General features: G+C 36.9%; 1 protein-coding gene and 1 long non-coding RNA gene across 2 annotated transcripts; one reads left to right on the top strand and one right to left on the bottom strand.

Annotated features, from left to right (window-relative positions):
* The first annotated feature begins 11,743 nt into the window (after nt 1-11,743).
* Nucleotides 11,744-14,319, top strand: LOC147538595 (uncharacterized). The gene is made up of 3 exons (XR_015224980.1): nt 11,744-11,775; nt 11,890-11,993; nt 13,927-14,319. It is a non-coding gene; the product is annotated as an uncharacterized LOC147538595 (long non-coding RNA).
* Nucleotides 14,320-50,351: 36,032 nt separating this feature from the next.
* On the bottom strand, nt 50,352-71,731 carry LOC147538594 (D-aminoacyl-tRNA deacylase-like). Its single transcript, XM_086640539.1, has 25 exons — nt 71,674-71,731; nt 71,387-71,567; nt 70,111-70,176; nt 69,924-69,992; nt 67,652-69,803; nt 67,263-67,567; nt 66,895-66,950; nt 66,487-66,573; nt 64,918-65,460; nt 57,495-57,524; nt 57,340-57,415; nt 57,063-57,213; nt 56,837-56,961; nt 56,568-56,647; nt 56,372-56,440; nt 55,960-56,257; nt 55,465-55,878; nt 55,281-55,364; nt 54,863-55,184; nt 54,496-54,671; nt 53,730-53,810; nt 52,209-52,337; nt 51,974-52,100; nt 51,724-51,842; nt 50,352-50,669 (listed from the first exon to the last, which is right to left on the bottom strand). The coding sequence occupies exons 1-4, from the start codon at nt 71,704-71,706 to the stop codon at nt 69,937-69,939; spliced, it is 336 nt and encodes a 111-aa protein (XP_086496665.1). The 5' UTR covers nt 71,707-71,731; the 3' UTR covers nt 50,352-50,669; nt 51,724-51,842; nt 51,974-52,100; nt 52,209-52,337; nt 53,730-53,810; nt 54,496-54,671; nt 54,863-55,184; nt 55,281-55,364; nt 55,465-55,878; nt 55,960-56,257; nt 56,372-56,440; nt 56,568-56,647; nt 56,837-56,961; nt 57,063-57,213; nt 57,340-57,415; nt 57,495-57,524; nt 64,918-65,460; nt 66,487-66,573; nt 66,895-66,950; nt 67,263-67,567; nt 67,652-69,803; nt 69,924-69,936.
* Nucleotides 71,732-72,089: the final 358 nt, after the last annotated feature.

The raw sequence follows: 72,089 nt of genomic DNA, 5'->3' as shown, positions 1-72,089 counted from the left end.
AAAATTCAGCCCAATCCGAGTTCTAGAAGTACCCGAACCGGCCTAGGCCCAAAAACCCTGTTTTTGGCCTTTTTGGACTATCTTTGCCTAATTCCTTTTGAGGCGTATGAGATATGTTTATGAGACACTCCCATGATTATATCTCACTCCCACTAGTCATATCCTAGATCAATTTGTCACTCTTATGTGTAACCCGTTGTAGGATCCGATCGAAGTTAGCCGCGAATTACTTCGTAATTCGACGATCGTAGTTGGTCTCTAGCTACAACTCTACGATCCCTAAATCAATAGGACTTGATGATCTTCTACATCAATTGTCCTATCTGACAAATTGTTCGCATTGTCACCTTGGTCGAAGGACATCTCCTTCAACTCCTTCAACTCCTTCAGACTCCCACTTGGACTTAGAACAAGTGCAATGCTCGATTCCCGTGTCAATTAGTATCTCATCTGATATGTCACGTCATTCAGACTTTCTTGATATCCGAGTACAACTGTAAAAGACAAACGATTAACTCCTAATCCGTTTGAGCGTGGCCACGCATTTTCAGTTGCTACTCATCAAGTGGCATTGAGACACTTTGTACCTAATGTGATTAGGATGACACAATCCATTCTTGCGCTCCCACTTAACTTCATGTATATCCTGTCCTTCCTAGTATCCGCCTTTATAACCTCCTTTTACGGCGCGATGTTTAATGGAACCAAAGTCAGACATTCCTTACATAAGATGAGTGGAACACTCATGTTTTGAGGAATCTCTCCAATCTTGTCTTTATGAGAAGTATTGACGTTCATCACGAGTGATGTACTTCTCATTTTGAGGGTTATCCAGTGTGTATAAACCTTTTACACACCCACGTAGTCGAATCGAATACACTATTCCTATAGCCCATGAAACAGCGCTGTCCCATCGACTCCCGTGCTAGTCTTCGTGAGTCATTGTTGTCCATGCAATGACCTGAACTAGGGATCTGACAATAAATATTCCAAGTTCACTTAATAGGGTTTCATTCATCAGATCACGTATCTGACAAACCTATTCAGAATGTTTTATTATCAATGGGCTGTCGTTTAAATACTAAACCAAATTTAGACGACTTGCGAAATAACTCTATTATTTCTGATAATGAGAGTTGTAAATCTGAGTCTCTTCCGTAAAACTCTTTTTACCCACTCAGTTTTACTCGTCGAGGTTTATTCCAAATTTACCTCATGCCTTAGACTGTGTATGAGTCTCATACTATGTCTTAGGTTTATTCCAAATTTACCTCTAACATCCTCTCCATCACCCTTACCCAAAACATCTTTTCATTACCAAAACTCCTTCTTTTAAAACTCAAGTTTTTTTCTTTCTCAACAAACAAGCGTTTTTGTTCTTCTTCTTCTTCCAAAACCGAGCTGCACCATACACATCTCTCTCTAAAGAAATCCATATACTTTTATCGTTTCCTCCCCATCAATTTATTTTGTTTCCGATTTTGGTACGTTTTTCTTCTTATGTGGAGTGTTTTGTTTCCCGATTTTTAGGATTTCTTGTGTGTAGTTTTTTAGGGTTTCTTGTGTGTAGTTTTTTATGGAGCAAAATACGTTTTGGGTACTATGATACAAATAATGACATTGCATTACTAGCTTTTTATTTAAAATTACGAAAAAATTATAATGAAAATGTGGTATATGTGATTGTCAGAGATGAAGTATAATGGGCACAAAACAACACCAAAGCAGAAGAAGGAAACAACATTCACTGGCTAAAGCCCCACGTAGAGAAAAAGATCATGTGGTAGAGGAAAATCCAAGAAAGAAGACAAAAAGTAGGGCATTGGTTATCAAAGAGATAATGTGCAATAAAAAATTATTATTAATAGCATAATTCATCTGTAAGCACAATAATGTGTTATTGTGCTATAAAAAGTGTAATATGTGTCAGCAAAATCATGTTGGTCAAAGAAAAATGAGTTATGTCGATTGCATACGATTAATTGGTTTTGTAATTGTATCAAATGGTCGTTGGAATATTGTGATATCTGTGAACTGAACCCATTTTTTTAAAGCAGGTTGGGCCTTCGGCTAAGAACAAAACAAAACTGGGGAAGACTAGTGAAGGAAAAACTGTTGATATTGTCGGCTAAGAACAGACTCAGACAACTGATATAAATCATCAACAACATCAGGAATTTGTCAATTTTCGGGGAATCCATTTAGCATAACGTATTTTGCTCCATCAATATCATATTGTTGCTTGTCTATAATTTATTAATATGTCACCGAATATATTATTTTGCTTTAACCATTACGTGACTTGCTATACTAAGTTTTTGAAAAATTTCAGAAGACTCTCCTGTTTTGTTAAATGAATAAATATTATGTTGGATTATATACACGTGCTTTACAGTATACAAAACGTGCATTGCAACATGGAAGTTAGTTTGTGACGGATCCATTGGCAATTATGTATTGTACAAAATCTATAATGTTAGTTGGAATTTATATTGTTTATTTTACACTCCATGATTTTTCCCATGTGTCATCCAACTTTTCCATATCTTTCAAAATAAAAATTAATTTGTAGTTCATTGGGGATCAACCATGAACTCGCCACTTACACTCTTCTATAGACATACTGCTGTGACATGTTTGAGACCATTATTCACATATTTGAAGTCATGATCGGTGTGAATACTATATTGACGAAGGGAAAACCTAAATGTCTTCGCGCCTCTAGGGAATAGCTGACGCGCGAAGACATTCAGGTTCTGGCGGATGTCTCTATGACTAAGTGGTCACGGAGACGAGAGAAAGGAAATGAAGATTCAAACCGACACTTTTAATATTAGAGCTTACTATGTATTCTTTGGAGTTTTGAATGTTGAAGTTGTCATTTTACCCATAGTGTACTCTCTTTTACTCGTAATAAAACACTTTCTACCCGTGAAAAGTAGTGTGCTTCCTTTTTATCTTCCCCCTTGGGTGTTTTAGTGTTGTTTCTATTAAATTTCATGATAGGTTATAACCGAAGATTCATAGAAATAAAGAACGTAATGATTTGACATGTATTAGTCGAAGATGCCTCTTTATAGACCTTGAACTACATCAGGGAAACATGGTCGGCCCTAGCTAGGTTCTAGTCGGCCTAAAGCACACCATAAAAAGGATGTCTCAAAAGTTCACTCGGTAGTGTTAAAGGTGTCTTCTTCCTCACATGACCCCCTTAAAACTTTTTTGGGGAAGCCCAGGGCCGGCCCAAACATTTGGGAGGCCCCAAGCGAAATTGAAACTTGGGGCCCTAATATAGTGCATATTCGAAAAAATAAGTAAAAATTCTAATAATGCTATGAAGTAGAGTCGAACCCTTGACCTCTTCCATAAAGTCCATGCCCTTACCCACTAAGCTACAATTTAACTCATGTCTTAAGTCTATTTGAATTATAATTATTACTTCAAAGTATTACACAAGATTCGAAACTTGAGGCCCTTCACTACGTTGGGGCCCAAAGCGACCGCTTTGGTTGCTTTGGGCTCGGGCCGCCCCTGGGGAAGCCCTTTAACACTTACGCAAGGTGCTTTTAAAACATTTGGCTAAGAAAAATCTGACCTAATTTTGCTAGCTTATATAGTACCTTTTAGTTTTTGAATCTAAGGTCCAAAAATAAGGGGGTAATTAGTCATATATTCACTCCTAAATTAATAAATCATATAACCCCAAAATAAACAGAAAATGGAATATAAGTAAAAAATTTTACTATTTAGTGGGCCCCATGCATCAGACCATTTATTTTCTCATTTTTACCCTTTCATAAATATATATTTAACCATTGGTAAACCAAAAGTTTCTAATGGTTGAGTTAATACATTTATTCTTTCCATAAATTTTAAGAGAAATATTTATAGTGGATATTTATTGTCAATATTTAGTTCCAAAACTTATACTGTCTGAAGTAACCTACCAAAACAATCATGATTTACCTAAAACGAGTTCCCCTCTCTCTCTAACTCTATGTTCTTCGAACTTGAAAAATTACTGAATTTGTGATTGGCTTTTTATCTCTACCTCGATCCAAAGAGACATCGACAAATTCATTTGGGAGGTATGTCTGTCTTAAATTGATCATTGAAATCTGTAATTATATTTGTTGTTCTTCTTCATAAATAATATGTCTATTCGTTTTACTACCAAATAAATCCTTTAATAATATGTTTTACAATATTTCCATCTCTAACATATTTTTTCTAGGGAACCATTAAGAAAATTTTATATATGTCGATTAAACTTTGAATCTTGTTAAAAAATTATTTTATTATAACAACAAACTTAAAATGTAACACTTTCTCGTACACAGTTAATTTTGACATCTCTATCACTATAATCTTGTTCATATAAAAAAATATAAATTGAATTTGTTTTTGCTACATTTTTCAGTATTTTACTAGCATTTCTTGATTCTATTAGCATCTGTTATGAATATGTTAGAAGTAGATTAATAGTCATTTTATTATTTTACTAGCATCTTATTAATTCTAACAACATTCTTGTTAGAAGTGACTCGAATATGGATTGGTATCGAACCCGGTTTAACCTACCGAAGCTTGGACCCGTTAGCGGAGCTGATTACTGAGACAGAGCTGGTATGCGAAGCAGGGCTGTGAGACAGAGCTGGATTCCGAGACAGAGCTGGGATGCGAAAGTTAGGCTTATGTCGGTGATTAGTGTTATCCGTGTATAATGTCAGTTGTAGAGAGAGTCGGTTGTAGAGAGTCGGTGAGGTAGTGGGATTAGGGTTTAGTGGCTATATAAACTAAACACTAAGGAGATATCAGTAGCACAATCTCACGAATCTCTTGTGTAAACTTGTTTGCTTATCATAGTGGAAATCATCGCGTCGTTGTCGCCGTGGAGTAGGTCTCACCAAACGAACCACGTAAATCTCTGTGTTCTGTTCTTGATTGTTCTTTACTATTTCTATTGCTAATCTTGGATTATTCGTATTGATCACATTAAACCATGATTGACATAATAAAATGGTATCAGATTTTTGGTTTTGAGGTTTCTGTGATGGCGAAGTACGAGATAGGGAAGTTCGATGGAAGTAACGATTTTAATCTTTAAAAGATTAAGATGCGAGCAATATTAGTTCAACAAGGTCTGTTGAAGACGTTAAATGGGAAGGCTGCACTCGCTGAATCACTTTCAGAAGCAGAGAAGGAAGATCTCATGGAGAGAGCTCATGGTCAGATTCTACTCTTTTTGAGCAATGAGGTCTTGCGGGAAGTAGCGATGGAAACTACAGTCGATGGGCTATGGAGTAAGCTGGAGACATGGTATATGACGAAATCTCTAACTAATCGGTTGTATCTAAAGAAGAAATTATTTAGTTTACAGATGTTAGAAGGGGAATCGTTGAAAGACCATATGATGAACCCAACCGAGTATTCTTAGATTTGGCAAATATAGATGTCAAATTCGAAGAAGAAGATAAGACAGTACTATCGCTTGCATCCCTGCCACCATCATATGAAAGCTTTGTTGATTCTTTTATGTCTGGTAAAAGAACTACAACCTTTGAGGATGTTAAAGCAACATTGAACTCGAAAGAGTTAAGACGGAGGTCAATGGAAGAAAGCAATTCAGGTGATGGTTTGGTTGTAAGGGAAAGGTCGTAGCATGTGGTCGATGGGAAGGGCTGTTCACGGTCTAAATTGAAACCTAAGAAGTACAAATGCTTTAATTGTAAGAAGGAGGGGTACTTCAAAAGGAATTGTCCTGAGCTTATGAAGAAGCCAACAGAGGCAGCAGTCATCAAAGAAGATGATGGTAGTGTCTTGGCAATCATTGAAGAATGTGATGAAGCTATGGTTCTGGCGATCAACGCCTGCTTCGCAGAAGATAGGTAGATTTTGGATACTGGTCGTACATTCCATGTATGTCCTCATAAGGAATGGTTTTCCACTTACACAGTCATTAATGGCGGTAAGGTGTTAATGGGAAACGACGCTCCTTGTAAGGTGGTTGGAATTGGTACTATTCAGATCAAGATGCACGTTGGTGTTGTGAGGACTATAACAGACATCAGACATGTTCCAGATTTGAAGAGGAATCTAATATCTTTGGGAACTCTGGATGATAATGGTTGCAAATATGTTGGTGAAGGTGGTGTTTTTTGGGTTTCTAAGGGGAGTCTTACAGTTATGAAGGGGTTGAAAAAGAATGGTATATATGTGCTACAGGGTAACACAGTTACCGGATCTGTAGCAGTGTCATCATCAGACAAGGAAGTTGAGACTACCAAGCTATGGCATATGAGGTTAGGGAATATGAGTGAAAGGGGGATGGCTATACTGAGCAAGCTGAGTTTACACTGTCGGTAGAAGGTTAGAAACTGGAATTATGTGAACATTGTGCCTTCGGGAAGCAATATCGGGTAAAGTTCAGTACATCGGTTCATAATACCAAAGTAACTGCGGATTACATCCATTCAGATCTTTGGGGTCCCTCTCGGGTCAGCTCACATAGTGGGGGTAGATATATGTTAACCTTGATAGATGATTTTTTTCAGGAAAGTGTGGGTCTACATACTGAAACGCAAAGATGAGGCATTCGTCAAGTTCAAGCAGTGGAAGACCTTGATCGAGAAGCAGACTGGAAAATCGATCAAACGCTTGAGGAATAACAATGGCATGGAATTTTGCAGAAACGAGTTTAATAGGTCCTGTGTAGACGAAGGGATAGTGAGACACCATACGGTCAGAAAGACTCCACAGCAGAATGGGGTGGCAAAACGTATGAACAAAACTCTATTCGAACGAGCTCGTTGTATGCTTTCGAATGCAGGGCTGCCGGAGGTGTTCTGGGTTGAAGCAGTGAACACGACAGCGTATCTGGTAAATATTTCACCCTGTACATCTATTGAGTGTAAAACTCCTAATGAGGTGTGGTCTGGTTATCCTGCTAAGTATGAGAACTTAAGGATCTTTGGTTGTCCGGCTTATACACATGTTAAAGAAGGTAAACTTGATCCTAGGGCTAAGAAATGTGTATTTCTTGGGTATGAGCCTGGAGTTAAGGGTTATCGGTAGTGGAATCCGGATGGAAAATCGAAGAAGTTTCTCATAAGTAGAGATGTTACTTTTGATGAGTTAGACATGGTAACTCAGAAGGTAACGCCTGTAGATGCTCTGGAGGGTGTTGGTAAACAGGTGGAGCAGGAAGATCATAGGGAACAGGTGGAGTTTGAGATAGACACTCCGGAAGAGGTTCGGCCTTAGGTAGATGAGAAAGCTAAGGAACATGAACCAGAGCTGGTTCATTACAGTGTTGCGAGGAACAGGGGAAGGAGAGACATCCGGGCACCAGAAAGGTACGGGATGGCAGATATAGTTCCATTCACACTTAGTGTGGGATAAAACATTGATGGAGGTGAACCATGCACCTATGAAGAAGCTATGAGGAGTGATGAATCACGGCAGTGGTCTCTTGCCATGAATGAATAAATTGAGTCTCTTCGGAAGAACCAGGTCTGGGAATCAGCCGAGCAGCCTAAGAGTCAGAAGATTGTTGGTAGCAAATGGGTTTTCAAGAATAAAGAAGGAATCCCAGGGGTGGAAGATGCAAGTTACAAAGCACGGTTAGTAGCAAAGGGGTTTACACAACGAGAAGGGATAGACTTCAATGAGGTATTTTCTCCTGTTGTTAAACATAGCTCCATTAGAGTGATACTTGCTATTGTTTCTTTGTATGATATGAAATTGGAGCAACTTGATATTAAGACTGCGTTCTTACATGGAGAGTTGGAGGAACAAATCCATATGCGTAAGCCAGAGGGGTTTGAAATTCTCGGGAAAGAAGACCAGGTCTGTTTGTTGAAGAAGTCTGTGTATGGACTGAAACAGTCTCCTAGGCAGTGGTATAAGCGTTTTGACACGTTTATGATTAAAAATGGCTATGACAGAAGCAGGTATGATAGTTGTGTGTACCACAGGAAACTATCGGATGGTTCTTATGTGTATCTACTCCTGGATGTGGATGACATGCTGATAGCTTACAAGGATATGTCGGAAATCCAAATGTTAAAGGATCAGTTAAAGGGTGAGTTTGAGATGAAACACTTGGGTGCCTCAAGGAAAATATTGGGTATGGAGATACGGAGAGACAAATCTGCTGGGAAACTGTTTTTGTCTCTGAAAACATACATCGAGAAGGTGTTGGAACGTTTTGGTATGACTGAAGCAAAACCTGTCATTACTCCATTGGCAGCACACTTCAAGCTTTCGGGTGAATTGTCGCCAACAACTGATGACGAGACGGAGTACATGTCTCGGGTGCTGATGCAAATGCAGTAGGTAGCATTATGTACGTTATGGTGTGCACAAGGTCTGATATTTTACATGTTGTTAGTGTAGTAAGCAGATACATGGGTAGACCTGGAAAAGGTTATTGGCAGGTTATGAAATGGATACTGCGGTATGAGGGAGGAACTGCGGAGCTTGGTCTGGTTTACGACAGAAGGGCGGACACTTCTTGATCGGTAGTTGGATTTGTAGATTCAGATTTTTTGGGGGATCTTGATAGGAAGAGGTCGTTGACGGGCTATACGTTCACACTCTGCGGGAGTGTCATTAGTTGGAGAGCAGTGCTGCAGTCGGTAGTAGCTCTGTCTACAACGAAAGTTGAGTATATGGCAGCAACAGATGCGGTGAAGGAGGCAATATGGTTGAGTGGTTTAGTTCGGGATTTGGGCCTGAAGCAGGAGGGTGACAGAGGTCTACAACGACAACCAGATTGATATTCATTTTGACCAAAAATCAAATGTACCAGGAGAAAACTAAACACATTGACGTCAGGTATCACATTATCAAGGACGTGATTGAACAAGGGAAGATCACGATGAAGAAGGTTTCTACGGCAGAGAATCCAGCGGATATGCTGAACAAGGATGCTGATGTCGAAAATTGGTTCCCGGTTAAATCAGCATGACAAAGGGAGTTGATGCATGACAGCCTCCGTTATGATGGTATATTTTGTTTGGAGAGGAGAGATTCCTCTGTTCAGCTCTGCTTCTCTTCTCCGCTCTGCTTCTCTGCTCTGGCTCTGCTTCTCTGCTCTGGCACCTCGCTCTAGCTCCTTGCTCCTGGTCGTCTGTTCCCGAGGGGGTAAAACCTGCAAAGGGTTCGAAAACCGCTCCGACGCTCAAGACAGTCAGGGTGCTCTTTGCAGAAAAAAAATGAATATTGATCGATCCTTTTGGGGGGCGAGTTGTGAGAACTCTGAGTATGGGGTGATCATTTCTGGGGTCAAGAGATCGTTTCCTGTGAAGGACAAAGTGAGGGGCCTTTTATAGGCGAAGTTAGACCGACTGTAATTAGTGGCGGTGGTGAGGCGGTGGTCGTCAAACCGTAAGGGAAGTTACCTCTTTTCCGTATATAGGGTTTCTCTTCGAGTCTATCCCGGATATTTGATAAGTGAAAGTTCCTAAGTTCAAGAATATTTTGTATATATCTTGCCGGAGTGATAGACTTCAAAGGAGAAGTTTCATCTTCTAGATACGTGGAGTCCAATCGGGCTTAAACACTTCAAGATGTGAGGCCGACTGAGATCTTTATAGAAAGTCCGGGATTAAGTCATGTGGTCTAAATGACATACCTACCTTTATCTTGTAAAAATGGTATGTCTACATTTTTATATTAAAATGACAATTTTACCCTTTTATATTAGTAAAATCTTTTTTTTTATTCATACATTGTCAAATTACATTTTTATCTTGTTTTATTTATATCTTGACATTCTTATTCTTCAGTTAGCAAAGTGAGACGAGGTTAAATAATTTTACAACACAGCAGTAAAAATAAAATTTTGACAAAATAAGGGTGATAATGTAATTTGGACAACATAAAGATGAAAATGTAATTTTGGCAAAATAAGGGTAAAATGTCATTTTGACTACATAAAGAGAATATTATATTTGTAGAAGTTAGTTGTCAACCAAAGTAATTTCTAAAAAGTAATTCCTCAATTCGACTAAAGAGTTTGAAATCATGGAAATTTTTAAAGCAAGGTAGAACTCTTTGCAGCCTGTTTTGAGGTAAGACAAATATTTTTTAGAACTTCAAATTTTTGGATGAGAAAATTTCTTTACATGCTAAAAATTTGATTCGCCTCCTTGATGATTCGGATTCTAGTCGACATTTGTTTCTCGGTTATCTTTGTTGACTTCTCTACTCAGTCAAAGTTGAAGATCATTTTTGGATTTAGTGTGTTGGAACATAACTAGATAAGATACAGTTCCCCAGAATACATAAGCAAATACCACTAACTAATAATTCTTCATAGATTATTCGTGTATGGAGTGTAGTGGCTAATCACATAACTGCCTGTCGAAACTATAACAACAGATGATGTTATGATAATCTTCTAAAATGGGATTTCCAACTTTAGTTGTTCTGATTGAACCAGAGACATGGAACAGTATAACAGTGAACGTAATAAGGAAAAAAATTTGTGAAAATTAAAATACTATTGTCTGAGGAGTTTTCCTGGACAGGTTGTGTGAGAATTAGGAAAATAGCTGGATAAGTAGATGATGAAAAATACGAACAACAACAATTTCAACTTTACAAGAATAGAAACACTAAGGGAAATATAGACTAATTAGAAATCAAATATGAAGTAATGTGGGAAGAGTAAGAACATAAAATTAAGATTGAAAATAGTTATAGAAAAATTGATAGTGGATGAAGAATAGGTAAAAATGGAGAGTTAATAATTACTGAGAAATTAAAAGGAATTCAATCCATACCGTAATCACACACATATTGTGGTTATGATCATGTTAATTTTGTCCTAATAACTTATCGTAGTCAATTTTTTTTTTGTATTAATCATGTCCTAGTCACATTGATGTGTTTTCTAATATATATATATGCGGGTGCAAGTCGTCTTCAAATGTAACATTTCTTTTCTAGCTCTGTTTATTTTGACACTCCTTTTACATCTCCCAGTCTGTATAAGAAATTTGAATTATTTTAAAAAATGGGAACAGATAAGTTCAAGGGTTTGCAAATTGGCATGCATTTTTATAAATATGTGAGACACACATTGATTAACATTGACAAATTAAATCGTAATTGATGGTTAATATTTAAGAAATTCACTCATTACTGTTAGTTGAATTTAACTGTCAATTAATATGTATGACCTTATCCTTAATTAAACAAAATGTCACATCTCTTTCACAGAACGAAGAAATTGTCCTATAAAAATGAAAATTTTGGTTTACCAACCCATCTTATTAACTTCTTTGTCTGGATTTAAGAAAATTAGATTGATATAAAAACTTTACATTTTAACAAAAAAGAGGAATCAAAGAGTTTCTCATTAAATAAGATCCACAAAACCCCAAGGATAGGAGAATTATTTTTAAAAACTAGGACCTTAAAGTCACATGATATGAAAGTGGTATGTTTGAAGAACTATAGACATTACAACCCGACATGGAAAGGGGTATTTTAGAAAAATAGAAACACATTGAGTAAGAGAGGTATTTCTAGAAATAAAAATTTTTGGATCCACGTCAGATGGGATAAGTATTTTTTGACAACCATGGTTTTTCAAAACTAGGGGCTCAGCGCCGCTGTTTGGAGAGATAACTATGGGCTTTAGATCTATATAAAAAGGTACAACATAGACACTTTTTCTGCCATCTTAAGAAATTTTTTTATCTGAAATGATAGATATAGCATTTGAGATACACAAAGAGGAGGTCGAGGGGCTCGAAAATGATGGTAAATTTCTCTGATTTTGATTATGTACAATTTATATCCCTTCCAATGGATTTTTTAATCTAATTTATGTTTGGAACTAAGTTTCTTGTACAATTTCTTTCACATTTTTTATAGAATGGAAATCCCATGCCAATGGTGATGTTGGTGAGGTGAAACAATCTAGGAATATGTGGTATGGGAAAGCAACTGTGAAAAATAGCTGGAAACCCATGAATATGGTAACTAAATTTCTCACAATATTTCAGAGTAATTAATTATTTATTTTTAGTTTCTTTTAGAGCAAATGAGTTACTCTACCGAATTTCTTTTCTTGATTGTCAAGGTGTGAATAGTGTTTGCTTTGTTTTTTCAAAACCAGATCATAAATCTAATTTGGTATTTTTATTGCTTCGGATGGATTTAAGTCCGTTTAATTCTTTTTATCTGAGTCATGCATTAGATCCGTTTGAATGGTTGAGACTGATTTTGGTTCCATTCAAGTCCGATACAAAATAAGTCCAAATTGAGAATTTATTAATCTGTGCGACAGATCCACCTAAATCCCTGAAGCTTAGATAAATCCGAGTCAGACGAGTCATGTTTAGACAAAAGCTGATGACACGTAATGTTATTTGCAACTTTTTTTTTTGATGACACATAATGTTATTTGCAACTTGAATACTAGAACACCATCTTTGATTGATTTTTTTTTTTTCCTTTTGACAAATAAAAACTGGACTATTTTTCTGTATGTCTCCCTACTTTGTGACTAGTTTCTCGTTTGGCCCTACCTCTTTCACGAAATACCCAGAAGACTCCCTCTCATTTTTTTTGTCCACGCTCTTATGGAGTTAGTTTCTTTCTTTCCTTTCTCTGTCATGTTCATCTTGTTTCTCTCTACGTCTTCACCATAAGACAAAAACTAACCCTTACAACGGTCAGACTAAAAAACCGAAAAGAAAATCACGTGGCTATACTGTGAAAGATAAGGGTCACGCGACAAATCAGTGATAAATTAAGGGGCCAATGGAAAATGAACCTCAAAAGAAAATTGAGAACTTTACAATAAACTTGCCCCCAAACCTAAGTGTAAGAGCATCTCCAATGCAAAACTCAAAAAAATCTTTATTCGTCGTATTTGTTAAGTTCCAATTGAGATTCTAACTCCTAGGTGTCGAAAATAGAGATCTTCAATACTTGTAAGTCTCCAATGCAACACTTTAAATTCTTTTATTTTACTTACGTGTCATGGTTGTTTTTGTAGAAAAAAAATAATTAGTTATTTTGGAAATATACGAAGACTTGATTTCTATTGTTGAAATTTAAATATTGATGAGTTGGACAATTAGAGATATCTCAAGAGGACACTCTGAAAGTGTTCTCTTGAGATATCTCTATTGCACTCTCGACACATCATCTTTGAGATCTTAGTTGAGTTTTCCATTGGAGATGAGTTTTTAAGAAAAACTCAGAAAATCCTATGTGGCATCCGAGTTTCTAAGATTGAGTTTTGCATTGGAGATGCTCTAAATATAGATTGCATCAAGTATTTCTGAAGTGTATATATCATTCAAAAACTTCCCTTCATCTGTCACTGATACTGATAAAATTTGTGTAGATAGAAATTTTACTTTAAAAGTCTTGCAAGATCTAAGTTAGGTAATTACCCTAGTAATCTACATTTGAAAACCATTGTTTTCTAATTTTGAAGATGTCTGTTATTGTCTGCCGAATGGAAATTTCAAATTTCTCATTTTATCTTTATAAATTAGAAATTATGTATTTCTAATTAATTATGTCATTTAAAAAATAGTTTCTTGAAACTTACTAGAATATCATATCTGATACTATCTCTGAAAAATGGGTGAATTTCATGAACTCCCAATTTTTTTTTTGTTCTAATGTCTATTCCTGTAACAATGGTCATCATCTGTTCATATACACAGAATCACAAGCATGAAAAATAAAACAAAAACTAACAAAAAAGTCATAAGCAGTCCATAAACAGTGAGGTTACCGTTTTCTTTCTTGTTGGCGGGGATCACTTACCCGAAACAGGCTACAGCATTATATATCAAATTAATTTACTGGTGAAGATGACATAATTCGCTCTTCGTCTAGTTCTAGATGTAACTTTTCATTTCTCGATTAAGATCTTCTTCATGTTATTAGGGCAACAAGAAACAATCATCCATGCAGCAAGACTCGAGCGATCTGCATTTCTTCACTAGATGGGATAAACCAGTATTTGTTATTTGTCGACGAGAAGATATCACTATATCTTTTAGTAGTGGGCATCTTTCTCCTACCTCTGCCAACACCGCATCCCCGATCTCTTCAGAAAATCGACATTAAGGTAGACAAGTTGTGGGCATCCCCTTGCAATAGCTATGACTCCAGCATCACCAATAAGGTTGCAATAACTGACGTCCAAACTTTGAAGTGAATAGCACCCCTGACCAATGGCGATAAGAGCATCATCCGCTACACTATGACAACCAGAAATTCTCAAGTCTGTGAGATGTTGACAGTTAGCGCCAATGGCTACAATTCCCTTGTTTCCAATTTCTTCACATTGTCCAATCTGAAGCTTCTCTAATCCTTTACAACCCTGAGCAATGTGGTATAACGCACCATGTCCTATACTTGAACACTCCTCAAACTCAAGAGCTTTTAACCTTTTGCAACCTCTGCCAATCTCAAGAAACGCATCATCGCCAACATCGTAGCAGTCTTTTATAATTAGTTCGGAAAGATTTGGACAAGATCTTGCAATAGACTTCAATCCAGCTGTTTCAATATTATGGCATTCAATAACTTCAAGATGTAGAAGTCTAGGACAACCAGATGTAACTGCTTGTAGACCCCGGTCGCTCAAGGAAGGACAGTTAGTTAGAGTAACAGATTTCAATTTTTTGCACCCAGACCCAATTGCAAGGAAACTCCATGTGGAAATAAGAATAAATGTCACATTTTTGTACATTGGATTGTCATAGCAACCAATACTGATGTTAAAGTGAAACAACATACGGGAATGAGTGGTATGGGAAAGCTAGGGATCTGCCCTATATTACAAATTAATAAAGTGGTTTTTTTTATAGAGAAAGTTTTTGGATTTAATTTCTTTCATTCCTTGTCAAAATATTACTGTTGTTCGTTTTATCTTAAAATTAGATCAACTAGATATCTAAATTGACTTAAATGAGATTTTGGATTGTTAAATTTTCCTCTCAATTGACTTAATGACTCATTTGGTTGATTTTTTAATCTATTGGGTCAAGCATAAGATAAATCTGAAAGGAGATTTTGGCATTGACTCCCACTTTTATATCGATATTAGGACTACACTCCCGTTTTTCTAAAAACTTTTGATTTACACCCGTACGTGGACTGAAAACGTTAATTTCTAGTTAAATGTGACCAGTTGTGCGAATCACACATGTGAATCGGGACAGAAATGCCCTTATGTATGATTGTGACATAGACCCCCACTTCTATACCGATATTAGGACCACACCCCCGTCTTTTAAACTTTTGATTTATACCCCCAAGTGGACGTAAAACGTTAGTTTATAGTTGAATTTCAGTTGTGCGAATCAACATGTGAATCATGACAGAAATGTTCTTATTTACATTTTAATTTCTATCTGAATACCTTCTTCTTCTTTATTCTATTAATCAACTTCATCAACCATAGACAACCATTCCTTTCATCAAACTCTACCACCCCAACACAGCCACCAGGGTAATCTTTATCTTCACAAGCCACTGTCACAACGATCATCAACCTTAGGAGTTTTAGTCAGTAATCAAAGTTGTATGCCTTCTTTGGTTGGTTTGAGCTAATTTAGTTAGAGGTCAGCTCATAAAAGAAATCAAATTTGAGAGTTGATTAAGAAGATGATGATGGTGGTGGTGGTGGTGATGATGGAAGCAATAGCCGAAGATCGTCATAATTTCAAGACAAGTTCATTTTGGTCCATGTTTTTGAAAAGCGGTGTTTCAATTTTGGGATGTATAAGTTGTTGATACTTCTGGCCGTGTTTTCGAAATGAGATGACTCCATTTTAGGATGTATAAATTGTTGATACCTCCTTCAAAAAAATTCACAAAACCGTTATCGGGTAGTGCTAATAATGATGGACTTGGAGATGGTGAAGATTATAAGTTTCATAACCGTCCAACCTTTAACCACAACTTCTAACAGAACCATTCCCCATCTCAATCCAAGTCCAGTTAAAACCCACTGTCCATCCAATACCTTTCCACCTCATCCCCATTTAACTATCCAAACCCCTCCATCTTTTTCAAAATTCAATTTCAACTTCTTCCTGTACTTCCCTCCATTTCATCCAATCACTTAGCCACCCATAACTACCACAACCGCCCCTTCTCTTGTTCAATCACCTTCCCCTATCCACTCCACCTCATCTGCCTTCCCTTATCCATTCCACCTCATCCGCCCTCTTACACCACTCTTCACCCCATTGCTCTGAGCCTCTGACGCTTTTCCTTCTCCCCTCCAACAATTACTTCAAAATATTCAATCTCTACCTCTCCTATTATACTAACCTCTTTGCTTCCCTCCCCACTACCACCCCCCACCCAGGGGCGTCCCAGGCCCAAAGTAGCCCCATGCATCCAGTCACTAAGCCACCTATTAACAGCCACAACCGCCCCTTGGTCCCCTTCTCTTGTTCAATCACCTTCCCTTATTCATTCCACCTCATTTGCCTTCCCCTCCACCTCATCTGGCCTCTTACACCACTCTTTCTCTGACGCTTTTCCTACTCCACCTCTTCCAACAATTATTTCAAAATATCCAATCTTTACCTCTCTTATTATCCTAACCTCTTTGCTTCCCTCCCCCACTATCGCACCCCAAAAGGGGGCGGCCTAGGTCCAAAGCAGGCGCGCCCCCCAACATGGGCGGCCCAGACCCAAAACTCCCGCGAGCAGCTTCGCCCCCATTTGTGGAAGGGTTCCAAAATAACAATTACTTAAAAGGCACCTCCATCAAAAAGATCAAATATTTAAAATCCAGTCAAAACATAAACCAACTCAAACCTATTTTGACTCCTAATGCCGCACTTCCTTTTAACTTCTTGGAAGGAGATTTAATAATAACTCAATTGTGGGGCCCACACAATAAAGATCATGGCTCATCTTGAGCCATGATTCAATGAGCTCAAGCTCACATGGAGATTTGTGAGCTTGAACTCCTTGTCCGTTGATCTTCTAAGATCAAACAAGGTGTAAATAGTACAGCTGTTCTCCTTAAAAAAGGTAAAAACAATATATACTATAAGACAATTTTTCCTGTTTAATTACAAAATTGCCATCTTGTCCCTCGTTCCTTTCTGCCTCCACCGTTCCATTCTCCGTCCCACATAATTAATTCTGGGAATTTTGGTCAAATGACCTTTGACTCAAAATAGTTTGGTGAAATAACCTTTGTTTTCTAGTTTTGTTCAAGTGACCCTATTTTTACCATTTCTTTCCATTTTTGCCCCTCAGTATAAAACGAAGTCTAGATTTTCTAGACAACCAAACATAACAAGCCAAATTGAGAAAACTTATCTCTCTCTCTAAAACGAAATATGATGGATTCTTAGAGTTCTCTAAATGATTCCACCTTTTCTCTTTGATTTGTATGGCATTAATCAATGCAATGGAGTCCCAATCTTGAAACTTCTCTCTCGACTAGGGTTTCAATCTTAAATATCTTCTTCATCGGAAATTTCGATCAAATTTTTGCTCGGTTAGGGTTTGTTCTATTTGTTGAGGTAAGTTCTTCTTTGTAATAGTTTACCTTATTTCATCTTAATCGTTAATTTGTTTCATATTATATGTTGTTTTGTTTGGTTTTGTATGAGTTTATTTATTTATTTATTTAAGTATTGTTCATCTTCCTAGAGTTTTCCCTTCTTATAACTTCATGATTACATTGTTTTATGTTACGCTTTGATTGTTTATCTATTGTTTAATGTTAAATTCATCTAATGTATTGTTAATTTTTCAATTTTTGCTTGGGTTTTACCTTAATCTTATGCATTGGTTACTTTGCTTGACAATGTTCACCATGTGTTTGTTAATAGTCCTCAATGAATGAAAGTATGTTCATGTTTGTTGAAGTTTGTTCTTACTTGATTGTCAATTTACATGTTGAATTTACCTTATGTGTTGTCAATTTACATGTTGAATTCATCTCATTTTTTTTTATGTATTTTGGAAGTTGGTAGTAATTTTAGTACGTACAAATAATGAATTTATCTTTGTTTTGTAGGGTAATTCCTAATGGAATCCGTGAGCGTTTGGTTATTTCATGGTGGTAGATTAGAAAATGTGAATAACGAAGTAAAATATATTGGTGGTAAACAAGCCGGAATAGTTATAACAGACGGGTCAACACTTACAGAACTTCATGAAGTTGTTAATGAAATAGTATGTGAAGATAGCAAGACAAGTTTGACAAAATTGAGTGTTATGGTTCCGGGGACGATTCAAAGTACTTCACCTATGGAAATTATTGAATATTTTGGAGTGAGAGTACTACAATTTTGATGTATGACATGGTGAATGAATTTGTATTTTTGATTTGCAATTATTGAATACTTCGACTAATTAATTTCTTTTATATCTATTACAATTTAGTAATATTGATGACAAATGTTTAAATTTCTTATGGATATGGTCACTTATCCACGCAGTGTGAGTGTAGACTAAATAGAAGACTCCTCGAGACGTCAGAGTCTAGACTCCTGCAGTCAGAGTCTAGACTCCTGGAGTCTGAGTCTAGACTTGCAGTCTTGTCTCCTGCAGTCTGAGTCTAGACTTGCAGTCTTGTCTCCTGCAGTCTGAGTCTAGACTTGCAGTCTTGTCATCATTGTGATCGTCTAAGTTATTACAACCATGGAAGAACATAAATTTACTTCTTGGAATAGCCACATACATATCAGAATCCGAAAGTGCAACAAGTAAAAGCCACATACATACAACAAGACTTCACAGATTATTTTTCTTCATCGACACAACAATCTATTCATACGAGTTTTTTTTGTTGCGGGACAAAATCAATGCGTTTGACTACCCAAGAGTTCTTCTTCGCTTCTGTATTTCCTTCTTCGTTGTACTCCAACTTTGTCTTTAAAAATTGGAACATAGACTTTAAATAAGTCATACTCCAGCTTTGTTGTCGTTCACCTTCAAGGTTTGAGTCGTAGATAACGATCTTTCTTTCTTAAAGGTGCACGACACCTAGGACCCAATGAACAACTTTATAATTAACAGAGAAATATATTTTGTTCACCATCTTCCACGATTTGCTTGCTACCGGAAGTTCTCCCTTCAAATATTTCATACATCTCTCTTCTTCGCCCAATAATGATTCTTTTCGAGCATGTGGTTTCTTGTGACAAGTATCAAGGAGTTGCTTTGACAAAAATACAAGGAAATACAATATAAGTCATGAATATTAGATACTCTTTATATTGCAACCACATATTTAACAGCAATACTGCATTAGTAAGAGCAAACTAAGAAATCATGTCGTCATCATCCAATTTTAGTACTATATCTAACTTACCCACAATTGAATTTACACAAACACCACCATCGCATCAGATATGTAGTACTATGAGCAAACTAGTACATAACATACAAAAAAGATACCGCGTATAGAAAAACTCTTGTCCGCGTAAAATATTGTAACTTCTGCAACACATTATGCTACATATGTAAATATAGATAAATGGTGATAACAGTTATTGGAAGTACATGATCATAATTTGACTTGAAGCTAGACAAATATATATATATATATATATATATATATATATATATATATATATATATATGTATATCCTTCCACTAAATCTCGTGGCTTCAAGGGAGTTGAAATAAAAATTAAAGTCTTCTTTTTTATGTCCTGGTATTCGCAGAAAAGGGGCGTGCTCACTAAAACATTTTTTGTTTGGAAATAGAAATACCAAACATATATACCAGGACACAAACCAAACATTCTTAACACTAGAGGGAAGCACTAAGGAACTGCAAAAGAATTTGATCATCCTACTAAAAGGGCAATTTCCGTAACATCAAACACCAATATCTACACATGATCATCTTAACTCATCATGGTTTAGTTAGCTCATTTAGAAGTGCAAGTTTTAATGAACAATTGACTACACACCCAAAACTCCAAGCAATACTGAATGAATCAAAAACACAATTGAATAGTAGATCCCTTTAATCAAAACATAATGAATGAAATACACAAAACAAATGCATAACCAACAAATTTTGAACAACAAAACTATTAACATGATGAACGAAGTACCACCTGAAGAATATCGGTGAAGCTCCTTTGTCGACGTCCAACCCTAATAATCCAATCAACACCTCCAAATCGAAGCCCTAATTTTCAGTAGATACAACTATATTAGGTAAATCAAGTATCAAATATCAATTCTTCTTGTTCATCATCAATGGCCGAAATTTTAAAATCAAGAAGAAGAAGAGAGACACTTACCTTTCCTTAGGGTTTTAGCTTTGGAAATCAAGATGAAGAAGAAGAACGATTTAAGGTGCCAAACCCTGGATGGAATAGCTGATTGAAGAAGAGGGAAGGGTTGAAGGTCGTCTGAACTTTGTTGGAATCGTTTGAGAGAGAGAAAAAGGTTTCTCGTTTTCCCTTGAAAATTAGGGTGAAATTCGTTGTCTAGATAATCTACACTTGATTTATATGCAGGGGTAAATGTGTAAGAAATTACTTAAAAACGGGTCATTGAAAAATATGGGTTAGTCCATCAAAGTCTTTTGGGTCAAAGGTCATTTGACCCAAATTCCCATTAATTCTTCTCTTTAAAACAATTAATTATAAGTCACTTGAAAACAAAGATCACTTTTTTTTTTCTAAGTTATGAAAACAAAGATTTGAGAGAGAGAAATAGGGGGAAGGCAGAGAGAGATGGGGAGTTTATTCTATTTCTCTAATTTCTCTTCTTCTCTAGCCGGAGGAGGAAAGAGCAGTTGAAATCTATCTCTTAAAGTACTTAAATTGAGAGTAGAGTGGTGGGATAAGATTATTCTTCTGATGAAACGAGTTTAGATTGTTCACTACACGTCTTGGAATTAGTAAACATGGGTGATTGAAGCTGAGACATGATGTGAAATCATGCTAGTACCAAGATGCACATGTGTGTACAACGCTGAAAAAGTCAGAAAACAAAACAAATTCATGGAGTATTACCATTATCATCATCTTGTTCATCAACAGTTCAACACCAAGGAAGATGAGGAAGAAACCATTTTAGAAGATTTTTATATCTGCTAGTGATGGACCCCATCTAAATAATCATGTGGGTAGATTGAAGATTGTAAACAATGTCAAGGGATCTTCATAACATCACCTTAGCAAAAAGGTTACATAATCAGCGTTTCATATCCTATTGTTGATGGGATCCCTTGCTTAGTACCAAATGATGGTAAGCTACTAAACGACATTCATGAAGAATCTTCAGAAATCTCAGACTCATCATCATCCATCCGTTCCTGAACAAGAACACCAATTACTAATTAAGACAGAGAGAGAGAGAAAGAGTGAGGGATTAAGTTAAGGGTATACTTCATTGTGTTATTTTTCTTCATTTCCAAATAATATGCGTTTGTTATAAAAAAAGAAAAAAAAAACAGTAATTGGGTCGTTCCAAGAAAACTCGAATTTCCCTTATTTACTTCTCTCTCTATTTTGCCTTTTAGAGAGGAGAATTAAGTCGAGATGCAGAATAGAACGGGTCCATGGATTTTAAGTCCAAAATAAAGTTCAAAAAAAGTTTAAGGTCCAATCTTCCTAGAAAATAGGTTTTTAGTCCTTTTCGTTTTGTAAGAAACATTGTTGATAAATAACGTGTTATGTATGACACATATAAAAAAAAAATGAAATAAAGTATGGAAAACATGAAATAAAGTATGAAACTTAAACAATAAATAACAGGTAATTTATGAAACAAAACAAGAACTTTTAAACAGAAAAATACCGTAACTTTAAAGTATAGACATACTTTAACTAATTTGGACTAAATATCAATTAAAATTATTATTTTGGCTTAAAATCCTATATTAATATTAGGAGGGACTAAATATGTGTTTAGGGGTAGATTTTTGGACTAAGAACCAAAAAATTCGAATAGAACGGTGTGGAGGTGAATGAGAGGCAAGGTGGCAATTATGTAATTAAACAGAAAAAGTTGTCTTATAGTATATATTGTTTTGACCTCTTTTAGGTAGTACAACTGTACTATTTACACCTTGTTTGATCTTAGAAGATCAACGGACAAGGAGCTCAAGCTCACAAATCTCCATGTGAGCTTGAGCTCATTGAATCATGGCTCAAGAAGGATCTTTTCTTTTTATTGTTGATTTGCAAAACAAATTTCATTGATTTTATTATCTTTACATGTTTAACGAACAACAATAATATTGTGATCTCCAACTCTAGTTATAAAGTATCTTTATTAGTTTATTTAAAATAAATATTCGGTCATAATCTAATGTTAGTTGATAATTGTTATGTTTAGTTTTTAATTGCCATCTTTTTTTTGTTACATTGATATTTATAAAATTGTACTACTCAATTAGATTATAGGTGTTTTATATAAATTTAAGAGTTATTTCTCAAATGCAGAGGCGTAGCCAGGATTTAGAATGGACACGAGCTGAAAATTAGTGTTGAAGAAAAAATATTTTTTATATTAAGAATTAAAAAAATATATGAAAACGGTGACACATATTTTCATAATTCCAATGACATTACGACATCATTCAAACTAGACAAACTAAATGAAGATATTAGGCGGGAAATGATAGAGTGCCCAGCTAGAATGCCCACTTAAATGAACAAATTTCCTCGTTTTAAAATAAAAGCGGTCTCCACCGCAGTCAAATTTTGAAAAAATCTTATCTTTTAGTGAATCCATGTTAGCTCGGCATTTTAGTGGGCACCGAGCTGGGCACTCTAGCGTCTCTCATATGACATAGTTATCGTTAGAACTGGAACTGTAGAGAACTTTTTAAATTTGATATAAGAAAATTTAAAATAAGAAAAATTGTCAAAAACCTCATTTTTGTGTAAAAAAAAAGTTTATATAATTACGTTTGATATGTGTAAAAACAAGAATTACTTTAAAAAAGATTTGTGTTAGGTTCAAATAAGATATAATCTAGTTTCCAATTGAGAGTCTCACTCCTAGGTGGCGTTAATAGAGATCCTCAATTTTTTTGCGTTTCCAATGCAAAACTCTAAACTCATCTTATTTACTTATGTGTCATAGTTATTTTTGTAAATAAATAATTAGTTATTTTAGAAAATATAGAATACTCGATTTTTATTGGTTGAAAATCAAATATTGATGAGGTGGACAATTAGAGATATCTCAAGAGGACACTCTAGAAATAGAGTGTCCTCTTGAGATATCTCTATTCCACACTCGACACGTCATCTTAGAGATCCAAATAGAGAGTTGCATTGGAGATGGTTTTTAAGAAAAAACTCTAAAAATCCTAAGTGGCACTCGGAGTTTCTAAGATTGAGTGTTGCATTGGAGATGCTCTTATATTCAGTAAAATAGTAAGTTTCTCATTCAAAAAAGAAGAAGAGTGGAACCCGAACTCCTGAGCTATTAGCAGTAACAGGTTAAATGACCACTTTAGCCAAACCAAACATTAGGTAGGTTTTCTTTTGGATGTTAGAGGGTTGACCCGGGCTACAGCCCGGCTCAGCCCACTAACAGCTCCGCCTCTGCTCAAATGGCCCCCTATTTTATGACTATCTTCCCGTGAGTCCCCCTAATAAATATTCAGTCATAATCTAATTAGAGTAGAGAAATTATCCTTTTTTTATGTTTGAAGGTCGTCGACTAGAAAATTTTCCGAACTACGACCTTCGTCGGGTAAGGTGGAGGGAGAGAAAGAGGATACAAAAATAAGTATGGAGGTCGCCAAAAATTTTGACCCACCGACGACCTTATCGGAGAATATGATGAGGTGGCGAGAGAGATGAGGTGGCAGAGAGAGGTGATGAGATGGAGGAGAGAGAGTTAACGGACATTTAACGGTTATGAAAAAAGGGGGTCATCTAGGTATTTTTGATATCCTATGAGGCTACACGGGAAGCTGGTCATATAGTAGGGGTTATTTGGGAAATAATTCCACATTTTACTTAAAATATTGTGAGGAGCGTACACATACATAGGGCTGGGAAAACGGTCTGAAACCCCGCGATCCGGCCCGTTTGGCCCGAACCGTGAGAGACCGATGACTGAAGCCAACCCGAGTCGGGCTTACCCGGCCCGATGGCTCGGGATTATAGGGTCGGGACTCGGGCAGGCTCTCAATTCCGAGTCCCGACACGTAAAGCGTGTCCGAGACCGAGCCCGATAGAAGAGCCTGATAGGTTGCCCGTTTGAATAGCCCGAAAGAGAGCCCGTCTTTAAGCCAGAAAAGATCCGCGTGTTTTTCTTTAATCCAACGGGTGAGATTAAATAATATCTCAGCCGTTGTATTAAATCCAACCACCCTATAAATACCCCCTCTTTTTTCAGACTAAACCCTAATGCCTCTGAACGAACCCTAAATATGCCTATCTCTCTCTCTCTTTCCGCCTCCCTCTCTCTTTCTTTCTGCCTCTCTCTCTTTTTCTTTCCGCCTCTCTCTCTCTCTCTCTTTTATTGAACGAACCCTAAATACTCCATTAAAGTCCTGTTTGCATCTCTTTGATCTCTATTAAAGTCCATTATCTCTCTCTGATCTCTGGGACGCTGCCTCTCACTCCCTTGCCTTGGTGCTTCAAAAAATGGTTAGTACATCTACTATCTTCATCTCTCTGTGATCTCTACTACTTACAGGTGGGTTGAATCTCTACTATCTACATGTGGGTTGAAGTCTCGAAGTCTCTTATCTCTCTGATGTTATGTTCATAATGGGTATACGCTGATGATCTACGGATCAAATGACGCGGTTAAGCCTTTGAACTCATCTTAGAGTCAGATCTTTTTTTTATTTGATGTTATTTGATGTTATATGTTGTTATTTGTTGTTTGTTTTTATTGTTAAAGGTTGTAATGTGTATAATGTTATTTGTTGTGATTTGTGTGTAAAGATCTCGACTCTGACGAGTCAGATCTGTTTGATCAGACAGATCACAGGCCTAAACCTTTGATCTGTCTGATCAAATAGATCAGATAGAGGTCTGTTTCCATCATGTAATTTCTTTTTTTTTGTGGTTGATGTCGATGTAAGATGATGTATGATGTACACATACAAAAAATAGTGGATTTTTTTTTAGTTCGGAAACAGAACTCATCTCATTTGAGTCTGATCTGTTTAATCAGACAGATTTGATTATCGATCTGTCTGATCAAACAGATCAGAGTGTTCTGTTTCAGAACCATTAGATGGATAGATAGATCATACAATTATAGTTCATTGATATTAGTATTTCGTAGTATAGTAATGATCCTTCCTTCATCAACATGACAACTCTGTTTTCTTTTTTTTAAAACTACTCTTCTCTCGTTTTCTTTCTTTTTTAAAACAACTATGTTTTCTAAACTACTCTTCTCTCTCTGTTTTCTTTTTTTAAAACAACTATGTTTTCTAAACTATTCTCCTCTCTCTGTTTTCTGTTTTTAAAACAACTATGTTTTCTAAACTACTCTTCTCTCTCTGTTTTCTTTTTTTAAAACAACCATGTTTTCTAAACTATTCTTCTCTCTCTGTTTTCTTTTTTTTAAAACAACTATGTTTTCTAAACCACTCTTCTCTCTCTGTTTTCTTTTTTTAAAACAACTATGTATTCTAAACTATTCTTCTCTCTATGTTTTCTTTTTTTAAAACAACTATGTTTTCTAAACCACTCTTCTCTCTGTTTTCTTTTTTTAAAACTACTCTTCTCTCTGTTTTCTTTTTCTAAAACTACTTTTCTCTTTGTTTTCTTTTTTTTAAAACTATTTTTGTCTCTGTTTTCTTCCAACTCCTTTGTTTCTACCTTCTCAGTTCCTAAACTTATTTGTTTTCTGAACTTCTCTATTTCTAAACTGTATGTTTCTAAACTTCTCTGTAGGATTCATGATTTCAGACTGGATCACTTGTCATTCCAGTTTCGGATGCTTTGTTTAAATACTTAGAAGGACCGAATTGATGAAGAGCCTAAATGGTTCTCACAATTGTGGACACTTCTTTGTTGTTAGAACACTGTAACCAAAATGGGTGATTCAAGGAAGCTGGTTAGAAATTGAATGTCCGAACGAAAATTGACGTTCCTACAAACCGATGATGAATTTCATTATCTTAGTTCTCTTCACATGAACTCATCTTAGTAGAATGACTTTCTATGTGGGTTGTGGTTCTACTTAGGTTGATTTGACGGAGAGTCAGAGTGGTGCTCATAGAGAAATATCTCCTGCTGGTACTGTTGATCCTCCTGTTCCTGGTGTATCTGCTCCTGTTGGTTCTCCTGCAGGCGAAATAGATGTGCCGACTGAAAAATCAACCTGTAAGAGAGATAAAACATCTAAGGTTTGGAACTTTTATACCTTTGTTGATGTTCCTGATCCTAAAAATGAAGGCAAGATCATTAAGATGGCCAAATGCAATTTTTGTGGTGTTATGAGAAATTTGAAATCTTTTAATGGGACAACCCATTTCAAGAGGCACACCTTTTTGTGTGCTGCCAAATTAAAATCGACTTATCTCAATCGAAGTTGGTACAAGATCCAAAGAGTAGAAATATGGGTTCATTTCAGTTTAGTCAGGCGAGAGCTCGCAAAAACACGATTAAGCTTTTAATCCTTCGCGAGTTGCCGATGCAATTTGTGGACGACCATTTCTTTGAGTTCTATGTTACTGATTCCTTCCATCTTGGGTTCAAGTCATTTTCCAGGAGCACAATTAGAAATGATGTCGTTAAATATTTTAAGGAAGAAAAAGATGCACTTAGAAATGCTTTACTTAGTGCTCCTGACCGTATTGCTCTTACTTCTGATATCTGGTCTTTGAACCAGAGGCTTAGTTACATGTGCATAACTGCGCATTACATCGATGAGATTTGGTGTGTCCAAAAGAGAATCATCTCTTACATTCTGTTGGACAAATCTCATACTGGGGAACACATTGCCAATGTTTTGTATGATAAGTTAATTAATGATTGGATGATATCTGGCAAAGTGTTTTCCCTGTCAATGGATAATGCCAGTGCAAACACTGTCTGTTTCTCGATTAGTCGAGTTAATGCCTCATTTACCATTGAGAGGCGAATTATTTCATGTTCGATGTTGCTGTCATATCTTAAACTTAGTTGTTCAGGATGGTTTTAAAGTTCCTCAGTTTAAAGAATTCTTACACGGCTAAAAGGTTGTCTTGAATATATTGCTGCATCGGAGACTCGAAATGCACAATTTCGAACTCATTGTGAATCAAAGAATTTTTCTCCTAAAAAATTGCAGTTGGATGTAAAACATCGTTGGAACACAACTTATCTTATGTTGAGAAGTGCCCTTCCGTTTAAGGATCCGATTGACTCGTTTTTATCTGATCGATCTCCACGTTGTGTCTTATCGAGTAGTTATTGGCAACATGCCACTTTGTTGTACAAGTTTTTGAAGCCTTTTTATGAGGCAACCAATTTCTTTTCTGGTGTTGATTATGTGACTTCTAACCCCGTCTTGGAGTATTTGGTTGATATTGGGATGGTGTTTTTGGATAATCCAAATGATCCTAAGTTCGCGGACATTATTCATTCAATGGAAGCTAAATTTCGCAAGTATTGGGGTGAAACTCTCGTATTGTTCGGTATTGCATGTATTTTAGATCCAATGAACAAAATGAAAGTTGATATGCTCTTAACTGAACTTGAGAACTGTTTCGAAAGTTCGTCTCATGTTATCAAGTGTTCTACTTCGCAATTTATCACCATGATCAGCAAATTACGCGAATTATTTAAAGAGTATACGGCTGATTTGAGTGTGTCTACATCCGTTTCTTCATCGTCTATTGTTGATCAACCCGAGAGTGAGACCGATGGATCGTCTAGGCGTGGTGCTTTTTGGAGAAGTATTAAGAGAGTCCGAAAGGACCCTATAGCTACCGCTTCCGAAGAAATATCTAGATATGAGTCGGAGCCGGATCCCTCGGTTGATAATATTGAAAAGTTTGATGTTTTGGGTTGGTGGAGTGAGAACGAGAAGAGGTATCTGATTTGTCCCGAATAGCACGTGATGTTCTTGTTGTTCCGGTTTCGACTGTTGCTTCCAAGTCGCCTTTCTCTTTAGGTAAGAGAATTTTGGGGGACTATCGGAGTAGTCTAACTCCGGAAATGTTGGAGTGTTGTGTTTGTCTTAAGGATTGGTGGAAACATGAACTTAATGTTACTTTGAAGGAGTTTGATCCGTTAAACGACGGGTTTCCCGAACCAACTCCTAGTCCTAGCATGTCTCAAGTTCAATCGCTCGATTAATGGAGGAGGGAAATGTAACTTTTTGTTTATATTTTGGACCTTTTGGTACTTTTTGTTATTAGCATGGGTCTTTTGATGATTATGTGATATGTAATTTTGTTTATGATATTATCTGATAAACCATATATAAAATGGTTGGTATTTTAATTAATTATTATTTTTTGATTAAATTATTGTTTTTTTAATATTTTTTAATGCTTAAAAACCCGAGCCCGTCCGACCCGAGCCCGTTGGAACCTGCTCGAGTGCCGGGCTCGGACGGACTACGGGCACTTCAATTCCGTGATTCGTCCGGCCCGATCCGCCCGCCTCCCTACCTCGGATTCGGCTTATCCGAGCCCAATCCGCCCGAGCCCGGCACTTTGTAGCCCGAGCCCGTCCGCGCTCGCCCGATTCCCACCCCTACACATACAGCAGGGCATGCTAAAAGTAAAGAAAAAGAAGTTAGAAAAATTGATGAATTCTCAAGAAAGTCATCTACATAAATGCTTTGCGAAAACTATAGTGTTAGTAATGAAATTGAATAACTTGTAAATGCAAATGTCGTTGAAGAAATAGTTCATGAACGCATAATTAGTAATTTTGCATCTCAAACGACAAGAGAATATTTTCGAAACACATTTGACTCATATCTATATGTAAATTGGATCTTCTTATATAGTATACATACAGGTTTACGAATATTTTCAAAATCAAATCAAAATCAAGGTCAAGTCAAATTGAAAAAAAAAAAAAAAAAAAAAGAGAAGAAAAAGAAAAAAAAAAAGAGTTCGTGAAGTGACTAGCCCTTGAAAAAGAGAAAAAAATAAAAAAAATATAAAGGAAAAAGAAAAAAATGGCTATCCCTTGAAGAAAGAAAAAGAAGGGAAAAGTGTTTGTTTTAAGTATTTATCCCTTGAAAAAGTTCTTGAAGATTTGAAGAAGTCGAGTTCTCAGGAGTTCTAATTCATCTTTAGTGTCTATTGACCTCTAGAAAACATGGTTAGAAAGTAGATCAGGTGAGAAGAGTAGGTTAGCTTCTCCATCCCGTATTAGTGGTTGTTTCCTTTCTATGAGATCAGTCGTTCGAAAAAAATTCTAGTCCAGCTTTTGTAATGTGTTGAGTTTTCTTTCATACTCATACTCACACATTGAGTGAACCAATTCTGAGTGATTTGAATTTTTGAGTGTATGACCGGTGAGGCAGCAGTCGAGGCGAAATGTATTAAGACGGTAATCGAGGTCTTGTCTGTTACAAACTGAAATAATATTCACAATGGCTGGTCACATGCACTTAGAGTCTTGATTACTAGTGAATGGATTTTTAGTTTTTGGATGGTTTGATTGATTTAGATTGCATTTCTATTAACCCTCAAAAAATCTCTTTGATAAACAATTCCGGATCATGTATTTTTACACCCTTTTTGATTTTTGAAATGTTGAATTTTGTGGGTAGATTCACTGCAAACCCTCACGAGACAAAACTCGTCCACTAGGGGGAACCTAGGGGTTTAACGGCTTGTTGCACGTGCTAAGTGCAATCGTGATTCCCTACGAAAGTGGTGAATTAGGTTTAGTTTTATTTTTCTGTTTTGCTCGAGGACAAGCAAAATGTAAGTTTGGGGATGTTTGATGAGTACGTAAAGTACTCCATTTTTGGGCTTTATTTTGTAGTCTTTAAGTATTAATTTTGGTGGAATAATTAAGTTACATGGTTTTGTAGGAAACTCCCAAAAAGGTAAAGAAGTAACTAATACAAGAAGTTCCTAAGGATATTGAGATAGATGTATGGATTGGTAACTATAAAGAGTGAAGTTGGTGAAGAAAATGGTTTGTTTAGGGTGCGTTCTGCAGTTTGGCATTTTCCAGGGGGTAATTCTGGATATTAGGGACTGAACAGGAAATAACAACCCTCCCCCACGTGAATTGAAATCTGGTAGATTTAAATTACAAAACTGCCATTCTCAAATTACAAAACTGCCATTCTCAAATTACAAAACCGCCATTTCCAATTTCCAAACTGCCATGCATTACCAAACCAACTTTCCAAATTTTCAAACCGCCGTGCTTCCAAATTTTCAAACCGACATTCTCAATTACCAAAACAGCATTCCAATTTCCAAACCGCCATTAACATTGTACTTTCCAAACCGCCTTCACCAATCTATAAAAGGGACCCAAGCACATACAATTGAGACACACCCCCACACACTAGTGAAAGAGCAAGTTTAGAGGAGCAACATTAGAGATAAATTAGCTTCTTTGGGTGCAAAAATTTGGGAGATTCAAGGGCTATATCGAAGACAAGTTTTGGAGAAAGACGAGAGGAACGGGCTTCATCAACATTAATCCGGTTTTATCTTTTCCTTTCTTCTCTTTTCTTTTACTTGTTTATCATTAATTGAACCATGTATTTAATATCCATGGGTTTCTAACTCTCCCACTAGGATAAAGGATGAAACCCTAACATGAATATTTGAGTTTTAATATCGTATTTATTTTATTATCTTTTCTCATGTGCTTTAATGTTTGAATTAGCCGTACTTCCGTTAGCCTAAGAAACTAACAACTTGGTTCCTAATTGCATGATATTTTAAGTGAAGTGGGTTATGGGTTTTAGTTAATTACAAAAAAGGTTCTTTATTGTTTTATCTTCCGAAAATTGAAGATTGAGTTCTAACAATTTTTGAGTTATAAAAGAGAGATAATAATTTGAATTAGATATTAGATTTGAATATGATTGTTAGTGGTGAATTCCAATATCCTAGATTTACCAACTCATAGTTTTCCATTACAACTTTATTTTGTTTTCTAAATTTCAATTCTTAGTTTCTAAAATTTCCTCAAAAATCAATTATCTACTTTCCTAGTTTATTAGTTAATCTTAGGTTTAGATTTAATTCCAAACAAATCTTCGTGGGATCGACCTCGTAATTCTTGCCATCTTTACATACGGTTCGTGCACTTGCGAGTTTAATTTGATCTAGTTAGTCTATTATTTAGGTTCACTAGATTTCACATCAAGTTTTTGGTTCACTAGATTTCACATCAAGTTTTTTTTTTTTCAATTTGACTTGACCTTGATTTTGATTTGATTTTGATATTGATGTTGACTTGACTATTTTCTCCTTGAGTTCAATTCTCTTTATTTTCACTTTCATGCCTTATTCTCAGGATTCTAACTAGTAGATGGAGTTCTTATTTTCCTCTAGTTGACACAGTTATCAAGTTTCTCAGACTACAAGAGAAAGGTTCGCATTCTTGATGACACCCCTAGTGGTTGTGAAATTTAAACTCAGGAGATCATCTGAGTTCTTTTTAGTATTGCGAGGTTGAGTAGCTCTTCATTCTACTCGGAATTAATGCAGAAGAGATCACTCAAAGCTAAAAGAAAGGCTCAGATTCTCACACGGGTTAAGTCTCCACTAATGATTAATCCGGTTTTCTCAGAAGTGTCTACTCTTCACCTATCTAACACTCACACGGCTGGTGCACACACAATTTCAAGACTCAACTTTCATGAACAAACCCTTAGCAAGCAGACAGTCTAACCAACTAGACTTTATAACTATTAACAAACAAAAATAACTAGATTCACAAATCTAGAAAATTAAAAATTTGACCCTTTTTAATTTTTGAAATGAAGGACAAAAATTCAATCCCCATCCCCAAACTTAAACCGAACATTGTCCTCAATGTTCTGAAGACTATGCAAAAATAATGACATGAGGGAAGGATATTACCAGATTTGGATGTCCTATATTTGGGTTGCCTCCCAAAAAGCGCTAAGTTTAACGTCTTCAGCCAGACAATGAGGATTTGAAGAAAAGAAAAATTTACTATAGACCTACTGGATTCTGGTTTAGTGACAACCCATAAAATAGTAATCGGAAAATCTGAGGGTCAACCCAGAATGTGAAATATCCAATGAGGTCTAGTCTCACGTCTATGTAATGATATAACAGTTTAAGTGAGACTCTCAGAGTGAATGAGCGATCCCCAAACTTAGATGATGCTAAGATCACTAAGTTTGGCAATACACTAAAGATGACTGACATTGGATACAATGGATCCTCATAAACTTGAGAAATGGATTGAGAGTTCGTATTGGAATTGACAGGTATTTCCATGGGAGGGACACGAGTTTCCGAAAGACATGGTGCAAAATAATCTAAGAGATTTTCAGGTTCACCTAGACCCACACTCAAACTAGGAGGTTTTAAAGTAGGTTCATCAGGATGTTGCATTGAAATTTCCTCCAAGTTAGGTCCAAGATCCTTAATTTCTGACTTTGGTATGGATACGGACAAACCTTCTAAAATTTCTCTCATTATCGGGTCATCAGTGTCCTTAAAGAACTCTAAAGTTTCACCTAAGTCTAGTGAGTCATTACTCTCATTTAAGATTTTAGCAAGCCACAATTCATCATCTTCATCTTCTGCTAGACTTTCATTATGACCTGAAGGGATATCACCATGACTAGGATGAGAAGAACTCTCAATGTCAGTATCCTCCGTCTGTGAGACTTCGGTTCCAACTTTGGTGTTATCAAGAGAAATGTCTTCCTCGTACATCGACTCTTCATCATCTAAAATAATTGGGTATGTCACATGATTTCTAATTATAGTCTCTCTAATCAACTCTTTTTCCTCCTTTAGAATGGGTGAACATTCCGTTATTTGGTGCAGAGTGGGACTTGAAACACTATAATTATTATCACATTGTGTGGCATACACTATATTGTCATGACATTCTTCATCTATTGTATTCCAGTCATGTGGATTTCTATCCGTCATTTTCCTAAATTTTATTTGATTATACTCTTGGGGTTCTTCCATGTGTTGATTATACTCTATTGTGCCTTGAGGAATAACTCTACCACTCTGTTCTAGTAAAATATGGGATGACGATTTAGAAATCAGTGGGTCATTTTCATAATGTGGTGAGGAACTTGACTCACTAGATGCCCTACTTGTGAAGTATGCGTTTGCGAACTGAGTAAACTTTTCTGTGCTCTTAACCAAGTCCCTAAGACTTTGTTGCAATGAAGATGAAATTTGGGATGAAAAACCATTGGCTTGCTCAAAATTTCGATGAAGCGGCTGACACATATGTGGATCACTAAACTCTGGATCATACTGCATGTGTGAATAATTATTGGGATACTCAAACTGTGGTCTGCAACCTCCTTGAGGTTGATAATGATTATTGGGATACTCAAATTGTGGTCTGCAACCTCTTTGAGGTTGATAATGATCCCAATAATTTTCAACATCGTAGACATCAGTCATCGGACTCTCAAAATAATTTTGATTGCTAAAACGTTGATAATTATTGACATCTCTTAACTGAGGGACACAATCTTGTTGCGGTTGATGAAAATTCCAATGATTATCAACGTTATGACTTTCATAACGGGATCGATCAAAATTATTTTGACTTGTGATATTTTCTCCATAAGACGATTCTAACCGTGAGAGTCTTTCCCGCAACTCTACTATTGTCAATCTCTCTTCCAATTCTCTCAAGCAATCTGGATAGAACCCTTCCATTAATGATTTTCTTTTATTTATTTTTGTTTTTATTTTTATTTTATTTTATTTTTTCGAAAACCAAGGATTCACTACGAAGATCCTAAGGAAACAAGCACAATCAAGCTGACTCCACCAAGCAACCTAAACAGAATCTAGCAACAAGTTATTAGACGTAGATGGCTTGTCAGATTTGCCTAGTAATCTAGACAGCTCCTACTTCACCACAACACTTGAACTTTGATTGTTACAAAGGTTACTCGATCAGAGTAGTCGGTAAACAATTCTCCAGGAAGACTGCCAACGATGAACGTTGTGATAGCCGTCTTCCTTCGGCAAACGTTTCCTCTTCTCGAGGCGGCCTTTTTGACAAGAATTGCTCACACACTTTCCTCTGAGAATGCCTAGATAACAATCAAGTTCCCGAGTTGTTTATGAAGGTCCTATGAGCTCGATACCCTAGGGTCACTTGTCTAAATCAGATTTTAATTATTAACGAGGCTTAGGATCGTGAATGTTGTTTCCTAAATGGGCAAGAGAACGGTGATGAAATCCGAACTCCTATCTTGTAACTGGGTTTGTGCCCTTACTAGAATGCTTACACTAAACAGTTCGGCAAAATAATGAGGCAAACAAATTCACACAATTACCCACTTACAGGAGATTCGTGGGTGATCAGAAAAATTACCTCCCGTTCTAGACGGGCGATGACCTTTGCAGATGACCCGAACCACTCTTTCCTTAAGTGTTTGAATCCGAGGTTTCTCTTTTTTTTTTTTTCTTGCTAAATCTGAAACAATCACAAAAAAGCAGAATTTAGAAAGTTCCTAAAAAAAAAAAAATTAGAAATAAAGTATTTTTGTGATTTTTTTTCTTTTTAGAAAGCAAATAAATTCCTAAACTAACTAGTTTAAAAATCAATTCCAAATTTAGAAACAATTCCTAAAAACAAATCCCCGGCAGCGGCGCCAAAAACTTGATGTGAAATCTAGTGAACCTAAATACTAGGCTAATTAGATCAAATTAAAACTCGCAAGTATACGAACCGTATGTAAATATGGCAAGAATTACGAGGTCGATCCCACGAAGATTTGTTTGGAATTAAATTTAAACCTAAGATTAACTAATAAACTAGGAAAGTAGATAATTGATTTTGAGGATAATTTGGGAAACTAAGAATTGAAATTTAGAAAACAAAATAAAGTTATGATGAAAAACTATGAGTTGGTGATCTAGGATATTGGAATTCACCACTAACAATTATATTTAAATCTAATATCTAATTCAAATTATTATCTCTCTTCTATAACTCAAAAATTGTTAGAACTCAATCTTCAATTTTCGGAAGATAAAACGATAAAGAACCTTTTTTATAATTAACTAAACCCATAACCCACTTCACTTAAAATATCATACAATTAGGAACCAAGTTGTTAGTTTCTTAGGCTAACCGAAGTACGGCTAATTCAAACATTAAAGCACATGAGAAAAGATAATAAAATAAATACGATATTAAAACTCAAATATTCATGTTAGGGTTTCATCCTTTATCCTAGTGGGAGAGTTAGAAACCCATGGATATTAAATACATGGTTCAATTAATGATAAACAAGTAAAAGAAAAGAGAAGAAAGGAAAAGATAAAACCGGATTAATGTTGATGAAGCCCGTTCCTCTCGTCTTTCTCCAAAACTTGTCTTCGATATAGCCCTTGAATCTCCCAAATTTTTGCACCCAAAGAAGCTAATTTATCTCTAATGTTGCTCCTCTAAACTTGCTCTTTCACTAGTGTGTGGGGGTGTGTCTCAATTGTATGTGCTTGGGTCCCTTTTATAGATTGGTGAAGGCGGTTTGGAAAGTACAATGTTAATGGCGGTTTGGAAATTGGAATGCTGTTTTGGTAATTGAGAATGTCGGTTTGAAAATTTGGAAGCACGGCGGTTTGAAAATTTGGAAAGTTGGTTTGGTAATGCATGGCAGTTTGGAAATTGGAAATGGCGGTTTTGTAATTTGAGAATGGCAGTTTTGTAATTTGAGAATGGCAGTTTTGTAATTTAAATCTACCAGATTTCAATTCACGTGGGGGAGGGTTGTTATTTCCTGTTCAGTCCCTAATATCCAGAATTACCCCCTGGAAAATGCCAAACTGCAGAACGCACCCTAAACAAACCATTTTCTTCACCAACTTCACTCTTTATAGTTACCAATCCATACATCTATCTCAATATCCTTAGGAACTTCTTGTATTAGTTACTTCTTTACCTTTTTGGGAGTTTCCTACAAAACCATGTAACTTAATTATTCCACCAAAATTAATACTTAAAGACTACAAAATAAAGCCCAAAAATGGAGTACTTTACGTACTCATCATATTACGAAAAAAAATTATTATTTTTAGTTTGAAATGTGTAAAAAGGGCCCCAAATTTTTGTTCGCTTTAGGCCTCCCAACTACTTGGGTCGGCCCTGTCCCACCATTACATTAATTTTGAAATAAACAAAGTAAATTTTAGATTTTTCACTAAACAAAATATAACTTATCTAACGGAGTTGGTTAAAACTCAGTTTCGTTTTCTGATCAATGACTAAAATACACATAGGGAGAAAAGAGGAAAAAAAGGAATGAGTTTATTTTGCCTTCAAAATTTTTTGTCAAATGTCTTTTAGAATTAAAATTCTTTTAAAATTAGTTCTTCGGTACAATTTCCTGCTTATAGAAAATAAGTAACCCTAATTTGACTATAAAGGGGGATATCGCTAATGATACATTAGTACTGAGAGGGTATCACTAAATTTAGGTTTCCATGAGGTGTAAGTATTTTATGTAGAAATTCCAAGAGAAATATAATTGTATTGATAAACTATTAACTTCAAATGTTACCATTCCAATTATGGAAACAATTACAATTACCCTTTTAATTTTTGGGCTTATTGTCCAAAAAACGGGTCCTAATAGCTGATATAGTCCTCTCTAATCTTATAAAGGGTTTCGAAACCAAAAAAAATAATATAAATGGATATCTAGTCCATTTGGTCTCATCTGGAGAGAAAACACAATTCTTTAGAATACATATTAATTTATAATACCTATACTAACCTTCTTTATATATAAAATCTGATTTACATTCTAAAATCCAAAATATTTTTTTTCCATTTTTATCTCCACATTCTCTCTCCAATCACGTTTAAATTCAAAGTAACCACTATCTTCAATATCTTCCGTAACTGAAATCTGTAAACTTTCTCTCTCTGTAAAAACGAAAGCTCCAATAAACCTCCATTAAACTCACCAGTAGCAATACAAACCTCCATTGTTTCATCTTCATTACAGCAGCAGTAAAAACCTCCATTGTTTATCAGGTTTAAAACTGTGAAACTCTTTGTTCAAACCATTGATAAGATCTAATGATGCATCTCTAGTTAAAAAATCATATTATCTCTCTAAAAACATCAGATTTTGATTTTGGTCTTTTAATTTTGTTTACTAATTCAATATCTTGGAATGTTTTTTGTTAATTTTCTCACTCTAAATTGTTCATACATGTTTTTGATCTTGATGGAGGAGAGAAGGTGATGACTAGTTAACGGTGTTATAACCGGAACTGAAAAAGGGGGCCATCTGGGTTTTTTTGATAAAGTAGGGAGCTAGGCAGGAAACTGGTCATAAAGTTGGGGGCTATTTGGGAAATAACCCTTTTGATTATGCAAAGAAAAAGGGTGAGGTGGACAGAGTGATGTGTCAATTGTTAGATAAGGTGGACAAAGAAAAAGAAAAAGAAAATAATTACAGAAATGCCGTGGGGGTAGAATTGGGAGGTTGAAAAAATTTGGGGCCATTTAGGAATTTTTTGGGGCCAAAACGAACTGTCGGACACAATTAGGGGCCAAAACGGCCAGTTGGTCACAAATCGGGGGCTAAAACGGAATTAACCCAAAAAAATATAAAAATCAAATGATGAATTAGATCGATACATATTCTAACAAATTAAACTATGTATATCATACCCCATCTTCTCTTGTTTTCCTCTTCTTTAATGTAGGTTCCACCATACGCTTCTTTGTCTATTGTAACATCTTTTTCGTTGGACTTTTTCGCACCTCGGGTGTGTGCGAAACACTATCCTTCGCAACCATCGAAGATCGACAATCAACTTTCTGGTTGGTCTAAAGCTTTAACCTAACCATTTATTTGACTCTGCAAAATGATTGTCAAAACAAATGTATTCTAACTATAATATCAAACAAGTTTGGTTAGTAACCATTTATGTGGTTTTATAAGAAACTCCGAAATGCTAGTCGAAAAAGTAATTTTTTTTAACAAAAACCCAATATATTCTGGAACTATAACCCATACTCCAAAATTACATGTATTATGACTTTCATAAAAACAGGTTTGTGTATTAACCATTTATAAGTTTTTACGATAAACTTCAAAGGCTAGACTAAAAAATAAAATTGAATACGAAATCCAACTTATTCTAGAACTACCCATACTACAAATTTTCATGTTATATGGTTGTCAACAAAACAGGTTCCGCTAGTAACCATTGATAAGGTTTTATGAGAAACTTCAAAATGCTAGACAATAAATGAATTTTTTTGTGAAAGCCAATATATTCTAAAAATAAAACACATACTCCAAAATCAGGTATTCTATGGATTTCAACAAAACATATTTTAGTATTAACCATTTTTAAGGTTTTATGAGAAACTTCAAAATGCTAAAAAAAAAAATAGAATGAAAATCCAACATATTCAGGACCTAAACACGCATGCTCCAAACTTACATGTTCTGGCTTTCAACAAATCAGATTCGGGTAATAACTATTTATCAGGTTGGGGTCCGTTTTACTCGAGTGAAGTTCAGTTTAACTAGGACTGCTCCTTAAGGATTCTGGTCGTCGCCTTAGCTACTAGAACTACCTGTTTTTGCCAAAGCAAGGTGAGTTTTGACTAGGACTCCTCCTTTATAGTGTCACCTTTTTGCTAAAATATTTTATTTATTAGTAAAATATGTAGCTTGTAGCGCTACTTCTTCTGCCTAACGTCTTTATTCGCGAAATATTATTCAGGATAGAAAACTAAAGGGGAGGTGAGATGGTAACCTGCACAACTCTATTCTTGCATGTCTGTCGCGTGTTCGCGATTAGCGACGTCTTTTCCGTTCGTGGGGACTGGAATTGCTGCCCTTCTCCTGTAATATTGGGCCGAGACTGCGTAGAACTTCCTGGCCGTTGGCTGGTCTCCTTTCACCGTGCCCACGTGGTTTGTCCCCGGGATCGAGAATTTTATCATAAGATGATTCATTGATATTTTGGCTTCCGATTCCCTCAGGAAATTCCTTCCCAAGATGATGTTGTATGCATATAGCGTGTCGATGATCACGAAATCCAGCACCATTGCTCTTCTTGTCGTTCCTTCCCCGATGAGTATGGGCAAGGTGATAATCCCGCCATCCTTTACTTGGTCCTGTCCAAAACCCGTTAGGTAATGTTCATAGGTCTCAGTACAGTGTGCCCTTACCTGAAGCTCTTGGAGACATGTTCTGCTTATGACTTCGGTGGAACTGCCGGTGTCGATTAGGATGCGCCCTACACTCCAGTTAGCCACCAGTTCTGTTATCACTAGAGGGTCCGCGTGGGGTGTGATTACCCCTCTTAGGTACTCATCGGTGAAGACCACAGGGGGCGTCGATTCGTCGTGTACCGTCATGATTTCGCCGTTCTTCCGACGGCTTTTGTTACCCCTGCCTCTTTCGCAAGTTGGTCCGCCGGCTATGACGTTGACGTCTTCCCCGCTTTCGGACTCCCACTCCATTTCTTTCCGTGTGAGCTCCTTTACTAAAGTTTCTGACATACTATCGAATTCTTTGTCAGCTCTGCCAGACGCCTAGCCATTATTATGGTGAAAGTTATCTCTCGGAGTGCCTGTCCGTCTGTCTTGTTGTCTTTATTAGGGTGAACGGCTCGTCTATTGGTTCGTTCTTTGTCAAAAGTTTTAATGAACAAGTGAACGAGTTCCGCGAAGGACCTAGTAGACTCCGGCGTCAGCGATTGGTACCAGTCCCTGGCGGGTCCTTGCAACACAGTAGCAAAAGGTTGGGCACCAATCGTCCTCAGTGGTCGTGCGAAAACTCATTATCGTGGTATATTTTTCAAGGAATTTTCGTGGATCTCCTGACCCGGAACATGATCCCAGGCTTAGGGTTAGAGGCCCGACTGGGCTTTTCGTCTTTGTAGGTTTTTTCGAGAGTAGATATTCGAGTGTTTCCGAAACTGGTTTTCTTGACGCGGTTTCTGCTGCGTTGAGGCTCCTCTGCAACTGCGTGATTTTCTCCTCTTGCTGCCTTCTCTCGGCCTCGAGCCGTTTGAGGGCCGCTGTGAATATCATACGATTGAAAGATGTTTCCCGAGTTTCGCCGGGCGGGTAGTCTTCTGCTGACATGTTTGTCTGAGGGACTCAGGGAAATAGTTAGTCTGAAAAAACGTTAAATAGGATTCGTGTTACTGAATTGATGATTTTGCTGGAGGGATCCCCTCCTTTTAGCGCCAAGTGTTGATGTCAAAAAATGGTTTTCCGTTAAATCAGCATGAAAAAGGGAGTTGATGCATGACAGCCTCCGTTATGTGTGATTATTCTGTTAGGTCGAACGTATATTCTTGCTTCCAGCTCTGCTCTCTACTCTGCTCCTCTTTTTTGTTCCTTGCTCCCGCTCTTTTTCCTTGCTCCTTGATCCAGCTCCTCGCTCTTTGCTCATGTTCCTGTTCGTCTGCTCCCAAAGGGGGGAAAACTTGCAAAGGGTTCGAATAGGGTGAGCAAAAACCGAACCAATCAGCCAAACCAAACCAAGTCGAACCGCACCGATCGGTTTTTGGACCGAACCGATCACCGTTCGACTCGGTTCGGCCGAAAAACCGAACAACTCAAATCGACTTGGTTTGGCCTCGCCTTGGGTTTCTAGAAACCACCCAAACCGAACCGACCGAACTCTTTGGAAAGAGGAAATAATATTTTTGTAAAGTTAATAAGGGAAAAAATTAGGAAAACCATAATCAAATCTTTCAAGTCAAAATTTGTTTCTCCCTCCTAGTTGTTGTTGTCGGCTTCGTCAACCACAACCTATTCAACTCGATTGAAAGGTTTTTAGTGGTAAGTCTTCACTAATGTTCTATGTACCACAACTCATTCTTAGTTAGTAACTTAAAAATATAGATTTTGCATTCCCACTTCTACTTCTTTTTTGTTTGTAATGGTGGAAAAGTACGATGAATTTTTAATTTTTATTTTCCGTATATGTAATGGTGGAAAAGTATGATGAACTCTTAATTTTTATTTTCCGTATATCCAATGAAATGAATAACATTAGTTTGTCAATTTCTCTAAATTGTGTTCGGTTAAACTGATCAACCAAGTCGAACCTTGTCGGCCGGCCGAATGATCGGCTCGACTTCGGCCGATGATTTAGTGAAACCGCCACTTATTGGTTCGGCTCCGGCTCGAACCAAAATCGAAAAAAACTGACTGGTTCTCACCCCTAGATACTTTCTTGTTTTTTGAAGCAAAAGAACTTCTACTTTCGGTTGCCAAACGACACCTAAATGTCTACGAGTTTGAGCTCATAGCTCACCGTATGAATTCGAGCTCTTTGGTTAGCCCTTAGGACTTATTTTCATCTGATTTGCCCTCACCCGATTCAGACTCATGAAGCTAATAGTTAGAACAAATTCATCTTTCAAATTCATCTTTCAAAAGATCAAAATTCGGGTGAGCAAAAACCGAACTAATTGGCCGAACCAAACTAAGTCGAACGGCACCGATCGATTTTTAGGCCGAACCGATTACCGTTCGACTCGGTTCGGCCGAAAAACCGAACAACCCAAAATCGGTCTGGTTTGGCCTCGACTTGAGTTTCCAAAAACCGCCCAAACCGAACCGACCGAACTCTAAGTAAAAATGAAATAATAATTTTGTACCGTTAGAAAGTGTTAAAGTAAAAAGGAAAAAATAAAAATAAAAAAAACCCTAATCTAAGTCTTCTATACTATTATCCATCCTCCTTCCTAGTTGTTGTTGTCGCCTTCATCAACCACCTATTCAACTTGATTGAAAGGTTTTAAAGGTAAGTCTTCACTGATTTTCTATTTACCACAACCCATTCTTAGTTAGTAACTTAAAAGGCCTCGACTTGAGTTTCTAGAAACCGCCCAAACCGAATCGACCGAACTCTAAGTAAAAATGAAATAATAATACACACTCAATACTATCATCCAATTCTCGACGAATATACTCGATAATCTGGTGATCTCCGAACATATCCATACTTAATGAGCACTCTAATATCTTCGGGGTACCACCGAACACACCCCCTTACTTTCTCTCTCGCGACCATCCAACCATCAACGAGCATACTGAGTGATCACTTAATTATTTTCTTTCTCTTGAACGACCAGACAACCAAGGAAGGTCGACCATTACTTTCTCTCTCCTGGACGACCAGACAACCAAGGGAGGTCGGCCGTTACTTCATCTCTCCTGGGCGACCAGAAAACCAGGGGAGGACGACCAGACGACCGTACTATCAAGGAAAGGCGACCTACCATTATCTCTCCTAACGATAAACGTAGGCAAGCTACTCCTTGGGGCCAGGCCTTCCACATTTCACCCACGTGAATATTTACAAGGTCATACCTTAAAGCCTACCATTTTATTTACGGTTCATACCCTCGACCAAGACATACCTCACCAAGGCTGCCTTACTCAAGGACAGGCATAGGTTGTCATAACCACTCTCCAATCAAGTCAGTCATCCGTAGAGAGCGAGCTCTGGCCACTCTACGAGCCGTGCCTAAGCTCCGACCATTATCCAACCCACAGTAACATTCCAAGGACATCGTTCACGTACTCTTTAATTCAAGCTTACTGACTTGACCGTCGGAGCCCCCTTAGGCCGACACCATCCCGGTTCCCAAGGGTCTTACGGTCACGTGTGTTCTTGTATCTTTTGTCACAGGTTAAGCCCAAAGACGTCGTCGGTGCCCGCAAAAAATATTGACAGGTAGAGGTTCGACTTCCGGTCAACGACTCGGTCCAACTGACTTCTTGACCCGCGATTTCTTACCCTCACACATAGCATTTTTTTCCAAATTCACGAATAAACTGAGAAAAAGTCATCATCTCCTCTTTTCCTAGACTTGGTTCTTCAACCTACTTCTTGCTTGATTCTTCTACATTATCAATCCATTCAGAAATCAAATCAAATTTGTTGCAAAGAGGACAAGAAAAGAACTTCCTATGGTTATTTTTTGTTGTCATGGATGTCTGAATCTCCCTCTTACCATTGCATTGTGTCGCGGGACAAGGATTCTAATAACATGGACATTACTTAGCCCAATGTCCCATAAGACCACAATAAAAGCATTGTTTTGAAATCGATCTACCAGAACTCGAACCAGAAGGCTTCTGGACCTCAACCTTTGCTTCATCCAGGCACTGGAAACCAGGGCACTTGCTTAACTGACAAGCAAGATACTTTCGTGTTTTACCATCCTTCGTGGTGGCAGAAGACAAACATCTAAGGCCAATGCATCTCACAGCTTTGCACGGACTATAAATCCATGGACAATCTAGAGCAGAATGAGGTTTCTCGTCACATACTTGACAGATCTGAGACAAAGGAAAACAATAGAAAAACTGAAATAAATCCCAACCTAGGGATGATGAAGAAGAAAAAGAACAAGAACCTATTCAGAAAAACCAGAAATTACCATCACTGCAGATCCACCAAAAACCAGCTTATTAACTGATGGGTTCGGCTTTGACGAAGAAAAGGAAAAACTTATGGATGATGAAGAAGAGGAAAATCCTATTCGTGATGAAGAAGAGGAAGATACGAATTTGAACATTTTCAGTTCAATGCTCAAGTTGGGGAAGAAGAAGATGGGATTGGGAAAGAAGAAGATGGGATTGGGAAAGAAGAAGAGAATAAAACGAGATTTATGGGAAAGAAGATTGGGAAAGTCATAATTGGGAAAATATTCAAACTTAATGGAACTGACAATTCCAAGAGAAAGTTGGTTGACTGACAATTCCAAGAAGAACAATTCCAAGATAGAGTAATACATGTTACTATCGATTGTGGCATGTCGAATATTATTAACAACAAATCGACACGAAGTGTTCGGTTGTAACTCCAGTACCTACTGGAGTTAAAATCAATTTTAGAATGTCGAAACACATGTCCAAAAATCGACACGACATAATCGATTCTAACTTTAGTACCTAATGCACCCTACTAGAGTTCATATCGGTTGATAGATATCAAGACAACACAAATAGTATCGAACTGGTCCGACCGATCTCACCAAAATCCTAATTCTAACCAAAATCAAACCTAATTTAATCAAATATCAATCATTTCATTCATTCAATATCAAACACATAATAAAAAACCTTACATTTGTTTATATTATAAACCCTGGATTTTGGTTAAATATCAAACCCTAGACTTTAATCCATTTTAACAACACAAAATTAAACTTAACATACAACATACGACATTTTGTAGAGAAGAGTTGAAATGCCTGTTCGAAATTGATAGAGATTATAGATTTTGGTCGGGAAAGAGAGAGTAACAGCTTGTCAAATCGAATGGATCAAACTTTAGCTTAATCAAGAGACAAAATGGAGATCAATGGAATGAGTTTCTCTAGATACGGAGATTTCGAGCATAAAAAAATAGATTCAAGAGAAGGGTTTCGAGCTACTACAAGAGGGAACCAAGAGAGAGAGAAGCAAAAGCAAGGGGATTTCGGTTGATCTCTAATTTGGGGGTAAAAGTGACAAAATTGGCAAGCTTCTTTGGGTTGGGGCAAAATTGTTCAAAGGCCCCCAAATCGGGGTATTTGAGCAAAATGCCCATTAATAATCAAAGCCCGGTGGGTCTTCCAGTCATCTAGATTGATAAGCGGGAGTGGAATTGTAATTCTTAAACCCGCAGGTTTATAGACGGTTTCAACAAATTCGCTTTATTCATCAATTCAAATTTGCTAATTACGCTTATTTACTTCAAAATATAACTAAATACTTTCTAATTGTATTACACTAGTAATTATGAATTGTAACCACTTATGTAAGATGACTAAATTTATTTTATTTGAGGTGAGGCCATCTTATATTTCTATTATATATAGTTTTATAAGCTTTAATACTCACGTTTAGCCTGCATTTGATCTCGAAGACCCATTTACAACCAAGACATTCATATATCTACAACATGGCGTAAATGACCAAGTCTTATTTTTCTCCAAAACCTCAAACTCCTCTTATATATCTTGTTTAGGGTGGGTTACTTGGACTGATCTAATAATGATAAGGTGGGAAGGGCTAGAGAGGTAGTGAGTGACACACTGTCAAATAGGAGACATTCTGGGATGTAATCGGGGTTGAAGAATATAAGTTCTTAATCTAGATGTCATACGATGATGGGTAGGTGCTGGTGGTGGTGGTGGGTTGAGTCAGGCTTGGCTAGAAGCTGAATTAGGTGATGCAGCAAGTGCGGAGGCAAGTCATTTGTACGAGGAATGCCGAAAGAGGCGATGAGTTATCACACTTTCGTGATTTGAAAGATGGATCGCCACAGCTTTGTGATATGAGCATCTCATATTTGCATAACAAGTTTGCATAAGAGAAGCCTCACAGTTCGCATAAATAATTATAAAACAAGTTTTTTTTTTTTTTTTTTTTAAGCAAGTGGTATCGTTGTCTTATTAATTAAACATGAACATTACAACACTGAAAATGATAATACAGACATGAAGAGAGAAAGATAACATTCATAATTGAAACGATTTTCTTCATTCTGTGTCTTCGAAAGCTGACATCCTTTTCCTCGATAGTAAGTGGAAAAGAAAAGTACTCCAAAGGCGAACTTACAGGACTTTAGCCAACGATGCTCAATCCTCTCCCAAGTATAAAGACAGATAGGGACCCCCTCGAACCATGACCACCACTTCAAACTCAGATTTAGCTCGCACCACACTCGAAGAACCAAATGGAAGAAGTAATTCATAGCTTCAAAGAAGCCACGCGATTTCTTAAAGGAGGAATCTATAGATTCCAGGATTGCCCCCCAGTATTCTCTCGATAGAGAAGTCATGTCCCACCCCAATCCGAATAGATCGCGATCAAACACCTGGTACATAGGGTCGCCAACTAAGTACGAGTTGAAAAACTCAACAAAGCTAACAAAATCATGCAGAGAAGCTGCAATGGATGACGAGTGAAGTACAGAACCATAGCTGGTGAGAAATGTGGTCATAATTGAGGCCACCGTTGTAGGGCTAACTAAGTTGAGAGAGGCTCGGAACCAACACAAGTACGAAGATGGACCTATATAGATTGTGACGTCCGAGAAAGATGATAGTCCAAGTTGTGTTTCAGAACTTAACCTTGACCATTTACCCAGGTCAAAAGGCTTACCAAACATAGAAGGAACCCAGACCCGTTGTATTATCCCTGGATCAAACGACTGGCCCAAATGGTGGTAGAAACAAGTCCAACTATGAAAGATGATTTTGGGCCACCTAACAATCACAAGGCCCACTAAGTAGCACATCCCAACAACCGGACTCGGATGTACACATGTGTCACGCGTGTATCCCCTCATGAAAGTAGTAGCTTTGCTAGTGACAAGTGCACTATCTTCATCCACCAAATCACTGTTCATTCCGACGTCGGAGCAGAGCTCGGCCACCATCAATCCATGGTAGAGAAAGTCAAACAGTTAGAGGAAATATGGTTGATCCATTAATGGGCAAGTAGTTGAAGAAACAAAGAAAACTAAAAGACTAAAACTCAGATGTTCCTAAGAGATACAAACACTCAACAAACAAGTTAAGAATTGTCTTATTTGTTTATTTCCTCGTACGAGTGTTAACAATGTCTTTGTAACAACATTTATGTTAGCTGCAAGCACCTGCACGTAATTTCCACAACCATTTTACAAGATCAAGCACTGTGACTCAATCAAGATAACATTGAATAAAGAAAAAATGACACCAGAAGCGAATGAAAAACCTGAGATATCAGTACAAGCTGTCCATCTTCTGAATGTGCCATTACATATAATGATCAATTAGCTAAGAATTTAGCTAGTGTGTTTTATCATACAAAGAATCCCGTTAAGAAACACATAATTAGTTAGACAAAAAAGTACTTAAAATAGCTAATGGTAATTGAAGATGAGATTTTTTCTCCAACGTACTTAAAAAAGTTAATAGTGAACACCAGCCCAATGCCGACATAATAAGGAGGTGTTCCCATCAAAAGTAGGTGAAATGGCTTGTTTGTTGCTAATTTCATGGTGAACTCTAAAATCTCGGAACTCTGACGAACTTTGATTACAACATTGTCAACTGTGTATGTATCCCTAAAAAACAAAATAATGGGCAAATATATAATACATTATTGAAGGTTGGATCCCACATGCTTGGGAGAGCATTCGGAGACTGAGCTATAACTTCGAGCTCAAGCTTAACAAGTGTCGAGGTTCTTTGGATGGGTCATGAAACATTTCTGCCCAGAACAAAAGCAACGTATCCATTGGCCGGGCCGGGCTTTAGTGGCAAAAGCAAGGACACTACTGCTATCTAATAGCGGTAGGGACGTCGTTGAAGTTTTAGGTTGAAAATCTAGTAGTTGTGTCAAGCTAAGGCTACTAAAATGTATCTAATTTGGCGTGTCTCACGATAGAGTAGTCTAAATAGTTAAGAAATTTCATCAGAATTCCAAGTAAATTTGCTTGCTTGTACAATCATTAGAAATATCAATTCCATTAGAGCTGATTCACATCAGATGGTTTGAGAAACTGAAACTCTTGCAAGGGTAGCTTGATTTCCATCCACCACTCCACCCCAAGAGTTCGGTAAAACCTGCAAACTAAGAGAACTGCTTAGAATTTTAGAAGAAACTTTAAACTCAGAAGACTAGACGGACAATAAGGAACACCAAACTGCATTTTTCAGGGACTGAAATGTGATATCTACACAGTTTCCCTTACCATTGAAAGCAGGCTCAACAGAGCTTCCACATTTGTAGCAGCATCCATTTGCAAAGCAACCACGTAGATGAAATCCTCTTCGAGGATAAAAGGAAAGAAGCAAGAAACAAAAATCATCACTGGATTTGATTCTATACCTGAAATCCTGATAATTCATTTGGTCTGTGGGCATAGGACAACATCTCCATACGCGAAACAACAAGATCTGGAAATTAAATCTCCTCCAATTAGGTAACCTCCAACAGTGCCAGAATCTTGAAGTGCATGAAAAGACCCGAATTTGACTAGTGAAACTCCTTCGTGAACTCATTATCTAAACTCTGACGGGACATTTTTCTTAAAAACATTCCCTCCTATTCCAGGTTCATCAAGTACAAAACTTGGATAGGCGGAGTTAAATATGGTTGTCAGTGAGGTAGTATCAAATTCTGGAACGAATATTAATGGAATGTGTACACGAAACGAATATGGATCCACCCTTGAATACGTACAAGAACATGTGGACACAGATAAACTCCAACGAGCGTCAAACACTACCACCACTCCAACACACAAAATAATGAAGGCAAATAGAAACAAAAATACGAACATTTATACGAGCACAATAAATAAACACGGGCACCAACTCCAACACTGAGTCAAACAAAACCACAAATCAAACACAAAAAGGAACATGAACGAAAATATTGACGCACAAACAAACACAAATACAAACACAAAAACAAACTCAATGAAAAAAACCAAACACAACCACAAACACAATCACCAAATACAATCACAAACACCAAACATAACCACAAACACATACAAAAACAATTGGCAAGAGAAACAAAATTACATACCATAAAACTGAACAGTTATATGAACACAAACAAACACGCAAATACAGAAAAACAAATGCAAGCACAAGACTCTGACTCTAACTCAACCCAAACCTCCAATCAAACACAAACATGAATAGAAACACAAATAAATATGCACAAGCAACCAAACATTTAAACGAGCACAGACAACGAACACAAAAATCACACTAGCACAAACACCAAAATAACCACACTCGCGACCTCAAAAACAACCACATACAAAAACAAATGCCAACAAAACCACAAACATAAACCCAGGAATGAAAAGTTAAACGAACACAAACAAAACCACGAATTAAAGACATACATGAACAGGAACACTTACGCACAAACGATCACTTATGAACCCGAAGAACAAACATAAGTACATAAAACAAACACAACCACAAAAACCAGAAACAAGAACATCCACAAGCACAAACACATACAAACTCATGGACCCAACTTGAGTTGGGATCTATATCTGAAAGGTCAATAGAATAGCTTCGAGCATATTTTTTTCCCGCTTTCTTCTGTCGTGTCCACAGGTCTTTACATGGACAAAAACATGGATACTTGACTCATCTACATACCAGTTCACAATCAAGAAGGGATCCCAGACGGTTACTTGGCAAATATTGTCTTTATGTGATCACCGATATGGATAAAAACCATTAACGGTTCAAAAAGATAGGGGTCCAATGGTGGTCTTTAATTTTATCAGACTCATACATTTAAATCTTAATTTCCTTCCTTGAAGCTTACTTACGACTTCGCTTCATAAACATTTTTAGAATGTCTTATTAGATTAATAATCATAGTTATCAACTGAGATAAGATATAAAAGAACAACTGAAATAGAAGAAAGGATACATGAATACACACAACAATGGCGACAGATAATTGCTATATCCTCTGAAGTGCCATCAGCTCATTATAGAGATCTCGACCACCTCGGCACTCATATCCTGCATAACATGTATTTATAGTTTTATACACATGTAAGTTAAATGTTCATTAAGAACATGTAATATAAACAACAAGAACAAGGAGAGGAGAGAGAGAGCGAAAAGAAAAATGGTGTGCATAACAACCTTACCTTTTTACTACAAGCACTCACAGATTTGATAAGGTAAGTGAGATGCTCTACATTCTCTTGTAGCTACGAATATGAAGAAAAAGAAGTCAAAATTTTGTTTGAGTTAATTCTACAATTGCCTTTTTTTGGTCCAATAAAATTACATATTAGAGAGCTCACATTTAAATTTTGTTTGAGATTCTCCGATAAAAATATGGCAATTGGTATTTATAGAGCATGAAATGCTCTTTGCAGAGCTAAAAAGTTTGATAATATGATTCGACTTAAAATAGACCGAAGGACGAAATTTTGGAAAACCAAATCTCCTCGAGTTGACAACACTTGTTAATTCTTTCTTTTGTGAATTTTTGGGATTCATGTGTAAATGCCATCCGAAAGGAGGAAAAGCTTAAATTCACAAACAAGATTAGTGTAAAAAAATAGCGAACTAACCAACCTGCTGCGATGATACTTGTTCAGTCCATCCAAGATTTTAGTAGTTGTAAATTGTCATCTTTCTCAAGTTGCAATGCCCAAGGGCATCTTCTCGAGTTGCACTTTATTTGCATTCATTTAAAAAAAATTTGGACAATTCAGCAAGCATTTGTAAGAAAATAGAATTTTGAATATACACTTGATAACCTTAGATCGAAGATAACCCCCAAATATCAGGCCCATAAGAGTTGTTCCTTTTGATATTGGGCCTCTATTTATCCCAGGCCTATAAGAGTCATTTCTTCTGCTATAAGAGTAATTGACAATTCAGCAAACGTTTGTAAGAAAATGGAATTATGAATATACACCTGATAACCATAGATCGAAGATAACCCCCAAATACCAGGCTATAAGAGTTGTTTTCTTCTGCCCTTGGGCCTGCATTTGTCTGAGCATCCTTTAAGGTGTGTTTTCTCGCTAGCATACCTGCCAAAAATAAAGGAAAACATCAAAAATAGCTCAGGGAACTAGCTTATCCAACACAAATTTAGTACAGAAAATTCATCCCCAGCATACTGCTACAACAAATGTTCATTACATCATCTTCTGCTGGCTACACCGAAGTTTTTGTCAGATATGAAAAAAGGAAAACAAACAAAGAAAGAAATTCAGGTCATATTAGAAGGCCTCTGCTGAAGGCTCGGTTTAACAAAAACCAAAAGATCAATGTTTTGTGTCCAGTATCCACAACTATTTAAGCATGAAGCTCTAAAAGATTATGAGATGGGAAACAAGAAACAACAGTTCGACCGGCAATAGCACCATAAGGCCAGAAAAGATGTCACTCATAAATGTACGACCGACTCTGTCTTAGTGCAAAAAACATGACTATTTTCGAACTATTTGTAGTGAAAGAAGGGGTTTGAGTTGTTTGTTGCTTCATTTAAATCTAATAGAGCACTTGTTTAGGTAACTATCTAAATGGAAAACACTGAAATTTAATTTTGGTGTAGTTTTTTCTCGTTAGAGATTGTGCTCTTTGAAAGGTATTTCATTTTTCAACTTTTGGGTTATACAATACGACATCCTAATTATTATTCAGTCTAGCCCAAAGGATACTAAACTAAGTTTTACTTATTTATACGTCAACTGTTTTCCTACCAAATCTCATTATCTGGAGTTGTGTCATATAACCCAGAGTGAAACTTCAAACCTGTGCTTTACTACAATGAGCGTTTTTTTCAAGGAAATCCTCACATGAAGTGTTTAGTATCATGGGTTGTTAATCAGGAAGCCTACAAACTTCAATTAGGCAGAGCCTAAAGTGGGAGTGTATTGAGGTATGAGCATCCCTTAGAATTGGCCTACAACCCATCAGACATTTTACTTGCGTTTTTTAATTCACATTTTTCCAGCATGTTTTCAGTATTTATTGGTTAAAAATGTATGTCTGTTACCAGGACATTTTACTTGCATTTTTTACTACACGTTTTTCCAGCATGTTGTCTGTATTTATTGGTTAACAATGTATGTCTGCTACCACGATAATCTCAAGAGTTTCTTCATGTCGAGTTTGAGTTAAGCCAGTCAATACAATGCCTTCACATTCACACTCTCAGTTCCCAATCCTGTTATCAATAATAATGCCCTTCGGAGTATCTGTCACGAAAAGGAATTAACACAGAACACGAGAATTACACACTTTAGAGGATACCGTACTGTTGAGGCTCTCTTCTATTTGTAATCAGAAAAAGCAAATGGAGAAAAGAAAATGAGTCACTGACATGTACCTGATCAAACTGGATATTTAAAGAGTAATTGTGGTCATCACTTACAAGTACCACGCAGGAACAGATTGTGCTTCCAGTCGCAGTCAGTGCAAGTAATTTGCCCCAATTAAGTATAGCCCAACCTAACCTGTTTCTCGGGAAATTTTACAAGCCCCGCTTCACTTGGTGAAACAGTTCAGTAAGAACAGAAACTTAATAAAGCTACTAAAAGAAATCGAGGTTAGCATAATCATACCTGGGATCCTGAACTCTGTTAAATCTGAGTCAAGTTCTCAGTTGCTCGCTGGTGTTGGTATAACGTAGTTCTACTGCTGCTTCTTTACACCAGTGAGAATACGAGACATTTAAAGGCCTCAGCTGAAGGCTTCGTTGAACAAAAAGCAAAATATATAAGTTTCATACTACAACAATTTAAATAGGAATCTCTAAAATGATGAGATGGGAGAAAACAAGAAACAACACTTCCACTTGCAATAGCACCAGACGGCATAAAAATGTCTCTCATTGTGAGGTTGAAAAATCTATTAAGTGTCATAATGGACCAACAAACAACAACAAAAAAATTAGCAATATGAACATCAGCTAAAAATCTACACTTAATCTCGTCCTACCAACGTAATGTTGAAATTTTTATCAAAAATATCAAGACGGTCATAACGAAATCAAACCCAGTAATCAAACAAAAATATCTTACAGTAACAAATAACAAAAGAAAATGAAATTCCTCGTAGAAGGTTTCAACTATACGGGAAAGAAAAGAAATGGGTCATTCTTCCAAAAGATTACGCTTATAAAAAGGTTACTTGATAATTGTCCTACAAAAAAGAGTATGCACGTGAATCAGGAGCATTTGAGGAAAGCCAAGCTATACTTAATTCATGTAAATGGTTTGAAGGGATTTACCCTGCCATAAAATTATAGCATGATCCTGATTAGGTTTTCTTTCTTTATCTTTGTTGACCCCAGTGATTTATCGAGTACATTGCTTTTTCAAAGATATAGATGGAAGTGCATACGGGTAAACTTGCTAGCACTAATTTAAGAGTCACGAGGAACTATAACATGGGTTTTTACGACGCAGCTGGCTAGTTAGTAACCCCTAGTCCCAACTCCCGACTATAGTATCTCCAAGAAAAGAATATGTACATGAGCCAATTATAATAGAGATTTATGACTGAAAACGATAAGTAAAAGATGACTCGACTTGAAATAAAAATACTTATGAATGACTTTTTTTTAAACAAAATTTGAATGAATATGTTAAAACGAAAAGAAGCTATTCACAGAAAGAAAAGAAAAAAGAAAGAAGAGGGAGGAGGATAATGTGAAAAACAGACTCCTCACATCGTCTAAGCCTCCCAAGTTCACCACTATATCATGAAAAGAAACGAGTCTAAAAGCCTCTATGTTTTTAATCCTTAGGAATATTGTTCCTTTCACATCCTCAACATCTACCGTGGTGGTTATTCTTAACATAACAAACATAGTGTCCAGAAAATGCAACATTCATTTATCCAGGTGAGATACCACTGCATATATACTGTATATAGTTCACCTGGATACTTACAAATCACTAGTTCCGCTCATATATGGGGTCAAGTCCAGAACTTCAGGACGACAAATTGTATTATTGATCTTCCAACGTTTAAAAGACTTTAAAGAAATAATAGAAAGTAAAGATTATGAACTCGAAGAAACTGGAGAAGCACGAATACGAGTGTTGTACTCAGAATTACATGAAAGTGCTTTACGCTACCGTAAGGACCTTAGGAGCCTTCAATACTACGCGTAGCAAAAAGACTTTGAGTTGCTTGTTGCTTCTTTAAAGTCTAATTATCTAAATAGAATGCACTTGTGTTGAAATTTAATTTACGGTAGTTGTTTCAGGTTAGAGACTGTGGTCTATGAACTGCAAACCATTTCTCAATATTTTGCTTTTACAAACCATTATCATGAAAAATGATTCCTTCAAGCTTAAGTGCTTCATAATATGGCCTCCTAATTATTATATCGTCAACTCCGACGGGAATTACTATTAGACGAAGTTTTACTTATATGCGGCAACCTTTTTCATACTGAATCTCGTTCTTTGGAGTTGTGTCATTCGCCCTTTACCTTGGGGGAAACTCCAAACATTTGCTTTACGACAATTAGCATTTTCAGTTAAGGTGTTTTCTATCGTGAATTGCTAACTCGGGAAGCCTGCCAATTTCAATTAGGCAGAGTCAAAAGTAAAAGGGTACAGGGGATCGCTTAGAATTAGCCATTTTAGACACGACAGTCTCCATAACGTCAATTGTAAGTTCATTAGGGTTCAATATCTATTATATAGATGGGTTTTATAATATGATAAACCTAACCAAAATAGAATGAAGAGGGCAACCAAAATAGGGTTCAATATCTATCGTAGATATTAAGACAATTGACTTGATTGATTCAACTCAAAATAGAATGAAGAGAGCAACCAAATATCCTCGAGTTGATAAACAAGGTTTGTGTTGAAAAATAGCGAACTAACCAACCTGCTGCAATGATACTTGTTAAGTTCATCCAATATTTCAATAGTCGGAAATTGTCCCAGGGCATCTTCTGGAGTTGCAATGTCGCCATCTATGACAAGTTGACAACGCTGAGATCCATCATCCTCTCATTTCTCTGAGACTTCTTCTGGGACTTGATGCCCTTCATCTTCATTCAGCTGAAAAAGTTAATGATAATTCAGATGACGTTTGTAAGAAAATAGAATTTGGAATATACCCTTGATAACCTTAAATTGAAGGAAACCCCCCATACCAGGCCTATAAGATTTGTTTCTTCGGCAATAAGAGTTATTGACATTTCAGCAAATCTTTAAAAAGAAAAGAGAATTTTCAATATTTACTTGATAACCTTAGAATGAAGATATCCCGAAATCAATTCTTGGCTGGAGGTAAGTGGATGAAGTCAGCAAAGATAAGACTATTGTGAATCTTCCTTTCTCATTCAGAAGAGTAACTTCAGCACGCAACTTATCACTCTGCATGCATAGTGCCTACAAATTTCCACGCGAGTAGTTCCTTCTGCTATTGGGCCTACATTTATCCCAGGCCTATAAGAGTTGTTCCATCTGCTGTTGGGCCTACATTTAACCCCCAGATACCAGTCTCATAAGAGTTGTTCCTTCTGCTATTGGGCCTACATTTATCCCAGGCCTATAAGAGTTGTTCCTCTGCTATAAGAGTAATTGACAATACAGCAAACGTTTGTAAGAAAATGGAATTATGAATATGCACTTGATAACCGAAGATCGAAGATCACCCCCAAATACCAGGCCTATAAGAGTTGTTTTCTTCATCTCTTGAGCCTGCATTTATCCTAGCTTCCTTTAAGGCAGGTTTTATCGACAACATACCTGCCAAAAATGAAGGAAAAAATATCAATAATATAAACCTTCTTATTATTCCCTTGACATGGTATAATCAGTTCTAAATCTACTCAAATTAAAGGCTTACGTTAAAATATATGGGCATCTTTTATTGCAACAACTGATGAAAGAAGTGTTTTTTTCATATACCCCTTCAAAATGCTACCTGCAACTTCTTTGACACTAATACTTATAAGGCCTTCTTCCAAATAACTGCTTATAACTTCGTTCCAAATAGCTGTGCAACTTCTTTGACACTAATATTATAAGGCGTTCCAAATAACTGCTTTTAACTTCGTTCCAAATAGCTGTGCAAGTTCTGCAGCTTCACATTGATCCCTTGCTTGCTGAAACATGCTAGAAAATTGAACCTCAGCGAACCCTTTTCACACAGAGATGTCTCTTTTTGGTGGTGTGCTTCCATCCAACACAACGTGAAGCTATTGTTAGCTCCCCCTTCTTAGTGTTGGCCGTTTTTCTACCAGAAGAACCACACGCGCATCTGCAGAGTACGCCTAAGTTATCTCTTGTAGTGGGATACCCTATTCACAAATGACAAGAATAAATTAGAGTTGAAAGATACCAGAGCAATATTGTCTAGGTGGTAGTTTAGTTGAGAAGAGAATACGTTCGCCCAGCCGAATAGACCAGGCAGGCAAGCCCGCCTCTAATTTAGATCTAACGGCAAGTATCAGAAGGTATCGAATGGGCGATCAGGGTTTGAGGTAAATATTGGGGAAATGACTAAAACAAGGAACATGAAATGTTATGTGATAAACTAAAACATGAAACATATTTTTCCGCCATTGATGAACTCGAAAAGTAAACTGAAGATTTGATGTTTAGGCCCTCGGCATAAACTACTAAAATAATTTGTCCAACTGCAAGTAGCACAAATGGAAGACCGTAAGGATAAATCACATAGCACTTCATGGAGGGCACCAATATGACCACATAAATGAAGTTAAACACAAGATACATATCAAGAAGATTACCCCTTCGAAACGATCAAAAGCTCCGTAAACACTTCAGTTAAGGTTGAGAAAATGGCCTATCATATATGACTGTCGAAAAAATACACCTGCATTTTAGAGCACTAGTTCGTCGAATTTAAAAAAATAAATAGAATATTTCAAAAATTGCTTATCCAACACAAATTGAGTAGTGAAAATTCATCCCCAGCATACTGACCGCAACAAACGTTCATTACATCTTCTGCTGGATTCACCGAAGTTTTTGTCTAGGGGCAATAGGGACTGAGAAAGTTCTACCTGGATATAGTAAGTAAATGCTAATTCGGAATATAGTTGCAACGCGAACATAAAGTACACCTAAAAATATATAGATCTAAACTCAAGTATATGAGCATCAAGAGCAAACAGACTTCCATGCATTTGTGTTCCAAAATAATTTCTTCGATGCAGGCAAGTGTTTGGAATGAAGAAAATTATAGCTAGCACTATATCTCAAAGCAAGTATAACGACACCGCCATGATACAAAAAGATGATCTGCCAGACTCTGCCCTTAACCTTCTATGAGACTGTGTTGTACGCCCTTTCCCTTGTGAAGCCACACCAGTAAGTCCTAAAAATCTTGAGAAGGTCAGCACATCATTGAACTAAGCCTGCGGTTTAAGGAAAGTTGAAAACAAAGTCTAAAACATGCATTAGAAAACTATTTATTACCATGTAAACATTCAGTTATTCTCTTCAAACACTCGAAATCATTGAAAGGGTCGAAGAAGCATTTTATTCTTGACGCAACGTCTCAATCTGTTAATACGAAGCTTTCTACTGAATAACTTGACAATATCATCCCATTTCGTACTTTTTCATACTTCAAAATCTCATGAATACATGAAAAATAGGATCTTCATTAATACATAAAACGCATTCAGCTAGCAATGAGAAAGTTTAAACAAATTCAAATTTACGGTTTTCAAGATGCTCAAACAACACTTACCATTGAAAATGTAGAAAGACAATAAATTTTGTTTGAACCTGCAAATGTGTTGAGCATATGTTAGTACCATCAGCAACTAAGGAAGCAGACCTTGATTATTATTCTGACATAATACCACAAAAACTCATAAGTGTGCAATGATTATTTAAGCATACCTTCTCCGGAAGAGCTGCAAGGAGTCAGATCTGTTAACATGGTGAAAAAAACAAGTGGATGTCAAAGCTATCAGTCACTAATAACTTCAAATCTCCAGTAAGAAAATTACAGTTTAGACTCTCAACAAGAATCAAATATCAAGTGCTAGAATCACCCAAATACTTGTAATGGTCGTGTCGTCAAGAAAATCAAGTTCTTGACCGTCACAGTGGACCAAACATAGGAAAATCCACAGACAAGCAGTACAATAAGACACATGCACGCTCCGCATCCAGGAACAATTACAAGAACACATAAACACAAAAAGAAACTCCGAATGCGAGCACAAAAAAAAACACTTATACAAAGACAAACACCAAGCGCAACTAGTTTCGCAGGAACATGCACAGAGACAACAATAATAATAACTAAAAAACAAAACACAAACACAACGACAAACACAAACACAAACGCAAACGCAAACGCAAACGCAAACACAATCACAAACACAAACACAAACACAAACACAAACACAAACACAAACAAAAACCCAACGACAAACGCAAACGCAAACGCAAACGCAAACGCAAACGCAAACGCAAACGCAAACGCAAACAGAAACAGAAACACAAACACAAACACAAACACAAACACAAACACAAACACAAACACAAACACAAAGACAGAGACAGAGACAGAGACAAACACAGAGACAAAGACAAACACAAACATAAACACAAACACAAACACAAACACAAAATTCAAATACACAAACACAAAAATCAAATACACAAACAAAAACAAGCTCAAAGCCTAAAACAAATAGAAACGGATTTAAAAACAACAAATACACAAAGTAACTCTTACAAACTAATACCAACACAAACAAAGGCCGACAGAAACAACAAATACCCAAAGTAACTTCACAAATCAAGACAATTTATAGTAGTGAGAGATGTCAGACTTCATGAGTTAATATTTCTCACAACTTTATTCTACCAGAAACTCCTAGAAGTCTAGTGTACCTAAAAGCTATAGCTTTTATTAGTTGACCATAGGTCAAGAATTCAAACTACAACACCAACACGAACACAAACAAAGGCCAAAAAAAACAACACGTCACAAGTCAAGATGGTTTATGGACTATGGTAGTGGTAGACGTCAGACTTCGTGAGTTCATTTTTCACAAAACTCTATTGTTATACCACAAACCTCTAGAAACCTAGTGACCACTGATGTAGGACAGAAATGGGAAGTTGGAAATAAGGAAGAAAATAACTTGATTATATTATAGATATAAGAAAGAACGCACTAGTATCACACCAGTACAAACTAGGAATCACTCCTAGAGCCCTTAGGCATCACACCTTTGGGGTATTTGCATCACACAAACACATAAAGCTTAACTAGCTGCTGGAATACTCTCTGTCTGTCCCAAACAGCAGAATTACATGCCTTATATAGGCCTAAAACCCACCTTTGTCATCTTTACTTGTAGACTATTGAACTTCTAAACTCCTAGAGCACTAAAAGACATTATAAAGGACATTTAAGACATTAAAGAGACACTATAAGACATTAAAGACATTAAAGAGACACTAAAAGGCTTTAAAACATTAAACAAGGTGGAACCATTTTGGATTAGGCCCACATTATTCAAGATTCCAAGTGGGCCCTTCATCTAAGACATGCCAAATCAGAATTTGGGCCTTAGAATCTTTCTTTTGACGCCTCCGATACACCTTTTGTGGTTGTTGCTGCCATTCTTCTCTATCAACTCTCCCTGGCTTGAGAAAACTCGACCCCGGCGAGTTAATTGCATGAAACTTCTCATAAAGGTCTTGGTCGAGTCTTTGAAACTCATCATCTCTAATCCAAGTACAATCCGAAAGTGGACGTCCCCTCCATTTAATCAAATACTTTTGATAACCACCTGCCCTAGTAGAAACAATTTGATGATCCACAACGTCTTCAATTTCTTCTTTTGAATGTGGGGCTGGTGGTAGGCGAATGACAGGATCCTTGTCAACTACATAACTGTCGTGTTCATGGTACAAAGTAAGAACCTCAATGTTGAACACATTACTTATGCCCATATCTTTGGGTAAGTCGAGAATATATGCATTAGAGCTGATCTTCTTAAGAACCATATATGGACCAGCACTTCTAGAGTGAAGTTTCTTAAAAGTACCTTTTGGGTACCTTTCGGGTCTGATTCGTACCATAACCATGTCTCCCTCGTTAAACTCGATAAACTTCCTCCTCAAATCAGCATGTGCATTATAATTTTGATTGCTGATTGCAATCTTTCGCCTTACCTCATCATGTATGTCCCGAATGTGCTTACTAAAAGCGTCTGCTTCAGCACTAGGGTGTGCTTCAATTGGTAAAGGAACCAAATCAATAGGCTTCTTTGGAAGTATACCAGTTACTATTTCAAAGGGGCTGCGACCAGTAGATCTGTTCACTGAACTATTATAAGCAAATTCAACCATAGGAATGACCAGATCCCAGCTAGGAGCATGGTCACCGACTAGGCAGCGAAGTAAATCACCCAAACTTCGATTAACAACTTCTGTTTGACCATCCGTCTGTGGGTGAAAAGAAGAAGAAAACTTCAGCTTTGTATTCAGCATTTTCCATAGAGTACGCCAAAAATAACTCATAAACTTCACATCACGATCCGAGACAATGGTTGTAGGCAACCCGTGAAGTCGAACCACTTCTTTAAAGAAGAGCTTAGCAATAGAGACAGCATCAGCAGTCTTTGTACATGGAATAAAATGTGTCATATTCGAAAATCAGTCCACAACCACATATATGGAATCGTGGCCTCTTAGGGTTTTTGGTAACCCAAGGATAAAGTCCATGCTTAGGTCTTGCCATGGTTCATGAGGGACAGGTAATGGCATATATAAGCCGGTATTTTTTCGCCTTCCTTTTGCTGTTTGACAAGTTCGACAACGAGAAACGACTTTGGCAACATCTCTTTTCAAGCCTGGCCAATAAAATCGATCTTCAACCATCACAATAGTCTTATCTCTTCCAAAGTGACCTGCTGCTCCTCCTGCATGTAATTCCCATATTACTTGCTCTCTAAGAGACGTGTCGGGTAAACAAAGTTGAGTCCCCTTGAACAAGTAGCCATCGTGTATAGAAAATTCAGTATGTACTCCTTGCTGTCCAGCCAACAAATCATCATAGATGATGCTGAAATCTTTACAAGAGGGGTAGTCCTTTTTTAGTAAATCAAAACCGACAACTTGGACTTGCATGGAAGAGAGGATATGAACTACTCGACTTAAAGCATCAGCAACCTTGTTTTCAGTACCTGCCTTGTGCTTGATAACAAAAGCATATTCTTGTAAGAAAGAAACCCACTTACCATGACGACGATTTAAATTCTTTTGAGAGTTTATGTATTTGAGAGCCTCATGGTCAGAGAATAGCACAAACTCTTGAAAAATAAGATAAGTCCGCCAATAACGAAGGGCTTGAACAACAGCATAAAATTCCTTGTCATACGTGGAATACTTTTGCTTTGCCTCATTCAGTTTTTCGCTGAAAAATGCGACTGGATGTCCTTCTTGACTTAAAACACCTCCAATTCCCACATGTGATGCATCACATGTCACTTCAAACACCTTTGAGAAGTCAGGAAGGTGCAAAACAGGAGCTTCCGTCATCCTTTTCTTTATCTCGTCAAAAGCTATTGATGCTGCCTTCGTCCATACAAATTGCCCGTTCTTCAAGCAATTAGTTATAGTTGCCATGACAGTACTAAAATTCTTGATAAAACGCCTATAGAATGTGGCCAAACCATGAAAGCTTCGTACATCATGTACCGTACTTTGAGTTGGCCAATTTGTGATAGCTTTTACCTTATCCGGATCGACTTGTACACCTTTCGCTGAAACAACAAAGCCTAGGAAAACAACATGTGTGCTCATGAAGGAACACTTCTTCAAGTTAACATAAAGCTTCTCTTGGCGTAAAAGCCTCATAACTCGTTGCAAATGGACAAGGTGCTCCTCTTTTGTTTTGCTGTATATAAGGATATCGTCAAAGTAAACAACCAAAAATTGACCAATAAAGGATTGTAATACCTGAGTCATGAAGCGCATGAATGTGCTAGGGGCGTTAGACAAGCAAAAGGCATGACTAGCCATTCATATAGACCATCCCTCGTCTTAAATGCAGTCTTCCATTCATCCCCTGGCCTGATGCGTATTTGATGGTAGCCACTTTTGAGATCTATCTTCGAAAATATTAGAGAACCAGCCATCATGTCTAATAGATCATCAAGTCTAGGTATTGGGAAACGATACTTGATGGTAATCTTATTGATAGCACGACTATCAACACACATACGCCAAGTACCGTCTTTCTTTGGTGTGAGCAACGCGGGGACAGCACAAGGGCTTAAACTTTCACGGATAAAACCCTTGGTTAACAATTCTTTAACCTGCCGTTGTAACTCAGTATGCTCACTTGGATTCATGCGATAAGCTGGAAGATTAGGTAGTTGTGATCCCGGAACCAGGTCTATTGCATGTTGAATAGTACGCATAGGAGGCAGTTCATCAGGTAGTTCATCAGGTGCCACATCAGAAAAATCAGCCAATAACTTCGACACTTCCGAGGGAATCGAAGGGGCATGGACAGCAGCAGTTTTATCAACTTCTTTCTGCACTACAATATACACAAATCCCGATTCTTTGCTGTCTAATTCAAATTCCTTCCTGGTAATCATGTGAAGTGACTTTTTATTGCTTGCAACAACAGTTTTGGGCTTCTTTTCCTTGTATTTTTCAATTTCAGCTGTACTCATAGGCTTCAACACAATGTTTTTGTTGTTGAATGTGAAGCTGTATGTGTTCTCCTTCCCGTGATGGTGTACATCACGATCATAAAGCCATGGGCGCCCAAGAATTATGTGGGCAACTTTCATAGGAATCACATCACACCAAATCGAATCACTATAAGTACCACAAGAAAGTGAAACGAGGCAGCGATGACTTACCGGAATTGAGGTATTGTCTATCCATGCCACTTTATAAGGATGTGGGTGCGGTTGGGCAGCAAGCTTAAGGTGTTCAACTGTGGTTGCTGAAACAACATTCATGCAGCTCCCACCATCGATAATAAGCTTTTTAGCTTGGTCACCACAACGAACCAACATTTGGAAGATTGAAGTACGTCGCCAATCTTTTTTCTCAACTTTTGGAGATGTTAGGATGCGCCTAACAACAGATAAATGAGACGTATCTTCTTCATCTTCTTCTAAGTCATCGGGGTTATATGTCCCGTAATCAAACAAATTTTGATTCTCCTCATCTCCTTGTAGACCGGCCTCCGTTTCGTCTTCTATACCAATATGTAAGTTCTTCTTAGGGCATTGGTATGCCAAATGACCAGTCTCCCCACATTTGAAGCACTTATTTGTTGAAAAGGGTTTGCCGTTGGCGTTATCTCTTGCAGAAGAACCCCTAACGCAAGTTGGAAAGCATGTTCAACGCAAGTTGGAAAGCATGTTCCAGATTGTAGATTGGATGTCGAAGTAATTCCCTTCTTATATCAGCTCTTAGGCCTGCTTTAAATCGAGCAAGGGCGTGTCGAGGATCTTCCACCACTTCACTCCTAGTTTTAAGCTCATCAAATTTCTGCATGTATTGTATCACTGACATGCTGCCTTGCTTTAAGTTAATAAGTTGATCACACAATTTGTCATGATAGTTTGCTGGCATGTATTTCTCTCGTAGTTTAATCTTCATTTCTTGCCATGTGTCAATTGATGGCAGTCCCTTTCGTCTGATATCTCCTTCAACACCATTCCACCACACTTTTTCTAGGCCCACCAGTTTCATCTTAGCAAATCTAACTCGTCGCTCATCAGTCATATCAAACCAATCGAAGTACTCTTCGATTGATGTAAGCCAATCTGAAAATAGAGTTGGATCAACCTTACCTTCAAAATCTGGTACTTCAATCCTTACTTTCTTTGTAATATCACCAGCTGCATCATGTTCTGGTACCCTCATGTTTCTTAGTGGTTCAAAAACACGAGTCCTACGTCTTTGGGGACTGTTTTGGGGTTGATCGTCTTGATTTTCCTCCTCATCATTACCAACTTGGTCATCTTGTCCCGCAACTTCAGAATTATTACCTGGATGGCGTGTTCGAATTTCCATCTCTCCTAGTCTGATTTCAATATCATTGAGAGTATCTACAATTCTGAAAGGATTTCGTCACGCTGGTCATCAGTTATTCTTCCTCGCAAATTTCTTCCAGATCTAGTTGCCATACGTAACCTGGCTCTGAAACCAAAATGATGTAGGACAGAAATGGGAAGTTGGAAATAAGGAAGAAAATAACTTGATTATATTATAGATATAAGAAAGAACGCACTAGTATCACACCAGTACAAACTAGGAATCACTCCTAGAGCCCTTAGGCATCACACCTTTGGGGTATTTGCATCACACAAACACATAAAGCTTAACTAGCTGCTGGAATACTCTCTGTCTGTCCCAAACAGCAGAATTACATGCCTTATATAGGCCTAAAACCCACCTTTGTCATCTTTACTTGTAGACTATTGAACTTCTAAACTCCTAGAGCACTAAAAGACATTATAAAGGACATTTAAGACATTAAAGAGACACTATAAGACATTAAAGACATTAAAGAGACACTAAAAGGCATTAAAACATTAAACAAGGTGGAACCATTTTGGATTAGGCCCACATTATTCAAGATTCCAAGTGGGCCCTTCATCTAAGACATGCCAAATCAGAATTTGGGCCTTAGAATCTTTCTTTTGACGCCTCCGATACACCTTTTGTGGTTGTTGCTGCCATTCTTCTCTATCAACCACGAAGAATGATCATTATATATGTTGCTAGATTCACCAACACTTTTATCTGGATAAAATAAAACAGGAAAAGAAAGAAGTGAAGAACTTCAGGAAGATTAAAAGAAACTAAGGGAGCGTAAAAAAATTCTCAAAGACCAACAAGGAAATTACTGGACGAGTGTGTACTAATTAAATGCTAATTCCGGACATAGTTGCAGCACTCAAAACAGAGTAAGTCTAAGTTTGAACCCAAGTATGAGAGCTTCAACTTCGAACTAACTTGATAAGTGCAAACTGACTTTCATGCATTGCAGTTCCAAAATCAATTCTTGGCTGGAGCTAAATGGATGAAGTCAACAACAATATTATCATGTGGATCAAGTTAATGATAACAACTGTTTTGGATCCTCCTTTCTAATTAAGAACAGTAGTATAGCACTTTTGCATGCCTATCAGTGAGTCTGCATGCCTAGTGCCTACGAATTGTTACCAAAAGTATCAAGTTAATGACCCAAATTTGGAAAAGTTAGGGAGATTTAATGAAGAAAGATGAGATTCCCAAGATATACAAACTATATTAGATTTACCTGAATAAGTCATCCATAGTTCCAAACAGTTGTCGTTTTGAAGCCGGAAACCTACAAAAATAAGGCATCTATACCACTTTAGCTCAAGTGGCAAGTCATCCATAGTTCCAAACTATATTAGATTTACCTGAGTAAGACTATACAAGTGTTCTGGTAAGTCATAATTCAGCAAATCCCTTATCACGAGCAGAGGTTATCTTTTCTTCGATTTTACCTTCTACAGTTTAAACTTACATCAGCTCACAACATGCATAAGGTTGATATGTACTAAGATGAAGAAGATATTAAAGATAATTCATAAAATGGATGAAATACTTGTGACCACCATAAAAGAAACCTTATCACATGCCAGATTCAGTTCTCGGAAATGTCAGAAATATAGCTTCTAGAAAATTTGGAAGCAAATACAACATAATCGTGATACATAAAGGTTCTCCTCCTTTACCTTATCTGAAATTGCGTAGTATGCCCTTAACTTGGTAAAGCCACACCAACAAGTCCTTACTACTTGAGAAGGTTACTTAGCACTTCCAAAAGTTCCACCTGCAGTATCAAGAAAGTTAAAAACAGTGTCCATGACACCAACAAAAAGACTATCATTGACCATAAAAATATTATGTAAACAAAGTCATTACATTTTCTTTTTCCTTCTTTAAAACCCCAATATAATACATGAAAAGTATGAACTTCATCAACACATAAAATGCATTTTAACAACTAACAATGACAAATCATAGAAAAAAATAAATTAAGGGTTTCCAAGATGCTCAAAGCTAAGTAGTACGAGTCGGACTCGGACTCGGCTCGGCCAAGGGCCGAGTCCGAGTCAAGGTCCGAGTCAGCCGAGTCACTCTAAGTCATTATGAAATTGTTAGTAGTATATGTATATAAAACAGTAACATGATAATACTTAATCTAATCAAGTTCAAACTTAAAAATAGACTCTAGGTTCCTAACTCTATTAATAGACTTTTATTTCTAGTTTCTAACTTTCTATACAATCTTTTGGTATTCCAAAAGATGTTAAACAAGGTTCCATAAATAATTAATAGACTTTTATCTTCTTAAATATTCTTTCTAATTAGATAATAACTAAGAATATTATATAAGAAAAAACATCCATAGTCGTACAAATCAGACTCTAAGTTCCTAACTCTATTAGTAGACTTTTATTTCTAGTTTCTAACTTTCTATACAATCTTTTGGTATTCCAAAAGATGTTAAACAAGTTTCCATAAATAATTAATAGACTTTTAACTTCTTAAATATTCTTTCTAATTAGATAATAACTAGGAATATCATATAAAAAAAACATCCAAAGTCGTACAAATCAGACTTCAATAATAAAAGAAAGATAATCTCTGTCGAGTCTGCCGAGTCTGACCGAGTCAGCCCGAGTCACTCGGGCTAACCCTAGACTCGGGAACTCGGCTCGGGGTACTGCCGAGTCTGAGCCGAGTCCCGAGTCACTCGGTTGACTCGGCCGAGTCGGACTGCATAGGCTCAAAGCCTCAAGCAAACTTTACAGTTGGAAGTATGAAAGGAAAATATGCATTGTTTCAAACATACCTGAGTTCCTTTAGTTGAAAACCCAAATATATTGAGCATATGTCTGGTCCCAATAACAACAAGGGAAACCAAACCATGATTATTAATCTGACATAATAGTAGTATAACAGAATTAGCGAAAATCAGGTTAAACCAAAGCTCTTTGGATGCGATCTTACCCTGTAAAGATATGATATATATATATATATATATATATATATTTATATATAAGTCATGTTGCTCAAACTGATTATTTAAGCATATAACAGCATAAACCACAATAACATGGTCTGAATTCACATTTTCGAGCTTGCACCTTCAAACTCTATTTCCTTCTAACAAAAAAACCTTTGAATTTCTTTACAAAGAAATACTATATGAGTAAAGGACATCTAATAATATGAGTAGTGTAGAATTAGCAAACCATACAATTTTCGACGAAATGAAAAGTGTACCTTCTCAACAGGAGCTGCAAGGTGTCAGATCTGTTAACAATCAAGTGGATGTAAAAGCAACATAAAAGTGGATCCAAAGCTACGTCAGTCTAATTTACATGTTTTTGTGCATGAATATGTGAATGATGCACGTGTGCAGTAAGAAACCAGTAATGGTTCTGTGTTCACATATCGGTAAGAACCATTACTGGTTCAGCAACACAGGGGTCCAGTGGTGGTCTTTAATCTTATAACACACATTTAAAATGCCAGTACAATCCTAATTGAACAACAAGACCCAAACACTAAAAACACCGTTTATTAGTTGTGTTCCTTGAAGCTACGTATGACTTTGTTTTGTACCTGTGATCTATCCCCTTGCTCTATTGGTGATAAAATCTGCATTATCCTGCCATATGCAATTTCCTATCATGAACAAAGTATTTACTGCATGGTTAAAACTTAAAGTAGCTAAAGGATTAAAATTTTGGCAACTAACGATAGTAGTACAGCTGAGATACGATATAAAAGAGCAAATGAAATAAAAGAAAGGAGATTTTAATACACACAACAGAGAATTCCCTTATCCTTCATAGTTTTCTACAATACACATCCCTCTAATGCCATCAGCTTACTGTAGAGGTATCTACCACCTCGGCATTCCTATCCTGCAAAACATGTATTTAAAGTTTTATATACATGTATGGATTTATCAAAAACAGAGAGAGATAAATGCCCATGTGCATAACAACCTTCGCGTTTTTACTAAAAGCACTCGCAGAGTTGACAAGTGATATAATCTACATTCTCTTCCAGCTACAAAATAAGAAGAGAAAGAAATCTACACAAGAGCAAGTCAAAATTTTGTTCTAGATTCTCCAAATAACAGATAACTAATTAGAGTTTTACACATTTAAAATAAACTACAGATTCAAAAACTCTCAGCTGAACTATATGACAGAATGACATAATCCACACTTCCAAGTGATCAACCAAATGACCCTTAGAGATAATTACTCCAGTTCCCATTTTGCTTGAACAGTACCTCCTCGAAGCAAAAGATTCTGGAAATTAACTACTTTTCTCGTAAGGTAGACAACATAATGCATTCCAACTGGAGATTTCCAGAAAAACGGATACTAAAAAAATAAGGCAACTAAACAAACAGATTGATGATAAAAAGAAGTACCTTCTCTCCCAGCTCAATGTTAATTGATTCATATACTGCTCTAACACAAAACGATAACGTAGGCAGAACAATCCCTTCTATCCGTCCAACATGGTTGCTTGATTATAATGGGTTAACCGAAAATCCTACTAGTGGGTTAACAAAATTGACAGTGTTAGCGTTGTTGACAAACCAAATTTAACCATCATCATGAGGGACATTCAAATTAAGGAGGAAATTAATAACACATTTGCATAAAAATCGTCTAATTAACTCAAAAACACAATATTACCCTTGAGAAAGAAAAATCCATCGGTAAATCTTTTTTTCTCTCTAAACAAATTAGCTTTGAAGTCGTAAGGTCATGAAAGAGCTCAATAATACGAATGTCACCCACAAGCACATCAAAGAGGCTGAGGCCTTCAACTCTGAGCTCCAAGTGTGGGAAATCACCCTCAGAAGAAATCTGAATGATAGGAAGATGCAGCAGTATGTTCAACTACTGCAAGTCCTCCAAGGAGTGAGGATTTCTGAAGATGTGGACACAAAAGAATGGGCTTTAGAGGAAAAGGAGCCTCTGACAGATTCCAACTGCTATAAGAGGCTGGATCAAGATGGTATAATTCTTGAGACTTGTGTCTCAAGAACTGTTTGGGCTAAAGCTCTGCCCCCGAGAGCTGATTTTTTCGTTTGGGTCATGCTCGGGAAATACCGACTGTGGATGCCCACGAGAGAAGAGGCTTTCAAATCCCCAATAGATGCATTTTGTGCAAGGAGGAGGAGGAAACGCTTGACCATCTCTTCCTTCATTGTAGAGTGGTTTCAAGCATTTGGAAATTCTTCTCCAAATCCTTATCCATTCAGTGGTGCTGCCCCAACACAGCGAATCATATGCTCACCCAATGGGATGGCCTGTGCAAAGGAAGAAGAGGAAAGAGGTGTGGAAGCTAGTTTTTAGCAGCTAGTTTTTGGAACATATGGGAAGACAGGAACAACAAAATCTTTAAGGAAAAGAATCTCACCAGCAATGTGGACGTAGAAGATATTAAAGGAACACTATTCTCTTGGGTTAGGAAACTAGATAAATATAAAGATGTAATTTCCTGGATGTAGTTGTTAATTGGGAGGCTTGGATGTCGTGAGACGTGTTCCCAGCTACCCCCACCACATTTGTACATAGTTTTTTCCTTTAATATATTCATTCTAAGTTTCAAAAAGAAAGAAAAGAGCTCAATAATACTTGCAAAAGACGGCAACCTCATTCTTCCTGGCCAATGTCGTCGATTCTGCTTAACTTAAGATTCAAGATTGCGAATAAAAGCATGCAACTTCTAGAAGTCCAATTGTACGAGTTCAGGTCGTTTTCTTCTACCATTGATCTATTGACAATTTCGATTAAGATTCCCCATGTTCAAGGGTCCAATGGTGGTCTTTAATTTTATAGGACTCGTACATTTAAAGGGCCAATCTATTAATTGAACAACAAGACCCACACATGTAAATGTCTTTCTTAAATTCCTTCCTTGAAGTTTACTTACGACTTCACTTCATTAACATTTTTAGAATGCCTTATTAGATTAACAATCGTAAATATCAACTGACATAAGATATAAAAGAACAAATAAAATAGAAGAAAGGATACATGAATACACACAACAATGACGATAGAGAATTGCTATGTCCTCTGAAGTGCCACAGCTCACTATAGAGGAATCAAACACCTCGGCACTCATATCCTGCGTAATATGTATTTACAGTTTTATACCCATGTAAGTTAAATGTTCATCAAGAACATGTTATATCAAACACCAATAACAGACAAAGAGAGAGAGAGAGATGCAGATGTGCATAACAACCTTCACCTTTTTACTACAAGCACTCGCAGATATGATAAGGTAAGTGATATGCTCTACATTCTCTTCCAGCTACAAATATGAAGAAACAGAAGTCAAAATCTTGTATGAGATTCTCCGAAAAAATGATATTTAGTTAGTGTTTTATTCTACATTTGGTTCAATAGAATTAGACATTTGAGATTCTTACATTTGAATTTTTTGAGATTCTCCAAAATATATATGTAACCTATCAGTGGGTCGGCATGCCTAATGCCTACGAATTGTTACCAAAAAGTATCAAGTTAATGACCCAAATTTGAAAAAATTATGGAGAATTAGAGAAGAAAGATGAGTATCCAAGATATACAAACTATTTTAAATTTACCTGAATAAGTCATCCATAGTCCAACCAGTTGTCATTCTGGCTAGTCATAATTCATAATTCAGCAAATCCCTGATCAAGAACAAAGGTTTTCATTTCGACTTTAACTTCTACAGTCTAACCTTACATCAGCTCATAACATGCATAAGGTTGGTATGTACTAAGATGAAACAATATAAAAGACAATTCATAAAAGGGACGAAATACATAACATGTTCTGGATTCACGTTTTTGAGTTTGCACCTTCGAACTCTAATCCCGATTAACGGAAAACCTTTAAATTGCTTTACAAAGAAAAGACTTGTTGAGTGAAGGACATCTAACAATATCAGTAGTGTAGAATTAGCAAACCATTAAAGTTCCACGAAATGAAAAATGTACCTTCTAAACAAGAGCTGCAAGGAGTCAGATCTGTTAACATGCTTGAATAAAACCAATAACAATCAAGTGTCAGAGCAACAAAGTCAATCAATAAAAGTGGATTTTGCTTCACAGTCAATCAATAAAAATGCATTCAAAGCTACTCCAGTTCATATTTCATGTTTTTGTGCATGAATATGTGAATGAACGCACTTGTGCAGTAAGAAAATGATAGTAATGACTCTCAACAAGAACCGAAAACCAGGTGCTGAGATACCCAAACACTTCTAATGGCCGCTTGGACGAGAAAATCAATTTTTCGAGATTTGTAGAGGATCCAATACAAGAACATGAATAATCAGAATTTTTCACAGACAAAAATATTTGTTATCATCATGGCTGCTCCAGGTTTTTCATGGATTCGTGAATCATAGACATACCAGTTCACAATCCAGAAGGGATCTTAGAAGGTTACTACGCATGCCTTAAAACTAAATACTGTATTTGATTCCTAATTTGTCTTTCTGTGGTTCAAAAACACAGGGGTCAAGTGGTGGTCTTTAATCTTATAAGAGACATACATTAAACGCCACTTCAATCCTAATAGAACAACAAGACCCACACATTTAAAATGCCTTTTATTAATTGTGTTCCTTGAAGCTAGTTATGACCTCGTTTCATATCTATGATCTAATTTCTCTTTAAAATTGGGGAGTCAATAGTAGAGGTGAAATAGAAATACCAATGGGATGAAACGTGAGAGCAGGACGATTAGAAACGGCAGTATGCTTGCTAAGGAAAATGACAACGTCAACTACTTCTCCAGTCACTTGTTCCCACCGTTTATCCAAATGATCTTCCGCTACAATGCTGTTATCATGTTTCAATAATCTCACTTCCCCATTTACATAACTCGCAATTTCCTATCACCCCCACACCCCAAATTCATCAATTAGATCATATTATTAGAGAATTTTGTGGAAGAGAATGAAAAAAAAAGAGGGGAATGATTCTCTTATTAGTGCAAACCTGTAAAGGAAGATCAGGGTGCCAACCGGGCATAGCTAAAAGAGCAGAGGCAGGGCTTATGGACTATGTTGTTTAGGGCGTGAGGCGAGGCGAGGCGACAGACCAATCGCCTCGCCTTAGCGCGCTTAGGCGTGCTTAAGCGACCGCCTCAGACGAAGTAAGAAATTAAGTATAGTGTATAATGTAAAAGAAGAAGAAGAAAACAAGTACTATTAAAGTATTAATGAAGTCCCAAAGTGTTAATGAAGTAGTGAACTACTGATTCTGTATACTATATTACTATGAAAGACTTCAAGTGTTAAAGTCTCAAAGTATTAATGAAGTAATAATGAACAAAACAAGTACTATTAAAGAAGTAATAATTATAGTTTATATTGTAAAAGAAGAAGAAGAAAGTAAAAGAAGACCAAAAACAG

Source organism: Eschscholzia californica, unplaced genomic scaffold (genome assembly GCF_041429995.1).
Source record: "Eschscholzia californica isolate CP2 unplaced genomic scaffold, dmEscCali1.0.p SCAF_5, whole genome shotgun sequence".
Taxonomy (NCBI): Eukaryota; Viridiplantae; Streptophyta; class Magnoliopsida; order Ranunculales; family Papaveraceae; genus Eschscholzia; species Eschscholzia californica.
This window is presented reverse-complemented; position numbering and strand designations above follow the sequence as displayed.

What these genes read in the sequence shown, in the direction of transcription:
- LOC147538594 (XM_086640539.1), bottom strand. Translation starts at nt 71,706, where the DNA reads ATGCCCGGTTGGCACCCTGATCTTCCTTTACAG. An exon ending in ACCCTGATCTTCCTTTACAG is followed by an intron (nt 71,568 to 71,673) that starts GTTTGCACTAAT and finishes TGGGGGTGATAG; the next exon opens with GAAATTGCGAGTTATGTAAA. An exon ending in TCTCACGTTTCATCCCATTG is followed by an intron (nt 70,177 to 71,386) that starts GTATTTCTATTT and finishes AACAATTCGTAG; the next exon opens with GCATTAGGCATGCCGACCCA.